Below are 72,089 nucleotides of genomic sequence, written 5' to 3'. Positions count from 1 at the left end.
ACTCTACCCTGCAAAGATAGGGAAATTAATGTGATTCATGCATGGCCATGCCATTGATCCCCCTGTCTGTGTCTGCAGCTGTTCCTCTTAGGGTCCCTGAGATCACAGCCAGGGAGCAGGAAGGGCTGTGAGCACCTTGCTCTTGCCAAGGTCACCACAGGCTAGGCTGCAGCATCCTTGTGAAAGCTCTGAACTGCTATTCTACTGTGAGAGGATCTGGAAAGCTGTGGGGCTACACTGAAAAAGCCCAAGCTGGAGATTAAAACTTGGAGGCAGATTTTATGCTGAGGACTCTGTCTGATTTGTTTGCAGCAAGTCCTTTCCCAGACACTCTCTATCCAGCATCACAGACTTCCCAGCAGAGGGGAGGGCAGAGTGGGCTACATTTCCTGAAGAATTAACACATGCCAGCGTAGAGAGCGGTCACATCACATCACAGTCACTTCATTCTATGAACCCAACTCGGCGGGGCATCCTTCATTTGGCTGGGTGATAGCTTCCCCTGACTTCCTAAATATGAGAGCTGTTTTAAGTTCGTATCTCTTGAAGACACTGGCAAATGACTCCTGACACTGTGACATTTTTTTTTAATGTATCCAGGGAATGTGTCAGGAAGCTGGGTGCATTCAGCTGTCAAAAATATTCCCCACGTAAAAGGCAAACCAGAACGTAAGTGCTCCTCCGGCTGCAACCAGGCACCCTTGATAAGCATGTGCAAGCCCAGGACAGTATGACCACAGGCTTTCATAACTGCCTTGCATATCTCCACTGGAAAACATAATACTCATAGACTCCAGACACCGGTGGTTTGGAGACATTTTTTCAAAACTTTCTGGCTTCAGGTCACATTCTCAGTGGTTGTCCCATTCTGACAGACAGGGTACTTGAGTGATTATAACATCCCATGTCCTATAGCCCGTTCTACATATCTGCTCTCTCCCGCAGCCCACAGACAGGGTTGTAAGCAGCTGACGAGATGGCAATCTTCCGTCGCTGCTGCCATCATCTTCCATCTACAGCTGACATGTTTATTCTTGGACATTTAAACCGTGGCACAGAAAGCCACGGAAAAAAGCTGGTTATAAATGTTAGATTTGATTGGGAACGACATTCCAAAATAAACATACCCAAGAGCAGCCTAGCGTTCTTCTGGGCACCCATGCTGCATGGCACTCCTTCACAGAGCCAGCAGACACACGAACACACACAGGATATTCCCTTTCACAATCACAGCAGGGCAGGCGTAACTGCAATCCAGTAAAAGCAAAGAGAGTGAAGCGGGCATCAATCAGGGCAGATGTCATGTGAGTCAGCAGGGATGTGAGTGAGGAAGGTATTAAAGCCCCATCTTTCAGCATCAGAGAAGAGTGTCTTTATACACACAGAGAAGTGTTATTCCTGGGAGATCAGCTGGGAGGTCTGTTTAAATTCCCCCTAGTTCTTTGAGAAGAAAATAAAGGAATGAGTAGAATAGTTAGGATGTTATTAAAGGGTGGTGGACACAAAGAGAAATGATTGCTGCTCAGAAAACCCAAGCAAACAAAGACCAACTAGAGAAAAACAGGGAAAGGAAGGAGGTTTTTAGGGGCATAGTTTGCAAAGCAAAGGACAAGAAAGGGAAGCACAAGAGGCAAGGGCAGTGAGAGAGTGGGACAAATAAATAGATCAGCTTTAAAAATGAAAAGAAATTTCTAAATTGCCAGTTTCATCTACATCACTCTGGGTGAGGGGTAATCTGGAAGATGCTGAACTTCTATAAGCAGGGAGAAGTTCTAGCGAGGCTGCACAGGCAGAATCACAAAGCACACAATATTGACTGATGGAGTCATATTTTTCTGCCGGGAGTTAAATGCTAACTCCCTCATCCTATACAAAGAAACAATGTGGTGCCCCCTCAGCCACACACAGGCCAGACCACCAGAGCACTCCGATTAGGTAGCAAGAGCCACCCATGTTGTGTCCATCTTGTGACATCTGTGATGCTCATCCTACCATAAACTGGCAAGTTATCCTGGCATGAGCACTCGATTGTTCTGAAAAAAAAAAAAAAAAACAACAACAACAAAAAACAAAACAAAAAAAACAAAACAAAACAGGAGACTCTGGAGTCAAAGACAAACAATGTTATTGTTTGCAGCAAAAACTATAGATACCATGTTAGCTGTACCAGTTTCCCAAGGCTCAGGCCACATTGGAGCATGGAGAGATAAATGTCACTCATGTCTACCCCTAGTGACGTTATAGGAGAGAAACTCCGTACTTGGGGTGTTCAGTGTTTTTAGTAGTAAACTGAGGCAAGGCTGCTTTTGGTGCAGGGCATCACACATGTCTTGAGCTTGTGCAGGTCCTGTGCACGTTGTCCCAGTCTCTAGGTGGTCATATGTGCAGTTGCCCTGCTGTGCCTGGAAAGTGTTGTTTCTTCAAAATCATCTACCACCTCTAGCTCTCAGAATTTTCTTCCTCCTCTTCCACATAGATCCCCGAGCCCTGAAGATTAAGGGATGTGGTAAGGACATACCATTGGCAGCTGAGCAATTCCAGTCTCTATACATTGTCAAGTTGTAAGTCTCCCTGTTAATTACCATGAACTAAAAGAAGGGCTTCTCAGATGAGGATCGAGTGGGTATCTATGGGTATATCTATATACCTTTACGAGTTGTTTTATTTTTGTGTTTACTTAGCAGAATAATAATAGTATACTTTCTGCACGAGCCCATGAAAAATATTGTCTCGGATTCTTGGCCTCATGAACAGTATCAGATATGAGTTCCATCACACTGAATGGGCCTTAAATTTAATCTAAAAAGTGCATGGTTACTCCCCTAACATTTATGCCACTATTGGCACCAATGGGTATACCATTTAGGTAGATTGTTATTATAGTTCACAGGGGCCATAGCTGGGTGACATTGATGGTTACTTTTTTTTTTTTTGGTCTGGTAGTGTGAATAGCGCCTTCCAACACTATGAATCTTAGTCAGAAGAGCTGCAGCACTAGATAGGCTTCTCCATGTTCTAATACCTAAGCCCGTGGCATCTCCAGCCAAAGGGTCTTCCCATCAAATTGCAGATAGTAACCAATCACATAGGCAGTAGGCTGTAGTTTTTGGGGAGTCCATGGGGCTCCTTTGGCCAACAACCCACAAATCTGTAGCCCAGCTCTGCCGCTGGGGATTTGATTTGGTAGTTTTGCTTTCGTACTTTCTACTGGTGAAGTTAGCAACACCTAGGAGCTAAAAGAACACTTAAAAAATTAATTATCAATACAACTAAAGGTTCTGTTTTTTTAAAGAGTGACACTTCTAGTTAACAAAACTTTTTAGATAGTAGCTACACTATTCCTGTCGAGTAAGAGAACAGCATTTCTCATATGCCAGAAAAAAATGAGCATTGATATCTCCTTACTCCAGGGTAGTAGACACCATAGCCATATATATCCATTGAGTGGTATTGGAGAAGGTGGACTAGAGGCCTGGGGATTTCATCCTTGCTTTATGGTAATGAGTCTGTCTTATTGCAGTATCTGTGCATATCCTATGGAGAAGATAGAGTTCCTCCCCAACACCGTGTCTATCAAATAAATCTTCATCTTGCACTGATTATGTCAAAATGAAATTAACCCCACTACTCATGTTTGAATACTTAGCCCACAGTTAGTGCTGCTGTTTGGGGATGTTATGGAGCCTTTAGATGGTCAAGACTTGCTGGTGGAAGTAAGTCACTGTTAGTACCCAGAGTCTCTCTTTCTGCCTGCAGATCAGAATGTGACGGGGTCCCCAGCACCATTTCTGCCTGCATGTCTCCGAGCTTCCTGCCATGGTAGGAATGGACTAAACATCTGAAACTATAAGCAAGCCCTCAATCAAATGCTTTCATTCATAAGAGTTGCCTTGGCCATGATATCTCTTTATAGCAAGAGAACAGTAAGACAGAAACTGGTGTGAGGGAGCAAGGTATTGCTGTGACAGGCCTGACCATGCTGCTTGGTATTTTAGGACTTTGGATTTGGATAGAAGTTCAATGCTTTAAGTATTTAAGCTAAGTTGGCTTAATGGGCCAACCAGTAGGAGCACAGAAGACAGTGGTGCTGAGAGCAATGTAGATTATATTATATACCAGGTTCAATAGAAGAGAAGAATATTGGTCAGTGGCCTAGAAACTGTTCTTATGATATTTTGGCAAGGAATGCAGCTGCCTCCTGTTCTTGTCCAAGAAATACGCCTGAGACTAAATTGAAAAACTTAGGGTTAATGGTTTTGGCAGAAGAGATTTCAAGACAGCTTAGTATTTACTCTGTCATGTGGTTATTGGTGGCATTCTTGTGCAGATCTATAATATAAAAGAGCAAGCCAAGCAAGAAAAAATATGAAATGTACAATTTGAGGAGAAATAGAACACCAGAAAGTGTACTGGAGCTGTCAGGAGACAGCCGTTATGGGACTATTCAAAATGGCAGTCTGTAAGCTAGAATTAACTCATTAAGTCACATATATGTGTGTGTGTGTGTGTGTGTGTGTGTGTGTGTGTAAAACAAGCCATATATTGATTATATATCTAATTCTATATAATAAATCATATATATATGAATATGCATATATAATCGATACCAATGAAATATAATGAAAATGTACATTCATTGTATCAATTCTGTTCCTATGTAGAACACTACTCATGCGATTAGTAATACTAATAGTAATGGAAAATTTTCTAACATATGGAACAAATACATGGATCATCATGAAAGATTCTTTGTTGGCGTGTGAGAGGACCTACATGTAATTTACTTTTCTAAAGCCCATGAGAGAGTCCCAGTGCTTTGATGAGCTAGATGTGTCTCTGAGATTGCAAATTTGAATGGAAGAACAGAATTCCAAGAAAAATTGGATATTCGAAAGCAATGCAATGGTGTGGCCCCTAATCCCCCATGGCAGTAAACCTTACCATTCTATCTTGACTACTTAATTCTTCCTTAGTAATACATTAATTTTGATTACAACAGTAGAGAGAATAATATAGAAACCTTGTGTTTTGCTTTGTTGATATGCATCAGCATTACCTAAATACTGGTTTCTCTACTCAGCCAAACTCTCGCATTATTCAAATGATTTCAAAACTAATAAAACTGAACAGAACCTTGCTCACACAGCTGATAGGAAGGGCCTTTGCCACACGAACACGTTTACATGTCCAACCTTAATACTTCCAAAATTTGAATCTCATCTCACTTAATGGGTTGATTCATACATGCCTACTTTCAGAGCCACATAAAACTATGTCAAGTAAACATATTAGGCACACTGTAGGTGTGCATAAATGAAGGTATAATCTAAATAAGGAAGTGAAATCAACTTACGTTTTTAGATATGGTGGCTAAGGGTGACTGTTTTGAAGATTTATATAATATACATAAATATATCTCAAATATATAGGATTACCTATAGCAAAATAATTGCAATGCATTGTAGAAAGAAACAGTTATTGGAGAATATAGATCTGGGCTTAGCCTATTTCTTTAATTATAAATCTATAGACTTTTTAAACCTGTATTTTCATCTGCTAAGTGTACATGTACGTGTGTGTACATGTGTAAGTGTGTGCAAGTGTAAGCATGTGTGCACATGTGCATGTATATGTGTGACACATGAAGTACTGACATAAGTTCACTGTGCTAAGTGAATTAGTTTGCTTTTCTCATAAAAACCCTCTGAATAGGCATGTTTCCCGTATAGGAACAAATACTATAAACAAGACTGGAAGCAGTTAAAATGATCTCAGACAACCAGACACAGCCCGTATAGATTGGAATCTAGGTTTTATGCATTGCTCTCATGAACAGTAGTCCCCTCTGCTGCTTTTCTCATCTCAGATCCCATGTGATACATCCACAAAGCACCCTTCCGATGCCAGGCACATAGTGGCTACCCACACTTAGTAATGTTATATGTACAGTAGCAGCACACACACACACACACACACACACACACACACACACACACACACACACTATTCCTAATGTTTACTGCAAAGAGTTGAAGCCTGTGCTCACCAAATGTTAACAGTTCCTGCAAGGCTTATCTCTTTCGAGAGGCAAACCCACACATGTCCTTTCCTAACCTGCTCTGACACAATTTATTCTCACCATTGAATGCTGGTCTTGACCTATTTTACCTTCCCTCTCATTCCAAATGTTTAAAGGCACTTCGCACTCCAGCTCAGTGCAGAGAGGCCTGGCTTTCCTGTTAGACATTTAGATCTCTAAGGGCAGTAACATTGTTTTATTCACCCTTCCCTCCCCAGAGCTGTGCACAGCATTGAGCAGAACCACGCACAATGAAGATGTGTAGAATGGATGGTGTAACCGGTTTGGGTTTTTAAAAAGTCTAGTAGTAAAAGCATCAATGTTTGATAATACCCAAAGATTTCTACCTCATTTGAATTTTTTTCTGACATGAAGAAAAGCTGCAGAGGTGAGCAGGCTGCATAGACCCAGGGAATCCTTCAGAGCAGCCTGAAAAGCAAAAGCCATCCTGAGAAAGAAGACCGGTGTCTGGCTGCTTCTCCACAGAGCGACTAAATGATGCAGACTTCCAAGTCCTGACACTTTGCACTAAGGTTGATGGAAAGTAAGCAGTCCACACGACAATGATCAGAGAAGGTCAATTCCTGACTCCTCACCTCAGTTTGTTCTGTAAAATGTCCACAGCCAGCAAATTGGACTCAAAATGAAAAGTGAGGCAAAGATAAGGCATACAACAGGAAATTAGCAATGGAAACAAAAGAGCCAAAGGATATTTTCAGAATACAGTCTGCTTCTGGAAACTGAAATGCAGCTCCAGTCTATATGCAAATCAGGTCACCTGCAGCCCTGGCCCAGGGGCTCGGATCCATCTTCCACGGCATATGCTCGCCCATTTTGTCACCTGTTTGCTCCATCTGAAACACTTTCATTAATAGATCGGTCAGGCTGTGTCTACATTGCAAGACTTCCAAATTCTCTTGGGTGTACTATGACAGAAGGGGAATTTTTATACTAGGCGTGAATGTAAAGGGGCCTGGTATTGGGTTGATGGAACACTCCTGCCCCTGGGAGAGTTACGAGCTGGGGTAAGGAAGGCAGGAGGGAATGGCTCCTCTCTTAGGTTTCCCCTACTGGCTCAGCCATGGCCCTAGGAAGTCTGTGTTGTTTCCCATATCATTCACCAGCCCTGCATGCGAATTAATCCGAAATTGATCCAGAATGCAGATCCAACCATGACCAGCACCAGTCTGGACAGTGGAAGCCACCTCTATATGGCCACTCATACTAATGCTCCACTCACCCTGGGATGCCTCAACCCATGCAGCTGACGTAAAGAAAACAAAGTGACAAACCATGCATTTCCTTTGTTTAAGATTAGTTTATTAAAAGGGAATCAAAACCTAAAAAGTTAGACATATAGTTTTTAAACAAAGAGTTGACCAACGCATAAGACTATGTCTCAATTGTTCAAATCTCCAAGTATTTCCAAGGAATCTAAGCCCTATTATTTATATTCTATTGTTAGGTGTGCACATTACTAAAAGCCCAAGGCAACAGTTCACAGGTTAGAAACAAATACAAGAAACAAAACCCAAGTGCAGTTCACACAAATGTCTGCTTTATGTAGGTAGAACTTAGCTTTCAACTTCACAGTGGATTCTTAAATCAGGAGTCAGTGATTTGAAAGACATTTTTTGTGATTACAGGTTCTAGTATGACATAATAAAGGGAGTGAAATTCCTGGACCAGAAAGGCCTCTGTTAGCATTTCTTGGCATATGGTAGAGACTGTGCTGTCAAGATCATGGGTGAAGATTAGGAATTCCACACTCAGGATATAATCACAAAGAAGAAGGTGTGGCTTTCCATTCTGCACCCGAAGGTATAAGAAATTACCCAAATAATTGTACAGACAGAAACCAGTGGTTTCGAGCCCCTGTTGGGCCAGCTCCAGGTGAGGCTGTCAGTAAAAGCCTAGATTCTTACATAGCATCACAAAGTTACTTGTGTACGGATGATTTCATAATTCTAATTATCCTAATAATTAGGAATCTATAGTGAATGCATCATACACCTCTACCCATGAATATCTTCTTAAGGGTTCTTTTCATAAGCTTGCTCTCATGTCTGTTTATTCACTTTTATTTGTGACGCTAAGGATGGAGCCCATGACCTTGTGCATGCTAGGCTAGTTCTGCACCAAGAGGCTTCCTTGCCTCTGGGGTTTACACATTTGTGAACTATAGCATTCGTGCTTTGACACATATGTGTATTAGTTAAAGATCAATCACTCATCACTTCCAACTCCGTGTGTTAATTACTGTTTTATCACTGTGAAGAGACGTGATGACCAAAGCAACTTATAAAAGAAAGGACTTCACCTTGCCTAAAGTTTCAGAGGATTAGTTCACGGTCACCATGGAGAGGAGCAGGGCAGCAGGCAGGCATGGTACCGGAGTGATATATCCTGATTTAAAACTCTAAGAAAAAGGAGAGAGGGAGACTAGGCCTGGTGTGAACTTTGAAACTTGAAAGCCCACCCCCAGTGATACACCTCCTTCAACAAGGCCATGCCTCCAAATCCTTCCTAAATAGTCTACCAATTGGGAACCAAACATTCATATATATGAGCCGATGGGCCCATTCTCATTCCAACCCCCACAATCCATAATATCTCTTTTTGGCTACTTTGAAATATATAATATAATACTTCATTGTCTTCCATGGTGCAAAAAAACAAAAACGAAAAAACCCCAGAAGTTGTTCCTACATTATGTCAGAAAATAATTTACAACATGCATCTGATAGGGGATCAATATTGAGCAGTGAATATATAAGAGACACACAATAAAAACATTAATTAGCTGGTTTTTAAATGGGCAAAAGACCTGAATAGACACTTTTCTAGAGGATAATTAAATGGCCACCAAGCATGAAAATAATGTTCAATATTACTGGGTAACAGTACTATGGTGAAATATCTGAGGAAATTAGCTTTTAAAGAGAAAAAGGTCTGGGTGAGCTAATGCTTTGGGCCTCTGTCCAGGTACCACATCATGGCTCAAGCATGTAGTGGGGGAGACCACACACTTCAAGACCAAGAAGATGAAGAGAAAAAATACTGTGGTTCTAGGGCATGCCTCTAGCTCCTTCCAGCAGGTCCTACTTCCTAAAGGCCAGAGAACCCTTCTCAAGAGCACTACACTATCCCTTAGCACAGGGAACCTTGAGGGCTGCGAGATAATTCAGTAAGAGCAGTCACAAAAATTCAAGAAAATAGTCAGTGTCTATTAAGTGGGGTTTGAGACACTCAAAATTTACATCTACTCCACTAGCTAACTAGTATTGAGCTAGTTAACAAGATGCATGACCAGCAGCTGGACATCAGTCATGGACCTCAGCATTGGAGAAAGTCAGATAGCGATGCTGCCTGTCTTATGCTGAACCCCAACTTGCACAGGCACACAGATTCTTGAGCATAGCTTCCAGTGTAAAATGTATGGAAAGGCCAAGCAGAATATTCTAACTGTGGGAATCCACATTCCAGCCAAAGGGAGGAAGGAGAGGCCTGGCTATGTGCTCCCCAAACTGCCAAGATAACATAAGACAGCAGCAGTCAGCTGAGGAGTATTGAAGGTGAGGTAGATGAAGGGATTTGACCATAAATTTGTGTTCACAGGCTACACCCTGCATTTTAAAAGCACCAAATAATTAAACTAGCAGAGGAACTGAAGATTGTGGAACAATATTGTATCGCCATTAATTTTCCCAATTTCGATACTACCATTGATTTCAAAATGATGCATATGTAGTGTTTAAGGAGGAAGAAGAAAAGTAAGGTAATGGAGAGGTAGCAAGCAGACTTCAGTTATCATTTCTTTCATTAAAGAGGTTATTTTGACAGAAACTGGCAGATTTTTTTTCAGAAAGTCTTCAAAAAAACTTTCAGTATTAAGTATTAGGGAAAGTTTCATACTTTATCAATAGTATTTCCTCCATGCTAAAATTCTTTATTAATAAATGCAGACTTTTAAGACCTATATAAATATCACCATATTTCAGAGAGAAGGACTAGGGAGTCTCCTTCCCTGTCCAATGTGGAATGCTGACTGGCTCAATCTGGTCCAGGTAAGGAGCTGCACTAAGCTCTTAGCAACTGATGGCTGCTGGGGAGGGACAGGGTTTTTTCTTTGGCAGTATGGCTGCTGGAAGGTTGTCCATGTTCAAGTGGGCCGCACCAACTAAACTAGAAAGGAAGCGGAGGGGACAGAAGGTGGGGGGGGGGAGCAAGTGCTGGGAGGTGGAGAAGGGAGGGAGGTTAATGGCAGATATGATAGGATACACTTTGTCCATGTGTGAAATTGTCAAAGAAATAAAACTATTCTAAACACACAAACAGAAAGAGACTGAAATCCATGCTGACAATGAACAGCTTTCGATAAGCTTTCTTTAATGGACACAGGTATAATCACCATGTATTAGGCAATTACCTCTGAATCAATTTATTTTTTAAACTATGTTTTACATTTGTTTATTTAGCGTGGGGGGCATTGGGCGGGGCACTGGTATAGAGGTCAGGGACAATTTTCAGGAGTCTCCTTCTTCTCCTTCCATGTAGGCCTTGGGACTCAGACTCAGGCCATCAAGCTTGGTGGCAAGTGACTTTACACGTTGGAAAAAAATCTCACCGAGCTCAAATCAGTATTTCTTAAAGGTACATTCAAAAGAAAATACTTGTTCCCACCCCCACATGCTATGCTGAATTCCCTTCATTTGGTAATAGGCTGCCAAATGCTACCAGCTACCGTGAAAATACACTGAGCAGCCGTAACCATGCCCGTCTGTGCCCTGATGGCACTGGGAATACATGATCATTTTGCATGACTGCTCTGTGGAGTTCGCAGGTAAGTAAAGGCTGACATGGGCTACTCCAGCAAGGAATGCTCTATCCTCCGGAGACCTTGGCAATGAGTTTGCAGAGAAGTACAGTGGGAGAAGAAGGCTTTCAGCTAAGCATAGAGTAAGGGCTAATCCAGTTACAAGCTGGACCCAAGGTAACAAACTGTTGACCCCAAAGAGGGAAATGGCCATGAGACTTCACCAGGGAGAGGCTAACATCAGGGATCTAAGAGGAGAAGAGAGATAAAGGTAAGATGGCCGATGCATTCCATAGCAGTTCTGACACAAAACGTGCAACAGACCCTGGAGGATCTTTGAGAGGGGTATTAGGAAAGTACCACTCATCATTGCACAGAGACATTGAGGAACAAGGTCAGTGCCAGTGGAAAGTGCCCACAGTCACCTGGCACTTTGAGGTGAAGGGAGAACTAAGGCATCATTTCTGGACCATAGCCTGGGAATGGGCAGCAGAGGCAGATCTACTGACAGGCAGAATGTTCCGATCTCCCTAGACACAGCCTGAATGAGAGAGCCATACCAGTGAGCCGCCCAGTCTCTCTCACCTGCTCCCTGCTCTCCTGCCAGAACATTGCTTTAGCTTGATATGGCCAGAGGAACACAGGCAATGTAGTCTGAAGTTGACCTCCTGGTGCTGAAAAGGCCAAGTGCTGGGAGCACCGCTGGTGGGAATTTGGAATCTCTCCATACTACTTTCAGAGAAGCTGGGAGAAGAAATAATCTTCATCCTACAACTCTGCAGGCTGGAGACACAGAAGCCTGGCAAGGTGTCTGTTGTGGACCTTAGTACTGTGACAGAGCCTAACACGGGGCATTGCAGGACAAGAGAGAAGCAGAAGTACGCAAAGCAAAATTCTCTCTTTTGTAACAGAACCATTAGTGTTACACATGGGACCTCATCCTCATGAATCATCTATCTCTAAAGACACCACTGCCAGTAGCCATGTGGATTAAAACACTGTTTCCAACACGGAATTTTGGAGGATACACATTCAAACCATAGCAAGGGACAACTGGAGAATGACTGACACACAGGTGACAAATAGAGAGTGACCAGTTCACAAGTAACCCTCAAAGCAAGACTCAGTCAGGAAACTGGGTTTAGTGGCTATCATGGACATTATCTTGGGAGGTAGAGAAGGACCAGCTATAGTACTGCCATAGACTGGTCACTTCATTAGAAGGTAGACAGTGTGAGAGTTCTGTTCTCTACTCCGTACAGGCATGGATGACAAACAGAAAAAGAATAGAGTGGTATTCTTAATGTTTTGCAGACTGTAGTGAATAGCTGCTGGAAGAATTGTCTGCTTCCACAGCTCTGTGAGGGTGATATGTTGAATGGTGCAGTGTGCAACCTTTGCAATCGAATGTGGAGGCCTTGCCAACTCATTACCTAAATTCTGAGAGCATCTCAGATACAGGACAAAGATATAGGGTGTTCTGTATAGATTTGGTTATTTATAGTCCTCACACGTACACTTAATGAAGAAATAAGTCATCCCCAAGATGGGCGTGCCTTTGCCATCATTAACAATCCTACAAGGCATGTTCCGTCCAGAGTGTTCTGATAAACTCAATGTTACGAATTTTACTGAAACGGCAATGATCCAAGTGTTATAAGACTATTTTAGTTGCATTCCTTTTGTGCAGAAATCTTTCTAGTTTGTTTTCTCTGACTTAAAAACAAAAAGAAGGCTGGAGACTCTTCTTATCCTCTAAATCACAACTGCCCAGAACAAGGTTATTCTCTGCCCAAGTAGCTCAAACAGAATACCTAGCTATGACAGTCAATCTTGACTTTCAACTTTATGAGCCCTAGAATCATGTAGGAGGCAAGCCTCTAGGTGTGCCTGAGAGATTTTACAAATTATGTTAACCAAGGTAAGAAGGCCCGCTCATTGTGGGTTGGTATTTACATATGGCCTGGGGTCCTGGACTAAGTATAAAGAGAAAGCTAGGTGAGCATTCACTGATGATGCAATGTGAGCAGCTGCCTCAGGCCCCACCATTGTGACTTCCTTACAGTAATGACATGCAACCCCAGACTGTGAGTCAAAACAAGACCTTACTCCCTCAAGTTGCTTTCTGTGAGGTATTATATTACAGCAGCAAGAGAAGTTCCTCAGCCCTATAGGTTTCCTGAGCCTCCTATGATCCCTTAGTTCCCTAGTCTTTTCTCTTCCTCTGTCCCAAAAGGGTCATTTCCACTTGGAGGAAATGACTACACAAGGCCTGAAGTAAAGCTATCTTCTCATTTGGCTTCCCACTATGGCTTCATAACTATGAGTAAGTATAAGAGATCACCACATGACTGGGATGACAGGATCCTCAGGATAGGTGTGTTCCTTCCTGGTTCTATGTTGTTTTTTAACAAAGTCTTCAAATGCACTTCAGATGTGTGTGTGTGTGTGTGTGTGTGTGTGTGTGTGTGTGTGTGTGTGTGTTCATGACTTTGTAACTCTGCCTCGGAACTCTTGGAGTGGCCCAGAGAGGGTAGGTTCTACTGAGGCCCTTTGCAGGTAGGTATCCCCAAAACCTGTACCTTCACTTCTGAGACCTGACGGAACTGAGCATGGTTGTGGATTGTCTGATGGCTCTTACAGCTCAAACTCTGGAGTATTCACACCTTAGTTTAAAGCGTTTCAAAGTCCTCACCATAGCAGCTAAGTATCAGGAGGCTAAAAAAATCATGAAATTATAACTATATCTAGCCAGATACAGTCTCATGAAAATGCACGTGCACACACACACACACACACTTTTTTCTTGAGGTTTGCCCCAGAAATACATATATATATATATATATATATATATGTATGTATATATATATATATATATGTCGCTTTCTGAGATTCATCCAGTTTCTTGTTGGCTTCCTTCAGCTATCACAGCTCAAGCCCAGCATTTGTGAAAAAAATGGAGAGACTAAAGCTACAGCCTTGTCAACACTGATGTTTAAATAATAATAATAATAATAATAATAATAATAATAATAATAATAACTCTACCTTTCTCATATGGCTGGGTGTCTAGAATCCTGCCACAAGGCCACCTGGTGGTGGGTACAGAGTGTGCCTTGGGAACAAAGCAGGACAGGACAGGAAGTCCAGAGCACTAGGAAGGATCCTGCCTTGAGGGCAAAGCCAAGGTAAGCAGAAGCAGACAACAGTGACCCAAAGAAAAGCCACTGAGCTTGCAGGCTGAAGAAGAGGTTGGAAGGGTGGGTAAACAGAAACAAGGAGACTGCCATAGTGAGGGACCCATGGGCAGCCCCCCTGCCCTGTGGGGGTAGAAATCGAGCAGTAAGGGCTTTCAGACTCTTGGAGGCCATTTGAAAGCTGGAAGCCCACCCAGCATCTCTCAACCTTCTCTCCAAACAGCTTGCAGCTTCACACAGAAATGCACCCTGGGGGAAGCCATGTTAAGCTTGAGGTGTAAGAACAGAGGAGCCTAATTAAGCAGATCACAATCTGTTCCAGCCCGGGGTCACCAGGAGGCCACTTCCAACCTTTCTGTAAAATGAGGGCGGGGAACTTGGGAGGGGGAGGCAGGACAGGAACCCAACACTTCAGATGACCCTCCTTAGAGCTCCTTCTCAATTAACAGGCTAATTAGGAGCTCTGCTCTGTCTTCAGTCAGCCTCCCTCTGTATAAAAGTTCCTGAGAGGCTGACAGAGCAGGCGCATGCGTTCAAAGGGGATGTCAAGTGGCTGAGATTTATATAAACGAGGGCATTGTGTGTTGAGGAGGCAATTGGTACGTTTGATCTCCTCGTTATTGATTTACCTTTTGCACATGACAACATCCATTAGGTAAGATAAGAAAAAGTTGGTGTGTTCCTTTCAATTGTCAGCAGGCACAAAGGCATCTCTCCACTGTTCGAGGTTTTCATCCATTATCCGTCTGCTGAGAGCAAAACCACTTTCCTACCACACCATTGCCTGAGATGACTTATGTCTCTTGAGGCACAAAACCTCCAAGCTTCCTTGACTTTTTTGTGGATCCAAGTTGTGGTTCAAAGGTCTGAAAGCTATGGAGAGAGGAAGTGACAGGTGCCCAAAGATGCTTCATGCTTGATGTTAACATCTAATTAAAACTAAAATATCTACCTGACCCACCCCAAGGTTTCTGTTAAAACAGACCTCATTTACTTCAATTCTTAGGCTTGCAGAACCTCAACCACTTGTGAAACCAGTAACCTTTTACTTGGGAGAAACTCAATCATGACTGAAGTGTTGATGACTCAGCTGGTTGGATTTCCATACAGTAAATTTTGTTTGATCAACTCTCTGAAATACTTTAATTAGTAGAGGCCATATTCCATGAAGTACATAAATCAGGAGTCGTTGCTGGCTGAAGTTAGGACAGGCGTTTCTTGGCACAGCACCAAGGTAATGCCTATAAGTCATCAAATGGCCCTAACACACATGGTGATCAATCACACTGAGCCTCTGATCACAGACTGTGGAAGGCCGGCAGGACAAGCTGTGCCAACAGGACCCCACTCTTGCACTCTGCTAGATCCTCATCCACATACTTCACAGACACTCTCCAGCTTAGAAATCAGAGACTATTAAGCAGCTGTAGCAATAACTATCCAAGTTAGTGTCCTTTAAGGAATATTCCAAAGCTGGGTCTACTAACTAACTCATATGTACGAACTCATAACTAAGGAACCTGAGGCAAATGGGTCACTAAGGCCTTTCTGGACTTTCCAAGGACGTTCAGAGTAGCTTGGGCATCAGAGTGAGATTCTGATGCAATAAAATATTAATATATAATATATCTTTAATATATATTAAATTTAAAATGTATATGTTCGTTTTATAACATAGAATAAAACATATACATTATACACATATTCATATATGTCATGACATATATCCATATATGTATATATATACACACACACACATATATATAGATGTATATATCATCCATCACAGAGCCCTATAGCTTTAGGATGGCCCATTGCCTTTACTTCCATCAAATGTTTTCATCTTGTAAATCCTCCCAGGAGACTACTGGGGACCTTTTTTTTACCTTTGTGTGTCTAGTACCTAATGTAGTACTATATCGCTATTTGATGAAGTGAACTAAAGATGGGTGGAAGAGAAGAATCCCTAAAGCAGAAGTAATGTCAAACACCCACAGTCTCCCCTTTGTTCAGATATACAAACCAGCATAGGTCCATCTAAAGAAAGCGAGCATTGTGCATCTGTCCCAAACAAGGGTCAGCAGAGGGAGAGAGCTGTGCGGTAGATTCTGTGCACGGGTGCAGCTGAGCAAGCCGCTTGTTCCCCCCTTTTCCAGTTAAGCTCTACAGATCGTGGTTTCTAAGCTGGGGGCATATGCTCAACTCTTTTGAGACCCTGCACTTACGCTCTATAAAATGAGCCAAAAAGACTATGTTGGAGACAGGAAACATAATTCCAAGACCAAGGCTGTTTGGTGCTGCTGTGCGACTCCAGAAAAGTCAGCTCATTTCTCAAGGCCTTATCTGCCTTCAGAGCACAAGAAAAGTACCATGTACCATGGCCCTAAAACTGCTGAGGTACAGCAGTGGCCAGAACGAGCAAGGCCTTGACCTTTGGGAGCTCATCTTCTGTAAAAAGCACATAATATCATGTGTACTGACACCTTTAGAGACTCTGAGAGCTGCGAAGAGACAGAGGCAACATTGTCAAAGGAACTGAACTTCTAATAAGTCATGACTTCAGCGGTCTTGTAAAAAATAGAATAATAATAAAATTATTAGAATAAAGAATGAATAGGAAAATAAAAGTATCTGAAAGCCATGTTGATTCGTTGATTATTCAGATTTACAGCTAAGAACAATCAGGTGATTAAGCAGGTAATAGAAGGAGGTAGATAAGTAAGGTGGGTGGATGCTAGATAGGGCGAAGATACCGAGGAGCAGACGGACTATGGACAGGAGATGGTGACAGGTAGGGAGTAGATGGATAATAGACTTCTAGCCATGTGTGTCTACAGTTCTACATCTAATTTCTCCCTCTCTTCAGCCATATGAGCATTTCTTGTTACTGCCTGGGTTCCTGAGTAGGCTTATACCTGTGCACCCTACCTAATTTCTTATAGTTTCCCTCAAACTTGGCAATCACTAGACTAGTCGCTAGCTGAATAAAATACTTTAATACCAGCCGTATGATGCATGTCAGCCTTGGACATTTGCAGACCCCATGCTGAGAGCCGTCCAGTCTGTTTATGTGTAGGACCCAGCTTTTTCGTGTTTGCCAACAATCCACGGGCCCCAGCTCTTTCCTAGTTTAGGGGGATGGTATCATTTGATTGCTGGAAAGAGTGACTGTCTCCTCTGACAACTTCAGTGTTTTAAAAGATAGAAGGACAGTGAGAAAAAGGGAAGAGAAGGAAAGGAAAGGGAAAAATAAAGGAAAAGGAAGAGCCCAGGACACACACACACACACACACAAACACACACACACACACACACACAAACACACACACAATTGCCTCCAGCTTTAGGAATCCTTTTGTCTGTGATCTACTAAAACTAGCCTTTTGGTTAACCCCCTTATTTATGTCAATTCCAAACCCACAGACTGACTTTTCTTCCTTTGTTTTAGTGCCTGCTTCAAAGGGTAGGGAGGTGGAACAGAGGAGGTGTGCTCAAAGACTATGGGCACCCCCGGGAACTCAGGAGACCCACCCACACAACACCAGGCTCATTCTGCTGGGAAGGAAGTGAAGCTGTTTGAATCTGACCTTTACAGATCACCAGCCCAACAGTTTCAGAGGAGAGAGAGAGAGAGAGAGAGAGAGAGAGAGAGAGAGAGAGAGAGAGAGAGAGAATTCATGATCACTTAATATCTTTTTTTTTTCCGGAGCTGGGGACCGAACCCAGGGCCTTGCAGTTGCTAGGCAAGCACTCTACCACTGAGCTAAATCCCCAACCCCCCACTTAATATCTTAAGTAGGTCACCTGACCTTCTGCTTCCCTGCATTTCTCTAGTGGGGACACAGGGCGTAGAATGATATGCTTCAGATTTTGAGAGTCTCAAAGGGAAGAACAAGTTGGCTATACAGGGGCTCTGCTATTGAGTGGGGGTAAGCAGACAGCCTCTCTGGAGTCCTATCATTCACCAAACAGTGGACACACACAATGGTGTTCCAATAACTGACAGTCTTCCTTTACACTGAGTGGAACCTAAAATGAAATAAACTCAATGCAAGAGATGCAGGCCTAGTGCAGTAGATGCAGTCCTAGTGCAGGAGATGCTGTGCTGGTGCAGGAGATGCAGTCCTAATGCAGGAGATGCATTCCTAGTGCAGGAGATGCAGTGCTAGTGCAGGAGATGCAGTGCTGTGCAGGACATGCTGTGCTGGTGCAGGACATGCTGTGCTGGTGCAGGAGATGCTGTGCAGATCGTGTCTAGTCCTAGTGCAAGAGATGCTGTGCTGGTGCAGGACATGCAGTGCTGGTGCAGGACATGTTGTGCTGGTGCAGGACATGCTGTGCTGGTGCAGGAGATGCTGTGCTGGTTCAGGAGATGCTGTGCTGGTGCAGGACATGCTGTGCTGGTGCAGGACATGCTATGCAGATCGTGTCTAGTCCTAGTGCAGGAGATGCAGTGCTGGTGCAGGAGATGCAGTGCTGGTGCAGGAGATGCTGTGCTGGTGCAGGAGAGGCTGATCTGGTATCAAAGATGCTGAGGCGTCAGTTAGAAATGAGTAGTTAGAAGACAGATTAAAATGACTCACCACATTGGGCTTTTGTTTGAATACAAAATTTCTGTTAGCTAATTATTAAGTATTTTTTACATATGATAACAATTGTTGTGCTTAAATCTGTGCATTTTGGGAAACCGTAAAACCTGGAGATGGAGGAGGAGGAAGAGGAAGAGGAGGAGGAGGAGGAGGAGGAGGAGGGAGAGGAAGAAGTAGTGGTGGAGGAGGAGGAGGAGGGGAAGAGGTGGTGGTGGAGGAGGAGGAGGAGGGAAGGAGGAGGAGGAAGAGGAGGAAGAAGCTTTTTTTAGCTGGTGCCCTGGGGAGACACTCTTCTTTCCCCTTCTTTCCCCTACCTTCAAGTGCTGTTTTATTCTCATATGTGAACTGTTCTTTGTGGTTAGAGCCTTAGCGCCCTGCTCTAAGAAGCTCATTGAATAACTCATTTAATTCTTGTAGTAAACTTTGTGAACCTCTCACCACCTGCTATCCCCATTTTGTAGAGAAGATAATGGAGGCTCAAAAGACATTGAGGAACATGCCAATATCATGCAGTATGAGATTGAATGGCCTGAGACTGTTCTGCCTAACGACCAAGCCCTGGTCATCACACAGCTTGCCTTTGACCTCTGGAGTTGCACTGCCACCTGTGTGCAGCTGCCGCAGAGCCACACACAGCCTCACCTCCAAGCTCACATGCACGCCCTAGGTGATGAAGGAAACATGCTACTAAAAAACCGATTTCTCTAGGAAACCAAGAGCAAGAGCTAACTGAACCTAACCCCAGACACAGGGCTGTCCAAGTCCTCTAACAGACTGCCAGGGCATGAATGGGTTTTGTAACTCAGGAGGAATAAGCAAGACACTACAAGTTTGCCTTCTGCTCCTGAGTAGTAAAGGAACCACTTATAGACAATAGCCAGAGAGACACTTCTTGGTTAGGTATCTGATTCTACATGATTAGCCTTCCTTCTCAGTTTATAGATGGAGAGAAAGGATATATAATGTATATATCCTCAATGGGATATATACATATATATGCATATATGTGTATGTATATATAATATATGGCTGTGTTCTCTAAAGGTTCACATATATACTAATATATATGTGTGTTATGTATATATATGTGTGTCATATAACATACATGTTTATATGTTATATACAATATACATGTATATATATATGTTTGAATCTTTAGAGAACATACCACATATGTGGCTTCAGCTGGAGAGCGGACAATTGCCCTTGAGCCCTATGGCTTTGTGATAGATTCTTTCTTGGACTTAGGACAAGACTGTGTGAAGTCTGGAGACTCACATGGCTGATTCAGCAGGTCTGGACGGAAGCCTCCTAGCACCATCGCCATAAACTGCTGTGTAGAGTGGCCAAAGCCCAGAGCAGTTCCCTTCCCTTCCTCAATGGGACTGACCCCTGCCCAGTCACTCGGTGAAGCTGTCCTCAGATCAGCGGTCCAAGTTCCAGATGCAGGCTTTCCCAACAAAAGCCCTGCGAATGAGTGATGTATTTCCTCAGAATTCCTCGGCTTCACTCTCAACCCATTTACTACAGCTTTTAGCTCTAGTTAGCCACCGAGAGAGCCCTGAGCTCCTGTCTGGTGCTTGTGCACCCACTGCACTGCTCATGTTTTATCCTCCCTGCTAGCTGACAGTGGCATCTTGATGCTGGGAAGTTTTCCATTAGAATAATTGATTCTAAGACACCATCCCCCAATAGCCAATTAAGAGGAGAGCTGACCTTTTAAGAGAGTCCTCCGGTTTGTAAAATTTAATCAATCATGCTGATGGCAATTCTTGCAGGACAAAGTGAAACTAAGAATTTTTGAACCATCTGGAAAGGTTGGTTGTCTTGGGGCCTCTTGGTCGTCTTGGGGCCTCTTAAAGCACCTCACATAGTAGACCACTTGCTCCTAGGCTCTGCAGGATTCTTGTTGTCTCTTTCTTCTATCTCAATTTCATCTTCTCCTTCATGCTTTCAGAAACACATATGCATAGGCACACACAGATATATACACGCATACACATACAGACACACATGCACATACAGATGCGCATACACACACGTACACACATACACATATACACATCACACACACACATATACACATGCACAGACACACACATACACACCTACACACATACACATATATACACAGAGATACAAACACTCACACACATATACAGGTATATACTAGTGGGCTTCCAGACACACCTAGCCAGGCCGTGGCTGTGGAAGGTCTGCAGTTTCCACCCACGACAGTTATCATCTATTAAGTGCGCTATGGTATGTGTAGCAATACATACTGTCATTTTTTTCCTCAGGGATTTTACTGCTGAAGAATTTCATCTCTTCATCCTACCTGACCTGCAAAGAAACCCTAAGCACCCTTCCTGGATCAATGCAGACAAAGGCTTGCTCCTGAGGGCAGTGAGCAGCCGCAGAAGCACCTTTATCTTCCACCCCATCTTTATTTACACCCTCTCAACATCAAAGCCAAGAGAATCTTCCTTCAGTCTGGTGTTCAGGTAGTTTGCGCCACTCTCTTCCTCTCATAGCCAAGCCCCCTCCATGCCCAGCCGTGTCTGGAAATACGGGAGGGTTGCACGAGTACGGATTACCCGGCAGGGCCCCGCCCCACCCCATCTGGGGACTAGAAGGGATTTCGGTGTTGAGAGAGCTCTGCCTTTTGCATAGACTGGCTTGGTGTTACTCACAAGGCAAACTATCTTCTGTATACTGCCTTAGTGAGCTCTTCAACCACCCCTACAGGCCTCCCAAGGAGCCAGCTCTAACCCAGCCTACATAGTCAGGCCCCCCAGGAGTGGGAAAGGAAGCCCCAAGGGCCTGAATAGCTAGAGCTGGGAAGTTGTCATCTACTTCCCAGTGAGTCAAAAATAAAGCAACTGTTGTAGGTTTAGTGCCTTTTCTTTTTTCTTTTTTTTAAGTTCAGGGCAAGAGGGGAAAGAGCTAAGTAACCTGATCTTTCCTAAACTCCACCCTGCTCGGAGTCATCAGGTAATATCCATTACACAAAGAACCGCATGCGTTCCTCAGCCACAATACTGCCCATTGTTTATACTTTAATTAACTTCTGTTTTACTGATTTATTTTTTAAAAAAAGTAGAAGAAGATGAATTAGCCTTCTGCGAGGGGTTGAGTTATTGCGAGCTGAAACTCCTCAGACCTATCTTGGGAACTTCAAAGAGTAGCCAAGTTTGTTTATGTGCAGGAAATCAAATTAGCAAGACCATTACGGTGGCTTCGTGGCATTCATGGTCAGGCTGGGGAAAAACAGTAATTGGAAAGTGCGCCTCTGTGCCCCCAGCCTGCATCTCAGGGTTTCCAAGTGCTTCACCCAGGCGAGAAGGCTGGCCAGCTAACGATTGAAGGTTTGCAGGGAGCTGGCTGTGTTGCCTTCTTGGGCACTGAAATTCCAGCTACTTCACAGGGAAGCGTTCAAGGGCCCAAAGGAAGATGAAGACAAAGATTCAATTTGGGTGGAAAATATCCCCCCCACCCAATGTCGGGAACAAAGACAATAAACTGGAAAATAAGAAACGCATTTGAATATGTGATGAGAAATGAATTGAAAAATTCAGCCAAAATAAATGCTTCTTTCCAATATAAAATACCACAGCCTGTGGAATGTGTGTTAGGGATCTAAAGGCTGTCTGACCACAGTTTAGGCAACCCAGAAGGGGAATAGTTGTAATTATGTTCGGTGGCAGTGCATACTCTCTCTACAGTGACCATACACATAGGAAAAAAAATAGTTATTTTGGACTGCTCCAGAGCTCAGAGGGAGCGTTTCTGTTGAAGACTTAGAAATGATCTGGCAAAAATCAAAAAAAAAAAAAATCACAGACCCTGATTAATAGCTTTGTCCAAAAGTTTGTGCACATGAAAATTTAATAAAAGGATGTGTTCATAGGAACCCTGATAGAGCCTTCAAAGGAATCAGAACTAATAAAATAAAACAAAATGTAGATCCAATAAAATAATCACAGATTCAAAAGTCTTTAGCTCTTTATGACCAGAAAATAACTGCATTAAATTCACTGCCCACGGTGTCAGCATAGTGTCTGTTCAGCTGGTGCCAGAGCCAACCTTTGAGGCACACTTGGAGCTCTCCAAAACTCTCAGGTGGCAAGCTGTAAAAGGGACTAAACCAGAACAGAAAATAAACCTTCGAAGCACCAAAGCATAAATTACCACACTCTAATCCTGAGTTGTTAAAAGGAACTGCTCCCGGACTCCTCCAAAACAAACCTCTTCCTATGACATGGAAACACATAATTCAATGTCTGTAAAACATGGCCAAAATGTCAGCCATAGCAGAAGCACCAGACCGTAGTCTTCCAGATGATAGAGCCCTTAAAGGTGTTAAGCTACAATAGGCTGGGCTCTGTGCTGTTTAGAAGCATTTTCATTGCACCTAGACATCAAACTATACCTCAGGTGTCCTGGGGGTGACTGAAGAAAAATTCCCAAGTAGCTTCCCTGCTGGGTTGGAATGGGAGGATGTTGGGACTGAAGGTAGGGGCGTGGCCCTAGCTACTCTACACTTAACTGTGAGACCTCGAGTATTTCATCTATAAAATGGTGATAACAATCTGCCTTCTTCTCAGGGCAGAGCTGAAAAGAGATGGAGCTCAAATCCTGCATGCAGCCAGGATCCTATGCTGATGAAAAATCAAAATCTGGATTTGTAAAGGTATTTTTTAATCCTGCACTGAAAACTGAAATTTTAAAGCTGATAATGTAAGGAACGAAAGAAAGCATTTTCTTCAAGATTGGTTTTATTTATTTAAGCAAAAGTGTGTCCCAGTGAGTGTGTGTATGGGTGTGCGTGTCTGTGTGTCTGTGTGTCCGTGTATATACATGTCCTGCTTGTCTAGGTAGATATGCACGCCTGTACCTCACAGAGGCCACAGTATTGCATAGTATTCCTGAGTTGGAGTTCTAGGCCTATTTCTGGCTGCTGAGACACAAACTCAGTGTTCACAACTACTGAGACATCTTTCTCATCCCAGAGATCTTTTTTGTTTAAATTAAAAAATCACTTGAGTAAAAAATTTGAGTACCTATCTTACAGTTATTCATAAAACCAAAAGTTTCAATGTTGACATTCAAATAGCTATTATGTACTGTACTAAGGCTGTGAGACAGGAAATGACCCTATGTCAAAGGGCCATATTGTTTATTATTCTTTTGCTAGTATTTGAATGAAATAGTCGCACTTTCTCAGGTAATTCTAGGAGCAGATAAGTTTAGAAAGTGTACTTAGTATTGAGACACCAGAAAGAGAATAGATTCCTATCAGATATCCAAAATGCAGGCTTGGTCTGGAAGGCATCCTTTATAACGCCATAAAAGAAAATTGTAGGAGCAGGGTGGCTGTGGTGGCACACAGCTTTAACCCCAGCACCTGGGAGGCAGAGGCAGGCAAATCTCTGTGAGTTTGAGGCCAAGTTCCAAGACAGACACAGCTACACAGGAAAAAAATTTCTGTCTAGAAAAGCCATCCCTAGAAATAGAAAGGAGAGAGAATGGGAGAGAATGAGAGAGAGAGTGGGGGGTAGGGAAGGGGAGGGGAGGGGAGGGGAGAAGAGAAGAGAAGAGAAGAGAAGAGAAGAGAAGAGAAGAGAAGAGAAGAGAAGAGGGAGGAGGAAGAAGGGAAAAGAGGAGAAGGAGAAAAAAGGGAAAAAGAAGGGGAGGAGGAGGAGGAAGAAGAGGAGGAAGAGGACAAAGAGGAAGAGGAGGAGGAAGAAGAGGAGGAAGGAGAGGAGGAGGAAAAGGAGAAGGAGGAGGAAGAGGAGGAGGAGGAAGAAGAGGAGGAGGAAGATGAGGAGGAGGATGGAGAGGAGGAAGGAGAGGAGGAGGAAGAGGAGAAAGAGGAAGAGGAGAAGGAAGAGGAGGAGGAGGAAGAGGAGGAGGAGGAAGGAGAGGAGGAAGAAGAGGAGGAGGAAGAGGAGAAAGAGGAAGAGGAGGAGGAAGAGGAGGAGAAAACAGCTGGAGAGAAGGGTCAGTGGTTAAGAGCACTTGCTACTCCTGTAGAGAACCAGAATCCTGTTCCCAGCACCAGCATCTGGCAGCTCATAACCATCTAGAATCGCATCTCCAGGGGATCTGACATCCTCTTCCGGCCTTTGTGGGTGCCTGCACATACCCCAACACTGACACAAACAAACATATATAGGTACATAAATAAATATTAATAGATCTATATAAAAATTAAAACAGGAAATAGTTGATTCCTATCTGGCCCAATGAGAAGTGGAGAAAAAAAATTGAGACTAAGTACAAACTAACCATGATCTGGTATAACAGATAGCTAGCTCATAAACCCAGGTCCTGCCCAGTCTCAATCATCAACTAGTTAGGACTTTCCTCATTTAAATGGCAGGGCTTTCAGAAAGAGAATTGAACCTTCAGAACCCTGCCTCGTCCATAGTGTCAGGCAGGCGACTTTTGCCTGCGCTAGCTCTGGTCTTGGGAAGTGTTCTGAAGAAGCTCCCCTTTTCTACTCCATTCTCACAAACATCTCAGTGTCTCCCAGTCCCCAATCACATAGACTAGGATAAGATTTCTAGGGTTGACCATTTATTCCTAACTGAAATCACTTGAACTTATCCTGAATTCTTAAAAGGGCAAGCAAACATTTTTAAGGTAAAGCATTTAGCCCAATTAACAGACTTGGTAAGGCAGACAACTCCTCTCAAAATTATATATTAAATTTAAAAATAAATTTGCCTGTAGGTCATGACCGATCCCAAAAACCAAGTTTAGCTACATGCTTTAACGAATGATAAGACATGGAGTATGTCCCTGTTGTTAAAAAGTACTGAAGTGGGGTTGGGGATTTAGCTCAGTGGTAGAGCGCTTGCCTAGGAAGCGCAAGGCCCTGGGTTCGGTCCCCAGCTCCGGAAAAAAAAAAAGAAAGAAAGAAAGAAAGAAAGAAAGAAAGAAAGAAAGAAAGAAAGAAAGAGTACTGAAGTGTTTCTCAGCACAATCACACCTCATTAACATGCACAGAGTGACGTCATGTCCTTTACCATATGGGAAGAGAGGTCTGATAAGCTTCAGAAATTTGCCTCACTTCATAATGCTCAGTGGATTTTCCATGTTCAGGGTACCAAATGTTTGGGGTTTTTGTTGTTGTTTGTGATTAAAATGTCTTGGACAATTATATCCATTTTATACACACACTGTAACACATCTGCCTCCACCCACTTCCTCGTTGTACCTCCATCCCAAGGTTGCCAACTTCTGATCCTTGCTGTAAGTCTCTTTCCTTGTTTGTTTTGTTTGGTGACCCGCTGAGTTTAACCAGGGCCATCGGTGTGACCAGGAAATATGGAACTATCTGATGGAGTCTGGTGGCCTTACCACTGGACCCACATCTGAAGAGATTTCTCCTCCCTTAAAATCTTTCAGTAGCCCATAGTTTAGCAGAGAGGGATAGGTCCTCATGAGGCCCTCTCTGATTTACGACTGGCATTAGCAGGTCCAGCCTTCAGCAGGTCCACTGCAGGCAGAGACAACAGCTGTGAGTTTATGGCTGCCAGAGGGCAGCATTTTAGTGTTCTTCTCCCTGTCTTCTGGGTCATACGTTCTTTCTCTTCCTTCATCCATGGAGTCACTCATTTATCATTATTTATTAATTTACCTTTGTTCCATTTTCAGCTGTCAATTTTCAAATAGAGGAAACTGAAGCCATTTGGTTCCTTAGCGAGGACTGATTGTATCTTTCAACTTTTCCTTCATTAGTCAATAAGAGCTTTCTCGCAAACATCTCAGACCAAGTGATCACATATAAAACACCTGGCATAATTCGCATCTTGTTTCCATTACTACCACATAAATCCAACGTGTATCCCTCCACCCCCCACGCCCCCGTTAATGCAAGGTTTATCCAGGATGGGTTTGTCTGTTATTTTGTTTTGTATTTCATCTCAAAGGATTTGTATCCACGGGAAATAGTCCCTAGACAAGGCGAAAATGACACAAAAGGATCCTAACTGGGAGCCACATTACCATGGACAGCTGCAGGCCAGCCAGGTTGCAGAGCAGGAATCCACTGTGACACTGAGAATGATTATCAAAACCAGCGCAAAGGATTCAAGCTGAGAGCAGGCAGGTCACAGAGCTGGGCACTCTGCTAAACTAAGAACTACGTGTCCTTAGCTAGGAATGGCTATGCGTTGCTCTGACACACCTTCTGGCACATAAACAACCTATGGAGAGAAGGGCTTTACTTTAGATGCTGGTTTTGAAGTTGCAGTCTGAGGTCATTGGCTCCACTGTTCTGGGACCCACTTGAAGCAGTTGTTTCAGCAAAACTTCTCTGCTCACAAGGGCACAGGAAGAAGATAGTGGAAAACACAAAGATCCCACAATCCCCTCCAATAGCATAAGCCCAGTGATCTATAGACTTTTCATAGGCCCTGGCCAAGTTTCTACCACCTCCTAGTAACCCAAGCAAGAGAACCAAGACTAATGCATATGGGCCTTTGGGGAACATTCCACATCCAAGATATGGCATGAACTCTGAAAGACAGTTCTTAAACAGAAGACATACTCATAAATTGGTATGTTTTATGTATGCACCCCAGAGAATGGAGGCATAAACAGTGACCTTGCAAGCCTCTGGGATCATGGGACTGCTGAAGAGTGTTTAGTTTCCATCTGACAGAGATCCCCATGAACTCAGCTACTGTTAGAAAGTGACTCTTGGGATCAGAAAGTAAATGAGAACAAAGGAACATAATCCTTCTCCTGCCTCCGAGAAAACACTGACAGCCAGTGCTCACAGCAGACAGAGTGCAGACCCAGACAAGCCTCTGGGACTGCCATCTGCCTGTACATAATTGGTGTTAGGCATTTACTTACATGTGTGAGAGAGAAGAGCCATTTCCACAAGTAAACTATTGATAAAGGTATGAAATCTGAGGGAGCTTAAAAAAAAATGAAGATCATCTCCAAGGACTAGCAACGGCTTTGAAACAAAACAGAAATGCTTCTTCACTGGGGGAAAAAAAAGATTATGCAGTCATTAGAACACCCAAGAAGTTTAGCCTTTATTAAACCAGAAGGTCTAATTTCTTAACTAAACTTGCCTAAGGGATTTGCAACTTGTTCTGTGAGCCCAAATAAATTAACATTAATATGTAAACCCTCTAAGGATACCCACAAACATAGTCTTTTTCCTTGACTAGACCTAATTCTCTGATGTGAATGCATCATCGACAACTTGTAAAACAATTCATCCAGTTATTTGTTACAGAGAGATACTTAAACCATTCCAATCAAAATGTATCAAAATCAGATCAACAAATCCAGAGGCTGTTGGAAGAAATGCTATGTATGATATTTAGTTGTTTTTCTATTCTGTAGACATATTTGTATGGATGTATATATTAATGGATGGATGGATGGATGGACGGATGGATGGATGGATGGATGGATGGACAGGTTGGTGGATGGATGGATGGATGGATGGATGGACAGGTTGGTGGGTGGATGGATGGATGGATGGATGGATGGATGGATGGATGGATGGATGGACAGGTTGGTGGGTGGATGGATGGATGGATGGACAGGTTGGTGGGTGGATGGATGGATGGATGGATGGATGGATGGATGGATGGAGAGAATAGGCCAAGTAGGTAAGTAAGAAAGGCAGATTAGAGGAAAAGAAGAGACGAAGAAGGCTGGGTAAGGCACACAAGAGCCAACGTTGCCTATAAAACCTAACCTGTTTCTCAGCTTAGCTTTAATTCCTGTGTATATACTTGATGCATGATTGACTCTTTCCTTCTTGTCACTTTCAACATAAACTCTCAGGTGTCTGGACCAGATTCTTATAGATTCTGACCATACAGGTGCCAATGCAAAACTGCATGTCCCTGCCCATAGGGGTGTCCCAGGTGTGTCTGCTGTGTCACATGTGTTTGAGTAGGTAGCAGAGAGGAAAGAGGCTAGGTCTAAACTCAGTATTCTGACCTGTGAACATCTGAATGATTAGTAGCCTAACACTCCCTGAAAACAGCCAGCCTCAGTCAACCAGTACAGAGCCAGGGGTCCCAGACAGGGAGCCAGCCTGAAATGACCTCCAGTATGGTGCTGTACAGGATTGGATGGGATCCCAGGGCAGGGAACCAGCCAGAGACTAGAACTCCACCTGCACTGCAGGTCCAGGGCAGGAGTGAGCCTGAGACAGATGACTTTCACAAAGGGCCACTAAGGCAGGGGAGGAACAAGCCTGAGATGATCATCAGACTAGCACTACAGGGCCTGCCCAAGGAGCTAGCCTGAGATGACCACTAGTCCTGCGTTCTATTGGTCTGTGGTTGTGGTGGGGGGAGGGCAGAACATGCCTGAGATAACCCAGCCAAGTGCCATAATGCACAACTGTGACAGATGGGGGACCTGGTGTTGAGGTCATGAGGGCAGGAGAGCTTTCCCTGTCCCTTAGTAGTAGCAGCACTCAGGGGATCGGGCCCTGCACCTTACCTGGGTAGCACAATAGAACTGACCCTAGTGGCAGGTTGAGCAAGGTGAGCATGCCTCAAGGGCATGAATGCACGGGCCCTGCCACTTGTCTTCTCTGTAGTACCATATGCAAGGGAGAGAGGACCCCTTCTTCTCAGCCCTTGTCACCTATGGCAGGCAAGAGAGCTGGCCCTGAGGTCATGAGCGCAGGAGAGATGGCACTGCCCATCACCTACTGCAGCACTTCAGAGAGTGGGCCCTGCACCTCACCTGTGCAGCATAGTAGAGCTCACTCTGGATGTGGGGGTTGTTCATGAGCTAGCCTGAGCATGTGAGATCAGAGAACCAGTGGGATGGTCATCTCAGATACCTCTCAGGCCCAGATTCAGGGCTTTCAATATCTGCCCCATCAATTAACTGCTGGAGTACATGAAGGAGCCAATCCTACAGATCCCAAACTCCAGTACCATGACACGGGACAACAGGATAAGTGTAACAGTCCCAGTCAGGTTCTAGTATTGATAGAGTAGCAGAAGCCACAGGCCTCATACCAGATCTTCAAGTCATTGCAATGAACATTTGCCAGCAAATAAGTATAGACAAAAGGGGACACAGTGGGACATGCCACAACTTCCATAACAAGATTTTTTTCATCTATTTTGGGGGGAGTTGCAAGGGTGGAGAGCAGGTACAAAAGTAGGGGGAGATCAATGGGATTGGGGTGTGTAATGTGAAATTCATAAAGAGTCAATAAAAAGTTAAAAAGAAACCTGCATTCAGGTAATAAATATTTTTTAATGAAGGCTGGATGGAAGATCTCTTTCATATTAATGAAGCCACAGAGATAAATTTGGCACCAAATCTTGACACCAAAGGCAGGAGGGCGGTGATAACTTTTACTATTGGGAAGCAGGGGTGCATGTGACATAAATAATAATAAATAAATAGAGAAGTGAACCTGAACTCTTCCCCCAAGAATGCACAGAGCAGGGATCCCTCCATAATCCTCTGAGCAACCCTTTGGGAAATGAAATCATATAAAACAAGAAATTCTAAGTGTTCCCAGACCTAAACACCTTAGAAAGCTGAGGTTACATTTGTTACAAAGGATCCTCTTCTTAAACAACTCTAAGGAATCCTCATAGCCTTAGTAGTGAGCAAAGGTCTTTGAAGATGTCTCCATTGATTAGCTAAGCTCTGTCATACATGGTTTGCCTAAACTTTTTTTTTAAATCACTTGCACCAATTTCACCAAAAGCACAGAGGTTTTCATGTGGTGGTTCATCACAGTCAAGTCTGAAATCAGTGCAGGTCTGTATGTGAGCCTGAGCTCACAAAAGGTGACATTATGCGTGGAAAGAAGCCCACCCTTCCCAAGTGGGACCCCTCTGGAGAACAAGGTCTTTTACTCCCAGTGGGAGGTTCTGTCCATCCGTGAAGTTTCACATCCCAAGATGGTGAGAGCTCCATGCATGCCAGCTAACTGATCTTTCTACATCTGAGGGGTGGGGAAATGTCTTGAAATGAATTTGAGACTGTTCTGAAATTATATCCATGCTGAAAAAGGAAGAGGGGGAACCTGTGACTAATCAAAAGCCTGAGATCGAAGGTCACACCTAGACATCGAATCCTAATGTGACAGGGATCCTGGCTAAGTGGGGCAGGGTCTGGTCAGAGGGTCACCTCTATCTAAAGATTCTGCTTCAGGCTTCCTCTAAACGTGCCTGCTGTCAATCTTCACTCAACATGAAGGACATTTATCTGTTTGTCTAATTACTTATCTGCTCCTTTCCTTAAACAAAACAAAGATCTCTAAAGGAATAATTTACCTCAAGTCATGTATCTATATCAATCAATATTTTTTCATCTTTATTAACTTGGGTATTTCTTATTTACATTTCGATTGCTATTCCGCTTCCCGGTTTCTGGGCCAACATCCCCCTAATCCCTCCCCCTCCCCTTCTACGTGGGCTTCCCCTCCCCATCCTCCCCCCATTACCACCCTCCCCCCAATAATCACGTTCACTAGGTGTTCAGTCTTGGCAGGACCAAGGGCTTCCCCTTCCACTGGTGCTCTTACTAGGATATTCATTGCTACCTATGCAGTTGGAGGCCAGGGTCAGTCCATGTAGTCTTTGGATAGTGGCTTAGTCCCTGGAAGCTCTGGTTGGTTGGCATTGTTGTTCATATGGGGTCTCAAGCTCCTTCAGACTCTTTCAGGCCTTTCTCTGATTCCTTCAACGGGGGTCCCGTTCTCAGTTCAGTGGATTGCTGCTGGCATTCGTCTATGTATTTGCTGTATTCTGGGTGTGAATCTCAGGAGAGATCTACATCCGGTTTCGGTCGGCCTGCACTTCTTTGCTTCATCCATCTTATCTGGTTTGGTAGCTGTATATGTATGGGCCACATGTGGGGCAGGCTCTGAATGGGAGTTCCTTCTGCCTCTGTTCTAAACTTTGCCACCTATTCCCTCCCAAGGGCATTCTTGTTCCCCCTTTAAAGAAGGAGTGAAGCATTCACATTTTGGTCGTCCTTCTTGAGTTTCGTGTGTTCTGTTCATCTAGGGTAATTCAAGCATTTGGGCTAATAGCCACTTATCAATGAGTGCATACCATGTGTGTTTTTCTGTGATTGGGTTACCTCACTCAGGATGATATTTTCCAGTTCCAACCATTTGCCTACGAATTTCATAAAGTCATTGTCTTTGATAGCTGAGTAATATTCCATTGTGTAGATGTACCACATTTTCTGTACCCATTCCTCTGTTGAAGGGCATCTGGGTTCTTTCCAGCTTCTGGCTATTATAAATAAGGCTGCTATGAACATAGTGGAGCACGTGTCTTTTTTATATGTTGGGGCATCTTTTGGGTATATGCCTAAGAGAAGTATAGCTGGGTCCTCAGGTAGATCAATGTCCAATTTTCTGAGGAACCTCCAGACTGATTTCCAGAATGGTTGTACCAGTCTGCAATCCCACCAACAATGGAGGAGTGTTCCTCTTTCTCCACATCCTCGCCAGCATCTGCTGTATGTAGGTGCCCTTGTATTTGGAGCATAGATATTTAGGATTGAGAGCTCATCTTTGTGGATTTTTCCTTTGATAAATATGAAGTGTCCTTCCTTACCTTTTTTGATGACTTTGGGTTGAAAATCGATTTGAGTCAATATTAGAATGGCTACTCCAGCTTGCTTCTTCAGACTATTTGCTTGGAAAGTTGTTTTCCAGCCTTTCACTCTGAAGTAGTGTCTGTCTTTGTCTCTGAGGTGTGTTTCCTGTAGGCAGCAAAATGCAGGGTCGTCATTGCATATCAAGTTTGTTAATGTATGTCTTCTTATTGGGGCATTGAGTCCATTGATGTTGAGAGATATTAAGGAATAGTGATTGTTGCTTCCTGTTACATTCGTATTTGGATGTGAGATTATGTTTGTGTGCTTTTCTTCTCTTTGTTTTGTTGCCAAGACGATTAGTTTCTTGCTTTTTCTAGGGTGTAGCTTGCCTCCTTATGTTGGACTTTACCATTTATTATCCTTTGTAGGGTTGGATTTGTAGAAAGATATTGTGTAAATTTGGTTTTGTCATGGAATATCTTGGTTTCTCCATCTATGTTAATTGAGAGTTTTGCAGGATACAGTAACCTGGGCTGGCATTTGTGTTCACTTAGGGTCTGTATGATATCTGTCCAGTATCTTCTGGCTTTCATAGTCTCTGGTGAGAAGTCAGGTGTGATTCTGATAGGTCTGCCTTTATATGTTACTTGACCTTTTCCCTTACTGCTTTTAATATTCTTTGTTTTGTCCATTTGATGTTTTGACTATTATGTGACAGGAGGAGTTTCTTTTCTGATCCAATCTATTTGAAGTTCTGTAGGCTTCTTGTATGTTTATGGGCATCTCTTTCTTTAGGTTAGGGAAGTTTTCTTCTATGATTTTGTTGAAGATATTTACTGGTCCTTTGAGCTGGGAGTCTTCACTCTCTTCTATACCTATTATCCTTAGGTTTGATCTTCTTGTTGAGTCCTGGATTTCCTGTATGTTTTCGACCAGTAGCTTTTTCTGTTTTACATTATCTTTGACAGTTGTGTCAATGATTTCTATGGAATCTTCTGCTCCTGAGATTCTCTCTTCTATCTCTTGTATTCTGTTGGTGATGCTTGTATCTATGGCTCCTTGTCTCTTCCTTTGGTTTTATATACCCAGGGTTGTCTCCCTTTGTGCTTTCTTTATTGCTTCTATTTCCATTTTTAATTCCTTCACCTGTTTGTTTTTTCCTGGAATTCTTTCAGGGATTTTTGTGATTCCTCTCCATAGGTTTCTACTTGTTTATTTATGTTTTCCTCTGTTTCTCTAAGGGAGTTTTTTTATGTCTTTCTTGAAGTCCTCCAGCATCATGATCAAATGTGATTTTAAATCTAGATTTTACTTTTCTGGTGTGTTTGGATATTCCGTGTTTGCTTTGGTGGGAGAATTGGGCTCCGATGATGCCATGTAGTCTTGGTTTCTGTTGCTTGGGTTCCTGTGCTTGCCTCTCGCCATCAGGTTGTCTCTGATGTTACCTTGTTCTGCTATTTCTGACAGTGGCTAGACCGTCCTATAGGCCTGTGTGTCAGGAGTTTTGTAGACCTGTTTTCCTGTTTTCTTTCAGCCAGTTATGGGAACAAAATGTTCTGCTTTTGGGTGTGTAGTCTTTCCTGTCTACTGGTCTTCAGCTGTTCCTGTGTCCTGAGTCTACCAGGCAGGTCGCTTGGAGCAGAAAAGTTGGTCTAACCTGTGTTCCTGTGACTGAAGTTGCTCCTGAGGGGCTGCTTTTGAGCTCTCCATGAGGGCAGCAACCAGGAGGGCCTGTGCTGCCTTTTCCCGGGGTCCCCGTGCACCGAGGTCCCAGATGGTGTTAGGTGTTTTCCTCTGGAGTCAGAAATGTGGGCAGAGTGTAGTCTCTTCTGGCTTTCCAGGTGTGTCTGCCCCTCTAAAGTTTTGGCTCTCCCTTCCATGGGATTTGGGTACAGGGAGCTTTTGATTGGGTCCCTTCAGATCCGGGCGGACCTCTGGACCACAGGGGGCCTGCCGCTTGAGTGCCCCTATCTTCTGGTTCCTAGAGGCCCTATACAGTTTCCCCTTGGGCCAGGGATGTGGGCAGGGGTGGGCAGTATTGGTGTTCTCTCCCGCTCTGCAGTCTCAGGAGTGACCACCTGTCTGGGTGGTGAGCTCACTCTCCCAAGGGATTTGGGAGCAGGGAACTGTGGAATCAATAAAATTTTTAAAGCAGAGACTCCATCAGTGTTTCCCCCCAGGATATTCATTTCTATACTCAACAGACTTTTGACTTGTGTCTCTTTCAAAGGGGAAACTTTTTCAAGCACCCATGTGACAGTGGCTTCTTCATGCAATGGTTGTCCTCTGACCTCACCACTAGCTCAATCTACTGCCTGAAGTTTCCTGATAATTGCTGTGGCTGTCCGTGTGTGTGTGTGTGTGTGTGTGTGTGTGTGTGTGTGTGTGTGTACATGCACACACATGCACAAGCATGTTAATAAAGATTTATGGGTCCAAAAACAATCAGAAGAAATGTGTGCATTTCACTGAGAAAACAATTGAGAGATATTGGAAATGTAGGATCAAATCAGAGTTTCTACCTCAGCCTGGTGGGAAGAGCATCCCCATGTTAACAGTTATCGTGATACTATGGTGGAACACGTGCATTATAATCTGACACACTCCATTCCACTGTGCATGTCAGGACTCAGAACTTGGGATCCCTTTTACTTCCTGAGGGGTCACTCCACCATTGCCCCTGTAGTCCCTGCAGTGTTCTCCTTGGCTAGTGCTAAGTTCAATAACCCAGATGCTCCCCTTCCCCACTAGCACCCAGAATGTGCCAGGACCTAGTGAGTGCAATTACAGTGCAGTGGATGTCTCTGTAATGTTCAGAAATGCTTTCCAAAGCTCACTGACTCCCTGTATCATCTACAAACCTCACATTCAGAAAAAAGACAAATAAAAATGCTTGATCTTAAATAGTCTCTGAAGGATAAGCTTGCTTGCTATCCTCTGGTACTATTGGCAGGTGGTAGTGCCTTATGGAAATGAGATGGACTGGAAGGAAGTTAGGCATTGAAGGTGAGCCCTTAGAGTGAACACTGGGACCAACTCCTTCTTCTCTTTGCTTCCTGCTTGCTGCCTACCTGCCTGCAGCTACCTCTACCACACACTGCTGCTATGATGCTCAACTTCACCAAGGGTATGATAACAACAGAGCCAGCTGACGGCAGACTGAAGCCTCAGAAAATATAAGCCAAATAAACTTTTCTTCTTACTAAATTGTTTCTCTTGGACAATTTGTCACAGCAATATAAAGCTGGCACAATGGTGCAGAGTTCAAATTACCAAGCACTTCTGGGTACAGCCACCCAGAGGAAAGGTAGACCTGAAACAAGTTGCCCATTCAGTCAGGGTTAAGCAACTCCCCCATACTTGATCAAATCCAGGTACTACCTGCTGACATTATCTCTGATATAAAAACAATATAACGAGTACTTTCCCAGCAAGTCCAAGATATCATCTGGGGTGACTGGGTTTTAAAAGGAGTCTGTGTTTCCTATGTTAGCAATGCCCTGGTTCTCTTTGAAAGATAAATTTAGATGGTGGCTCTTTAGGAGTTAATGGTATTTTCTTGGATAGAGTTTTCTATTGAAGTGATGAAATATCATGACCAAACCCAAGATAGGTAGGAAAGGGTCCATTTGGCCCACACTTCATACTATAGTTCACCACTGAAGGAAGTCAGGACAAGAACTCACACAGCAGGAACCTAGAGGCAGGGTGGGTGCAGAAGCCATAGAGAGATGCTGCTTATTGTCTTGCTCCTCATGGCTTGCTCACCCCGCCTTCTTATAGAACCCAGTGGTGGCCCCACCCACAGTGGATTGGGTCCTTCTCCATCAATCACTAATTAAGGAAATGCCCTACAGGCTTTCCCTGAGCCTAATTTATGGAGGCATTTTCTCAACTGAGGTTCCCTCTTCTAAGATGACTCTGTATCTCCTCCCCATTGTCATTTTGTTCATATGCATTCCCACTCCAACTGATCATGTCCCCACCTCCATCATTTAATAGGAAAGTTGTTTTAGAAAACGGCCATTTTGAATTCATCCTTCAAGAACACCTTTGCCCTCAGACTAAGGGAAGGCCTGTCATGCTGCCTGCCAAGTTTCCAGTCTTGTTCATTATTTCTAAGTCCAGAGAATTAGCTCATTTTGGGATGTGAGTAAATCCCTGGCACTCTCCATCATTACTGAGAATGAATTCTTTTTAGTCCTTAATCCCAAAGCCCCAGTGACCAGTCCCCACTACAGTTGCTAATGTATGTGCACACTAAGATAAGACCCAGCCCTTATGGCCTGTCTATGAGAAGGATGTTACTTCGAAATGCCTCTTTTCCCTTCCGTGCTTCCGTGCTTTCACATTAATGGGAGTGGCTCTGCAGAAAACCCCATCCTATTAGGAACACAGTTGTTCAAAGACTTTAGAGAAGGATGAATAAGCCTCCCATGACATGGACAGGGCTTCAACTGTAGCCTGTAGAGACACACATGACTTTTTTTTGTATGGCTCACAGGGACAAAGAGGAAGACAGATTCCGCAAATTAATCTTCACAATGGCATTATTCAAGCCATTTTAATAGATGTATTTACAATTCACTTACAAACATGTAATTATCAAATGCATAACTAGAGAATTGCTTGATTGTACCTGCTTGTGTACCTTGCGTTTCTTTTCACAGTAAAGTGAACTCTCTTGTTTGAATGATAAGACCTAACAATGTGTTTTCAATCTATAAGCCTTTAAAAATTTTAATGGGATTTTTTTTCTTTCCTATATATAATAAAGTAAGTTTTATGACCATTTTCATGCAAATGATCTGTATAAAAAGTGCCAGCATTTAAACACTCTGTGCATCTGTCTCTGGACAGAGATAAAAAATATGGGGCCTTAAGATGTTTGCCATTGTAACATGCTTTGATGTGGAAGGGCAGGGTTGAGATGGAGTCTGGGAGACGCATTTTCCAGAAGGTACTGCATATAAAGCGTGTGTGTGTGTGTGTGTGTGTGTGTGTGTGTGTGTGTGTGTGTGCGCGCGCATGTGCGTATGCACGTGCGTGCACGTTCTCATTATAACTGGGGGATTTTATAGTCATGACTAAATGTACAAATCAGTGCATTTTAAAGTCTTATAGTATTATCAACATAAGGCAGTCAGAATGGAGATGACTCTTGAGATTAATTAAAAAGAATCAATTACTTCAGGAAGTATAAAAAATATGTCTAAGTTGGAAAGAGACCCATTTGGAAGCAGACAAGAGTTAGCTAGGAGAGAAGATGGTATTGGCTTTCTTTAGCAGTCTTTAGAAGCAGGGAATACTGAAGAGAAAGGCTGTAGCTTAAAAAAAGCAAGGCTCTCAAAACTTTGAGAGCACTTCATTGAAGAAAACTACCTTAACTCCGGCTCCAGTGTTGTATAAGATGGTCCCAGAAACACCTCACCTGAATAGCTCTGTGTTGCTCAGAGCTTCCATTGCACCTGTTTGGAACAGTTGGGTCTGGGTCTGGCAGTCTGCACCATTGAGGGCGTGTTTTCACCAGAGGCTGAGGAGAGGATGCTTTCTACATGCCCAAGTGCAACTCTGCCCTCTCCGTCATCAGCTAACTGATGTGATTATTTAGGGATAGATGGTCATCTTATTTACACATTCATTTGTTCATGTTCATGTACTTCTAAGCTGGTCCCTCTCTTGGCTTGTGAATAGAGTAACAATAAGTTATATAGGTTTTCTTTGTTTTGTTTTGTTTTTGTTTTTAGTATATTCCTAGGAGTAGGTATATACACTAGGAGAATCATAAACAAGTTCTATCTTTAGTTTAATGAGATACCTCCACAATGATTTCTATAGTGGTTTCATTAATGTACATATTATTTTAGGACCAACTTAGAGCAAGCCCAATTTGACTATCTATTCAACAGCATTGATCACATCAACCAAACGCTTCATAGTTTTCCATGCCTTTGTAAGGATGCTATTTCCAGCTCTATCATCTTATGGGCAAGTCAATTTCACTAAAAACGTGGCCCAGCATGATGTATCAGGCTCTGCACTCATTCCTGAAGACGTGTCAATAGGTGTTCCGAAAGGTTTATATGAAAAGCTCAGTGGGCCATACTCACAGCCTATGAGGCAGGTGCATACAACTACTAGGCTTCATTCAGAGATGAAGGAACTGAGTCAGGTATGATGTTTTCTTTGTTTTTAACATTTTTCTTAAGGCCATGCATTGTAGATTTCATATTGCTATAACAAAATACTTGAGGCTGGGTACTTTATAAAGAAAACAAGTTTATTCACAGTTTTTAGCTTTAGGAGCATAGCATTAGCATCAACTTGGTCCTAGTGAAGGCCCAATGACAACTGGTGGTGTGTAGAAAGAGCCCGAGATGAAGAGAGGTCACAGCAAAAAAGTAGATGTTGGAGACTGGAAAAGGAGCAGGCCCATTCTCTTATACTATTATCGTTGCAGAAAACTAATCCACTCAAAGATCAGCATTAGTCCACTTGGACGGTGGTTCTCCATTCAATTCTACCTTAGTGAGAGTCTCAAATTCTTATAGTTCTATCACATCGCAATAGCTATGCACTGAGGACCAAAGCTAAGAGTTTAGGGAACATACCCAGATTCATATCCAAATGATCGAAATAGAAGCGCTGGGTAGAGACCCAAGTCACATAGTTCTATCAGACAGATACTGACTACCACGAGCCTCCTTACCCAGAATAAAGTCACTCACCCCCTTATTGTGTACATTAAAAGACTGTCTAGTCGTATCACATCCTGGAAAGAAAAAAATGGTATGGAAAGTGAGGAAATGAGAATAAAGTCAGGAGGAAGGGAAAAGAAGGAGAGAGGGGAAAGAAACAGTGGGACAAATGGTATTTCTCATTGTTTGTTGCCCCAGGAACTTTGACCCCACTAGTTTACCCTGGAAGCTGTCATATTGCCAACATGCAAATAAGCTCCATACTGTGACGCAATTATTAAAAGGGGACAAGTATTTCCATCTACTGAAAGAATATGCTTGTCTGATGAGGGTTGAGTGAGCCACTGATCTATGAGTATAGCAGCCATTGGATTTACTTTATTGATATGTTCATTTAGCAGAAAATAATGGCGGATTTTACCCTTAGGTTCCATGACCGATCCACTCTCAGGTTCTTGGGCACTTTGGTAACATCAGGTAAGGGTTCCATTTCATGGACTAGGCCTTAAATCAAGTTTAAAACTTCATTGGTTTCTCCAGAAACATTTGTGCCACTACTGCACTGTTAGGTCTTACAGACACTGTCAGTTGTAAGTCTGAGTGTTTGCAAATGGGAGGTATTGATGATCTCCTTTTCCTCTGGTAGCATATGCAGTACATTCTAGCATCATGAACAGTAGTCAGTCGGGGTACATCTTCTAGGCGGGTACCAGCTCAGTTTCTCCATGTTCAATAGGGTATGTTCAATGGTATCTTCAGCAATAGGGCCTTTCCATCAGCTTGTGTAGGATAGCAAATAGCCTTGGCACTACCTCATAATGTTTGAGGGATAGAGAGAATTATTTTGGCCAATGAACCAACAAGATATAACCTATTTCTGGCACCGGAGGTTTTGCTTGGTGGTATAAGATGTCTAGTTGGGGCATTCTCCCCTACTATATGGTGACTCCATTTGAATTCCTCACATATATGTATATATTTAAGGAAGTTTGACAGTAGTGGATCTCCATATTTTTTTTAAAATAGTCTTTGGTGTTAGTTGTTCTTCTTATTCTCTTCTTTGCTCTGCCCTTTCAGTCCCTTCCATATATCATCTTTAAAATCTACTTTGCCCTTAAAATCTTTATAACACTATATTTGATTTCCCCTTTCTTGGAAGCCCTCTCCTACCCCTTGTTCCTTACTAACTACCTAACCTCTATGGTTATTTCAATAAAAAAAATCACTTTAAAGCTTTTAAAGATCCACATAGAAGACAAATATGTACATGTTTCTCAACTTGGGTTACTTCACTTGAGATGATTGGTTTTAGATCTATCCATTTACCTATGAAATTCATAATTTCATTTTTAAGCAGTGAAGTAATAGTACTGTGTACATGCACTACCGTTGTTTTCCATTCGGCAGCTGATGGACATGTAGGTTGCTTCAAGTTTATGGGTGTTATGCATAGAGCAGCAATGAACATAGATGGGCAGGTGTCTCCGCAGTAGGATGTAGGGGCTTTTGAAATCTCATTTTTAACTGGGTTGATTTCTTGACGAGCAGGTTTTTTTTACTTCTTTGTATATTCTAGACACTAATCTACCAGATGTATAATTTACTGAAGATTTTTTCTCATTCTGCAGGCTTCTAGTTTAGTAAGAAATGATGTCCTTTGCGGTACAGAAACTTTTGGCTTCTTGAAGTACTATTTATTGATTGTTGGTCTTAATGCCTCTGCTCAACCCAGAGATTCACAATTGGAAAATGTGCAAAGAGAAAGATACTTGTGAGCCTCCAGTCCTAAATGGCATGGCTTTTTCAAACCTCTCCTCACAAAACTTAGATCTATATGGAAGGAAAGACAGAAATATTGAAAGAGCCCAATATAGTGGATGACTCCCAGAAAGAGCATTTTTTCAGATTCAACAGGGCAAATACGTACATGAATTCTACCCTGAGAGACTGTGACAGCATGGACAAGAGCTGTACAGGTGCAAGTCATACAAATCCCAGCACAAAGAAGTGAGAATAGATTCAAATCCCCACCCCTAACCCAGATGCTATTTGAGAATGATACCTCCTACCAAAGGGAACATCAATTCTCCCCAATAAAGTATCCATGGGCACATTTACCACCTAGCACAGCAGTCCCCATGTTCAGGAATAGATGCCAACACACAACAGACTGTGTGTTTTGTTTGTTGGTTGACCAGCTTGGGTTGTTTTAGTTTTGCTTTTTATTCTCTTCTTTAGGGGAAATTTTGGAGGGGAAAGAATGTGATAAAAGCATTGTATGAAAAATATTTAAACAAAAGCACAATAATAAACTAAGATAAGAGAGTGAGCAGGAAGTATGTGCTCTGAGCACAATGTTCTGTCTTGTGCTAGCATGGCTCTGAGGAGATGGGGCCCACAGCTCACTTGCTGGGACGTGCATGGCTCAATAAACCCCTAACCTCTGCTCTTTTACCCATGGTGTGTTTGTTTGTTTTTTTATCCAACAGTCATTTCCCCAGTAGGCCTCGATGACTCGTTTGCCTTGGTTCACAATTAGGCATCTAAATTTCAGGATCTAAACATAGTCTTGCTTGAGTCCCATTAAATTCCACTTCGTCAGATTCATTGTTCTAACCTCAAACACTCTTTCCCAGTCTCTATATGTTCATTTTGTGCTAAACTATATCATAAACTGTGTCATGTTTACCATTCTATCTACTTAAAGAACATCGTAAGACATGGAAAAATACAGTGGTTCCTGACATGAGACTTTCCCAGGGCACCGAAAGGTGACTACAGTAAATAACTGGCTATACTTTGATAGTTGCGTATCCAGCTCCCTGATATGAGGATAAGCTCTTGGGCCACAGTGAAGTCTACGCATGCTCCTTTCTTCCACACAAGTACTTGTGTGCAAACTGATTTGCCACTGAGGACTCTTCATCTGCTAACGAGATGGCTCTGGACTTCCTCCAATGGCTTTCCCATCCATGCTTGCCCTGTAAGAATACAGTTTACAGCTCAGCCCCAGATACCTGATGTCTCAAACCAGAAAGTGGTGCTTGGTTCCATGCCGTGTAACTAGTTCTGGCCTACCAGTAGAGTCATCTTAGATGCCCATTAATTAAGAGAAAGCTCTTTGCCTAATCTGACTGGGAGCGATCCCAGACCAGAACAACTTTGCAAAAAGAGGTTCATTTTATAAAGTGTTCAGCAAACACAATTTTATAGCATTTCCACTTTCCAACATGGTTTCAAAATCAAGTTCTTCCAGACAAAAGAGCTTCAGAAGGTGATCTCCCACAGAGAGCGATTGCTGTTATTGGACAGTTCTCACTTTTGTCACCAGTGCATGGTGACACAATGATTTACATTCACTAAGAATTTGAAGTGCGCCCCACACACACACACACACTTGGATGCTCACATGCTGAATGCTTAATCTACCTTTAACAGTGCTGTTTGGAAAGGCTGTGGAACCTTCTACCAGAGGAATGCTTCTCTGGCGTTGGAGGGTGGGGCTTGAGGGCTTATAATTACCCCATTCTTCTGAGGTGTGAGGAGGGAAGGAGTCCCACAGTCAAAAGCTCTCTGCTGCTTTTGTGTGCTGCTATGATGATACATCCCCTCAAACCATGAGCCAATATACATCCTCACTTAAGGTACTTTTTGGTCTCAGTGATAGGAAACATTACAAATGCAGAATAAGTTTGCAAATGAACCACATAGTCTCTCAATGATAAGACTCTTTTTTTCATGGATCTGAAAACATGAAGTTTGGGAATAAATATGTTGACATGAACAACACTTTGGTCCTAAGTTACTCAGGAGTAGGAAGATAGTCTCAACGTCCGCCCCTACCCAAGTTACAGGAGATTGAATATGGTCTGTTCTTCCACCCAAAACTTAAAGTTCTTTTGCATTTTTCTGCTCGGTTGAAGCCCAGGTTCATGATAAAAATGGGCATTTTCAGTCAGTCAAAATGTAGATGTGTGTGTTCATGTGCATATAAGGGTTATAGGTCAGTCAGCCCTGAGGGCCTCTGTCTTTTCCTTACTTATTGGGACAGGGCTCTTCCTGAGCCCAGAGCTTGCAGATGCAGCCGGACTGGTTGATGAATAAGTGGGGATCCAGTCCCCACTCCAATTCCTCATTGTTGGGGTTACAGGTGTGCCCTGCCACACCCAGCTCTTCCTAGGGTTGCCAAGGGTCTGAATTTATGCTTGCAAAAACCTTTACCACGGAGCCATCTCTCTGGCCCCTGAAAACTCAGCTTTAAAGTGGAATCCTTGCTGTGGTTTCAATCCCTACACAGCAGTGCTCTTATTCTTAATGTAAAACTTTTTGGGCCTAGAATTTTAAAAAGTATGTCCCCGCCCCCACCCACAAGCTTCCTTCCAACAATTACCTATGTAGACGAGAAGCCTGCAGAGAGAGCAGACAGCGTCTGAGTACACACCTTCCAATGTATCTTTTCATTTGAACTCCATCAGCCCACTGAGTAGGCCCTCTACCAGATCTCCTCTTAATTAATAGACTTGTGAATGACCACAACTGCTTGTGGAACATGCCAAATACTATACAGATGACAGAGTCACGGTAAGAAATCTGCTCGACACAGGGTGCCTTAATTTAAGCCATACGTAGTTGGAAGGCGGGGGATGGGGGGGACAGCATGGCAAGTACTCAGCTCGGTGTATAGCTTTTGGTCTGTTTCAACTTATGTATATCCCTGGCGTGCAGACTGTAACAGTCAGAGTGAGAGCAATGGTTCTGATTTATAGCCACCTGTTAGCTTAAGTCTGACCTGCACAAGCAAGGCAGGCACCATAGTCTGAAAGGAGATTATGCCTCTCAGTTGTATGGGGGGAAAGCACCTGCCGGTCAAAAGGCTATTAAACTTTGACTGGGCCAGAGCCCCAGAGCTGTCCTACTATGTGCCAGGGAACAGGTTAGTGCAGATGGCTGTCTGTTCCATGTACAGCCCGAGTGCCCCACCACTGTCAGCTGGCCCAGTTTATGGATGAACCCCATCTCCTGGGGCTGCAGGGAGGGGCTGGGGTGACGGGTCCTTCATTAGAACCTGGCCAGAGGGCAACTCAAATCATAAAGGACAGCTGTCTAATTGGATGTGCTTGTGTGTGCTGTCTTGGCTTTTACAATGGGAATAGGCTACCCGGCCTTTCTAATTAGATTGTTAAACATAATAGCTGACTGGCACAGCAGTAAAGAATTTGCCCTTCTCTTTGTGAGAGCAAAATAGGGCTCAGGAAAGATGCAGGGTTTTTCCAGCCCGTTTCCCCCATCATTGTATCTATTGGTAATGAGATGGAGTTTATTTCTTTTTAAAAGCTCCCAAAGGCGGACAGGCCAGGTTGAAGTTCGAACTAAATGCGAAAACACACACAGGCAATATAGTAGCCAACTTCAGCTTCCCTCCAGCCTCTTGTCGCCCCTAATTGGTGTCTTGTTGGTTGTCTCCAGTGAAAGAGCAAGAATTAAATGAGATTGGAAATTGAATTACCCTGTCACCCCTCAAGGTGGTCTCCAGACCTGGGCTGCGAAAAATCAGAGGAGCCGAGTGGGAAATGTTCCCATGTATGGCCTATCTCCCAGAATCCCCTAGGAGGCAGCAGGAAGTGGGAAGAGTGAAGAAGAGGGAGGAGAAGGGCAAGGATGCATGTGGGGACGCAGTGCAGGACATCACTGTCCCAGCAGTCTGCAGATCCTGCCACTTTGGAGGCTTCCCAGACTCTCAGAAATGACATTTCATTTTCAGCTCCCTAATTTTCCAAAACACCACATGCTCCTCGTGACTTATTGTCACCTTGGGAACACCTGTCAGATGCTCTGAGTGACCCTGGTTTCACATTTAGATATGCTCATGACTTGTATACGTTGGACAGTGTAAGAGTTCACTGAACTGTTATTTTGCACAGGGACACAAGATGCTGTGGGGAAGCCATGGCTGTAGATGTGTGGTGGTCATCGCGGCAATGTTCCCCAGAGCTAGAATGCCACCATGACCTTGGTCACTCATCAGATTGTCTTTTTTTTTTAAACTGCAGTGTCAGAAGGTCTTTCCTCTGAGACTGGTATATCAATACCATGGCGCCAGAGTCTACCCTCCAATACATTTGGTACCAGCAGGGAAAAAGAGAGGGAAAAATGCCCTAAATGTCCTCAGGAGTGCAAGCAGAGATTCCAGCCAGCACGACCTGGTGGATCCCCATCCCCAAATCAGGTTTTCCATGTTCATTTTATTTTGACGTCCTTCTGGAGGAACGCCCTCCTGATTTCCAGGAATGTACATGATAAAAGGAATGACTATTTGGATGAATAAGAAACGTCTACTTCTCTGGGGTGTTTGAACCATTGTTGGGTCCCTTTCCTCTGCCGCGTGAATAACGCCCATCCCTGACTTTGATCTCAAAGTATCTTTTCCAGAGCTCAGCAGTGACTGAGAAGTAAATTCTACTTGTAATCTCACTCACTACCTGAGTTCTGTCTTTTTCTTTACACTCCATTTGGCTGGTCACACCCTGTCCCCAGGGGCACTTTACCCTGTCCCCAGGGGCACTTTCATGGGGATAGTCCGGGAGCTCATCTCTGTATGACTTCTTTGTTCTTCTCCCCCTCCTCTCCCCCTCCCCCTCCTCTTCCCCCTCCCCCTTCTCCCCCCCTTCTGGAGCTGGGGACCGAACCCAGGGCCTTGCACTTGCTAGGCAAGCGCTCTACCACTGAGCTAAATCCCCAACCCCTTCTTTGTTCTTTATTAATTGCAGCCTGGAGCTAGGACACCCATCTGATTCACCCCAGCCTCCCTGAGTCCTCTGTGAGATTTACTTGTCATTTTCTAGTCAGCCTCTTAAAGCTGTGCCCTTTAGGGCTGCTAATCTCTGTGTCAACTCTTGGGCACCCACCGTACTCCTGTCTGCCGGTCTCCCACAGCAACTGTGCGTATGAATACCCTTAGCACCTAACCCAGCCTTCCTACCGCGGTTCCTAGTGAAGGCTGGTGGTCTGAGTCCCTGTGACTCTTTTACAGCTCCCCTGACCTCAGTTCTTGTAGCTGAGTATTAATCAGAGATGGATCATGCGTGGTGCAATGCATGAAACCTTGGGTGCAGTCTCTGCCCCAAGAAACCCAAACAAAGTGAAGATCTCATCTTTGAAATGTCACTTGGATTTTCTTTCCTTCCAGTTTCATGCAGAGGAGATTGGAGGAGAGAGAGGAAGGGACTCAGCAGAATCAAGGCTGGTGAAGCTGTATCACAGAGCTCCCTTTGCTGTGTTTTCTTTGCATGCTACAGAAGCTTGGGTTACTGAAGAAATGGGGCCTGCTGACAAAGTTGCCAATGAGGCCTGCATAGAGCAAATGATAAGTCTATCCCCCCCCCCCCCCCCCGTCATGAGAATAAATAGCTTCAATAAAGTTTTATTGAAGAGCCACAATGGCCTGTTTCATACAGCTTACAGATATTTGACAATTGAACCATAAAATCAGCAGAGACATTGACCCTTGCTCCAAACCTTTGAATCAAAGAACTAGGAGCCTGCAATGAGGACATTTGTGCACAAGTGCAATAGGACGGCCAGGGAAAACCCAAATATTGGCTTTGTTTTGAAATAGGAGCCTCTTCTGCATTGTGAGACTATTCGATGTTTCGCATTCCAGACTCTGCTCTGTGCACATGGGTGACTTTCCGCCAGTATTCGTGGAAAATGGCTTAAAAGGCCCCGAAACTGAGAAGCGGATTATGTCAGGGGCTAGAATTACTTGAGAACTTTTTGATCATGCAGATTTTGGAGTATGATCAATTTGACACGTGTCCCTAACGACTCGAAGATGTGTGTGTCCATATCCCCAAGATAACACTTGATGTGGGAGTGATGGAGTTACTGCCCAGGCTGGTCATGTTTTATTTAGTTTGGGACAGGTGTTGAGAATAATGTCTCAAATAGTAATAGTGACTCTCTGTGAGCACATTCCTGGAGTCCTTTGCTTTGCTTCTGAAAGATTATTGACAGATGATTCTGCTCCTCAAATTTCTAAGAAAATAACTTTTCATCTACATGTGAACACAGCATGCTGATTTTGCCAACACAAGTATCAGACAATGTAGTCTGCATGTGTGTGACAAATGCGAGTTATGATGGAGATATTCAAAGAAGAGTTAGCGACAGCTAGGCTGTTCCTTCATAACCACAATTTTTGTCTATTTTTGAGATAATTTTCAGAAAAAAAAATTCCTGAAACTCAAACATCACAAGACAAGGTTAGTCTCCAATAATTCATAGTTGCACTTTCTCTGGATCTCATTTCATTTCAAAAGTGGGTAAAATGGGAAAAAAAGATGAAGAAGAGTAAAGTCTCAAGGATTGCTTCTGAGTCTTGAGCAGGTATGATACCCACTGGCTCAGCTATACTAATGGGAAAAGCCTGGAGATCTCGGAAGCCTGTGATCTGGTCTCTGACAGTCAGAGAAAAACTGTTATGGGAAAAAAGAAAATGGCACCAAAGGCCCTGCCTGAAGCTTGAAAAAGGGCTGAATTCATGCCCAGAATGCTGTGATACTCAAGTGTCAAAGGAAGAGAGGCTGAGAGACCTCTCCTGGAACAACGATTGTGGTTCATCATGTTATAAGTATGGCCCTCAGGGAGCCAATGTGGGGCCCCGTGGGAGTCGACTGGGCCATTGGGATTATGGTAGCTCGTAGACAACAACTGATCCTGAAATCAATTTGAGAATGGATTATTATACAAGAGCCAATCCCTAGAGCCCTATTCTGAGGCTTGGACTCACCATGAGATGTCAGTTTCTCATATGAACATCCAAGTTGTGATGTCATCTGCCACGAGATCCTTGTGGAAGCAAGTAGATGCCCTACGAACCCCCAGAACTACAGACCAAACGAATCTCTCTTTTTTTCATAAAGCACCAAGCCTCGGGTATTTTGTAGCAGTAGGGAATAGCAGATTAACACAACAACATAGAATAGTTCTCTAGTGCAAAACCAACTTTGTCCTGGAGCTATACCGGCAGGCATAGTGAGCATATGTAATTTCATGCAGACAGAGAGGTTGCCTGTAGAAGCATGTCTTCTGCAGACTGAACACTGAGACTTCATAGTGACAACTCTTAGCCTGTAAAAGGAAACATGGATTCTAAAGGAAATGGCCAAACACAGAATGCTAAAGCCTAGAGCAGCAAGGGAACATCATCTTCCTGGACTGTTCTGTTCAGACTGCAACTAACAAACAATGTGATAAATTATATCCATGTTCAAAAGAAATCAAAAAGGTGGGCATGGCAGTACACATCTGTAATCCCACACTGGGGATGTAGAAATGGGTGGATTTCAGGGGCTCCCTGGCTAGCCAACCCAGCTAAAATATTGGGGTCCAAGTTCCATGAGAGACTATTCCAAAAAATAAAGTGGGAGGGGCACGCCTGATGACAAACTCTAGCCTCTACATATGTATGCAGCACACACACACACACACAAATGCACACACACATGCACACAAGCACACACATGCATATACTATATGCACACATGCACACTATTCATACATGCACCCACACAAGAGCTGTGTTTTTCTACTGGTTTTTTTTCATCGACACACCTCCGTATGCACATATGGTATTAGCTTACTCCCCAAAGACAGATGCACTCTCTCATTCACTAGTAAAACTGTTCATTCATTCATTCATTGACCCACTTATCCATTCATTCCTTCACTCACTCATTCACTAATTCAGCATAGGTGATAAAATATGAAAGGCCCTATCCAGTGGCAGCATGGATTCAAGGGAAGTTAACAGACACATAAACATGACTAAGTTTTAAAAAAGTAAATATTCCTAAGTAGAAAAGAAGGGCATACACACAAACCATCACAATCTATCTGTGTCTTTGCCTAACAGCTCCCTCCCACTGCTTGCCTTCCCTCCACCAGAGGAAGCTGTCAATCAGCACCAGCCAGTTACTCATAACTCTCTAGAGAAGAGGAAGCTGTCAAGATTTCCCTATGCCAAGCCTCATCTCCAAGTCCCTCGGTCATAGAGTGCAAGAAACCAATGTATTTCTCCTTGTGCTGCTGCTTCGGAGAACACGCAGCCCAAACCCTGGCCTCAGGAGAAGAGCCATGCTGAGTCTTTATGCACGGTATGCAGTCAAACATGTTTCCGAGTTGTCAACGATTAAATGATTAGGAGAACATGGTCAAGATCAAAAGGCAGCACACGTCACAGGCAATCAGGAGGCAGCCGCAGCTGTGACAGAAGGGATCCCCGCTGGGGCGGTACCTGCCTCAGCAAACCATGTGGACTCAAGATGAAGCCGAGAAGGGGCACTTCAGAGCTGCACGTTTCAATCTCATTAAGGGAGTCGCAGTCCCATAAATACAAAAGTTAACAGCTAGTGTGAGTTTTAAGGTCAGCAGAAGAAGGGGAGGGGAAGAAGAAAATCCAGCCAGTAGCTTGTGGATTAGCAAAGCTTTCTCAAAGAAGTCTCCATAGAAATGTCTACACACATTAAAACAGAGCTCAACTTGACGGGAATGTCCGTTCTCATCAAGAAGTGTATCTATGAAGTGTCTCGGGGGATACCCAAACTGTCAAAGCAATTTGATGTAGACATCTTTGTACTGATCCTGTCAGTAATGTTACATGTTGGAATGTCAAAGCCTGGGCCAGAGAAATGGCACCTGTGATTCACACCCAAATTAATATTCATATGAAAGTTCAACAAAAGCAGCAGGATGGACATAAGACAGACCCAAACCTGAACTTTATGGTAACCGTGGCTCTCAAGCTTGTAGGCAGGCTGAGCCGCTCCCGCATGGTCCAAGCTGCCCATTGAATTGTCTCCAAGTCTTCAAATGATCTTTCCCTTTCAGAGTTCTCAGGGATGTAGGCTTCAGAGTGGAATCCAGCAGGGCTCCAGGCAAGGCCCATTCAGACTTGGTGAGGACCCCCTGGGTCAGCTCAGGAGGTCACAGAACAGGGAAGCGATTTCATCATCCATTGTGTCTTGAACAAAACTGCAGTGACGTCTAGTGACTGGTTACTTGGTTTAAGGAATGCCTAGGCTTTCCAGACCTGACTCTGACTGTCAAGTCCACATCAGCACTTGCTACCACTACCAGCTATCCTGGGAAGGACCCCTGCTTTTCCAGTCTGAGGGGCCCCATTCTTCTTTTCCTGGAAGTCACAAAGATCTCTCTGCTTCGAGAGAGTATCACGTGTCACCAGCACCTCCAGGTAGGCACCTGCAGTGCTGCTGCAGCTTTTTTCCATCATCCTAAGACAAACAGTCATGGCAAGAAGGAAGGCTGTCTTCGCCAGAGCCTCGTGTATCTTTGAGGAGACCATTTCTCCTGTCCACCCAAATGTACCTTGTTACCAAACATGTTAAACAATGAGTCTGAATGTATATGTCCTGTCCTCCTTGGCTATCTACAGGACTTCAGAATTCTCTTGAGCTTTCTGTCCCTTCAGTCAATGCAATACCCCTAGTATCCACTCACACTCACCCTGTCCTCTACTAGGTCAACGCTCCTGCCCTCCTTTCCGGCCTCCCCATCATGGGGATCATCAGCTGTCTTCTTTCCAGAGCTTTCCCTATTGGCTGGCTGCAGAAACACTTAGGCGCCAGCGATAGAAGGTTACACTTAATATAAATTTGCTTTTCCCAAAGTGAGAGGGCTGTTGTCCCTGGGGAGATCTCCTGGCAGGAGTAGTAGGAGGCTTCTCCCCACTACATGGGGCCTCCTTTCTATTGGATCCTCTCCAAGTGCCCACTATCCTAGACAGTGGCTGCCCCCAAACTTGCCTGACACCCCATACATCTTTAGTTCCAGCACAAATACCTAGAATGCTCCCAGCCTGTCAGTTCTGATTCCCAGACCTGATCATTTTAGAAAATTTAACATTCTAACAGGGACTAGCGAGGGCTGCAGACTTCAGTTGAGAGTTTGATGCAAATATTATAAATATTAATGCCATCTCTGGTTGAGAAACCTCTAATATTTTGTTCATAGGAAGAGAGGGAACTGTTCTACCTTAAGGTGCCTTCTTCACTCCCTCCTCAGGGCACCATGTTGGCTTTGAGGAATCTAGAAACTACAAAAGAAATAGTAAGGTATATAGTAGAGAGGACTGCCATTCAAGTGGTGATGACTGAAAGCAATCCCATCTGCTAGTGAAAGGAAGGCTTTGCAGGGGTACAGAGGTCTCAATGATGGGGAAGCAGGGGTCGACCTAGTATAGGATAGGGTGAATGTGGTTGGAGGCTCAGGAACAAGACTCCCCTCCAAGGAAGGTGGGGTCTCCATCGAGAAGGGGCTGCCTTGGGCATTCAGCCACACTCCTGAGGTCACCATTCATGCTATTCCTCCCATCTTCTCATGCTTCTCCTTTATCTTTCTTTCTAATACCAGAGGTGCTCAACCAGGTTAGACATTAAGTAGGGAGCCGGCCAACTAGGATTCATGGAACATGGGCTGGGGTCAGATGGAAGCTTTGCTGGAAACCCTCTGTCAACCCTTCCTGTTCAAAGATTCAGCAGCCAGAGTGGACATCCCTAGCTGAGATAGAGGAGTAGACATCCTGAGCTTGCATACTTAGCATCTTTCTTCTGATGCTCCGAGTCTCTCTTCCCCAAAGAAAAACTAGAGATCAAAAGAAGAAATAAGCAGGGTCTGTCAGCTCACACCTGTAATCCCAACACTCAGGAGGCTGAGGCAAGTTGAACTTGAGTTCAAGGCCAGTCTGACATGCACAGCAAGTTCTATACCAATTGAAGGAAAAAGAGGAAGGAAGGAAGGAAGGAAGGAAGGAAGGAAGGAAGGAATTATTAAACGAGCCATTAATACATTTGTTAGAAATAAACACTGTTTCTGTTATATCCTTCTTCCATTCCCCTTCTTCCTTTGGTAGTAAATTTTATTAATTAAAGGCATTTTCTGGAACCTTCTAGAAGCTTTCTTCTTTTGCCTGAACTAACCAGTGTTGGGCCAAGCGTCCTTGGAGTCTAACTGCAGACAGGGCACTCTATGGGGAAAAGGCAGCAAGGAGAGAGTGTAGGCCAAGTGCAGTGTCTGTGTCCTGGAACTCTGCAAAACAAGTGTGGATAGGAGCCAGTAACACAACAGGCTGCCTCTACTCACCAGCTGGTGAGTGCTTGACACCCCTCTATGGGTGACATTAACTTAATACAAAGGCTATTTTTGCTAAAACCCAAACCTTAATTGCACTTGGGCTATTCCATATCATGCCACTTGGTAAGCCAGGATGGGGATGGAGGACGCTTCCAGGTTCCTTGGAGAAGGCTCTTTGACAATTGATCTCTAATGGCCAACGTGTTGCAGGCCTGTTGTTGGTTGCTCCCATCATCTGGACACAGGAACATGCTTGATGAGGGAAGACTCTGCTCACTCTAGCTCTCTCTATACAGCATGCTTTGCTCCTAGGCTTCATGCTGTCAGGCACATAGAGCCAGAGAGCACATGATGGCATACCCTGGCTTTACTACAGCTGCAGAACTTACTACAAAACAGACTCCTGGGAATGCTCTTCAGATCTCTCAGGCAAATTCACCCTCTGTATCCTTGTACACAAAGAAATAAATGAGGCAAGAATTCTTTGAGTGGACTAGAGTGTCTCTGGCTTGCTTCAGGATGTCATCTACAGGCTGTAGACAGGGCCACTAGCTGTCCTGACCCTGGGGAATTTTCTAGAAGCGTGCTCAGGCACTAGCTTTCAACTATGTTTCCAAAGTTAGTCTGAACAATGGAAACAATTCCTTGGTCATGATTAAAATCCCCTCCCCCACCCAAAGTTAGTCTCCGGAAATTAGAATACCGGTCATTGTAGGAAACCGGAAGCCATCCAATCCCTACATCTTAAAGTGGAGTCATTCACAGAAATCAGCACGGTAGAGTCCTCAGAAGAGATTTCCTCAGTAGTTTTTATCCTCTAACTTGAGGCCACCTAAGGGTCATGACCTCTCAATGGTTCTCAGTCTCCCAGTTATTAAAGCCACTCCAGTAGAGAGATAGCAAGGAATTGTTTGTTGAGAAGTGTTGTGGCTTGCTGGCCTTTCCTCATACAAAGGCTGTGTGTGTGTGTGTGTGTGTGTGTGTGATCAGAGGCAGGAATTTAAAAGTCTACACTATGTTTTCTTTATCATTATGTTTTTGAAATACTATGTTTCAGAGAGAGAAATGTCAACAAGGTCAGTTCTAGGAAGAGACAATTCCCACTCACTAATGAGCCACTGTGCTCACCAGCACAATAAAGCAAAGTGGCTCTGCATTTTGCTCGTGCGAGCCTTTCTAGAACGTCCTGTGCTTTTCTTATATCTTTTCTGCCAAGAGGGGGAAATGCAGCAGCAGAAGGTAGCGGAGAACTTGCTGTTAGCTATACAAGCACATGTGACAGAACTCAGGCTCGCCCCGAGGGCTTGCACACTGTTTGGCCTTCACAGCCATGCAGCTGAAACTGGGGAAGGTGGTGAGGCAGCTCTTCTTAAAGTCTGTGTCAGGAAGTCTGTGCCCTGCTCTAAGTGACTCCATATTATGAGGAATGGTGGCTTCCTATCATGCCTTACTCTGGGTGACTCTGTTGTATAAGCAGAAGTTGGCTCCATTTTGAGTGCAGATCTGAAGCAGGATAACACTGTCATGTGTCTCCCCAGTACTACCCATGGTCACCATCCTGATGAATGACTTTTTCCTATAAAATGTACCACTCATAAGCTTATCGAAGTATAGTGGACGCATATATATGGTCATGTGGGGGTATAAAAATCTATCTGTAAAACCAAGCCTGAGAACTCTTCATACCCAGCAGTCCAAAGAAATATGTGACACCCTCACACAGACCATGTAAAAAGGACACCTAACACTGTAATGGTGACAGAATGCTTCATCTACCAACAGGTCCGTGTATTTATCCAGGAACCAGCAGACAGAGAACTTCTAATTCCACTGGGCTCCACTTGGCCTGGTACCAACTGCTTGGCCCGCCGATGGATTAAATTTGGGTTGCCCTCAGGATTCCGTGTTCAACCATCTGGATCTGCTGCTGTGTCACCACGGAAGCTCCTTCTAGCCTGATGTTTCCTTCTATGCACATATCCAATCAGGTTTGTTAACATCTATCCAACTGTGTGTGCATCAGTGCTCTTTCTAGGTCCTCATAAGCCTTTTCCCCTGAATGGTCCAACCTCTTTAACCCTCCTGCAGCCAGCCTGTAACTACAAATACACATTTATATGGATATGATTGTCGTGAATTACGTATCTGTGATCTGAGAATCAATATTGGTAATTAAGATGGTATTAAAAGAGTCTGTGGTTGCCATCAGAACTATTTGGTAAATTTACAGTGAATGAGACCAATGTGCTCTGTGAATTTATTGCTATTCAGTAAATTCTGACCTTGTCCACAGACACAACAAGCCTGCTTGTGGCATAGCACAGTCCTGATGGTCTCTGCCATGTGACACATTTCCATGCCCAGTCTTTCTTTCAAGACTCCTGTCTCCTCACTCTTTCATTTCACTGTCACCAACTGTCTTATCTCCTTTCTTTCAACATGTGTTTCCAAGGCCACAGCTGCAGGATGAAGGCTCTAAACAGAGGAACAGACCAAGCCCAGGGCACGTTTCAGCCTATTCTGTGTGCACCAGCCACTCTGACACTTTCTGTACTGGGATTCATAGCATCACTTTCTCAGCAAAAATTACGTTGGGGAGATGAAACAACAAATCTAGATAAATACAGCCCTTGCTCTCCCAGAGCCAGAAACCTAGGAAACAGGCAGAAACCCTGCTGTCACAAGACACAGCAAACATTAAACATAGACTGTCCTTAGCTATAAAGTTGACAACACTGTGCATAATTTAGTCCGTGGAACTGCAAACATGTGGTCCACCATCTTCCTGGAAACATGAAAAGAAAGTAAAGCCTTAAGGATGTGTGAACAACTAGGAAAGAGGGTGAGCTGCCAGCACCACGGGCAGAGGGAGCAGCTTGGATCACGCAGGAACATCCTGTGAACTCATGAGCCTTGAGGACCTCTTCTTCTACTTCAAGGGCTGCCCCTGAGCTCGGGAACCCTATTGCCGCCTGCTTTCTCCACCAGCCTCTGGACCAAGCACTGTGTATGAAGTCCTGTGAGCCCAAGAGAGGATGATGGGAAATGATGGGAAGCCCTCCTATGTCCATTACTCTTACATTGCTGTGTGTCTGGAATAAGTGTAAAACAAGAAAGGTTTCTTTTGACTTGGAGACCTCACTCCATCCAAACAGAGAAGCCTGGGAGAATAGCTCAATTCATAGTGTCAGAAGCAGGTAGCTGAGGCACCTTGTGTCATGGTACACTGGCAAGCAAAGACAGATGGGGCCTGAACCAGGGTCTAGGTTTATGCTCCACGACCCTTTCCCTGGTACTGTTTATAGTTTCCTAAAACAGTGCTGCCCACTGAGAGACAGTCGTGCAAACCAGGAGCCTGAAGGGCCAATTCATATTCCAGCCATAGTACACTGTATTTTGTTTTCCAGGCCTAATTAGACCTGTGATCTTGGATGGCTGAGGCAGGAGGATCATGAATTCAAACAGAACATGGATTACATAGTAAGACCCTATCTCAAAACAGCAGCAGGTCCTTTTGTGAGACAGGAATGTGAGCCTCAGCCCTCATAGGTCATCTTCGATCCTTGGGAGCAGGACCCTGAGCTTCATGTTCTGTGGTGAGGTTCCCCTGACACCACACTGAAGGACTAAGCAAGGCAGCTGTTGGAAAACGCTTTGCGAACTGCCCAGCGCTCTAACCAGCTGCCCGTGAGCCTTCCTTGGCCATCACTGCTACTGTGCAGTCTAAGCCTCCACTGGCCGAAGCAAAGGAGTACAGCTTATCTTAATATTTCAGGCTCAGCCACTATTTGGAAACACAGGAAGCAAACAGCCTCTTTGCCACATTGGGGATCTTTCCCCTTCTTCCCTGGAAAGGGTGTATTGTTTTGCTGTTTTGTTTAGTTTTCATTTTACACTTCCACATCACAGTCCTTCACCAAGGGAACTCAAGGAACCTGGAGGCAGGAGCTGTTGCAGACACCATGGAGGGTGCTGTTTACAGGCTTGCTCAGCCTGCTTCCTTATAGAACCCAGAACCAGCAGCCCCGTGATGGCACCGCCCACCATGGGCTGGACCCTCCTATTATCAATCACACATTAGTAAAATGTCCTACAGCCTGATCTCACAGAGGCATTTCTCAGTTTTCCCTCCTCTCAGATGACTCTAGCTTTTGTCAAGTTGATAAATCTAGCTATCACAACATCATTATTCTGAATTTATTCCGTATAGAATTACATTCCACTGAAGAATCATTCCAACTCAGCCCCAGGGAATCTAACTGCAAATTCTTCTGATAAGGTATGTGCACAGCAAGAGGGCAGAGCTTTCAGAATGTCTTCTTAAACGTGGACAGTGAGATATTTCTTCTTCCATTTACTCTTCTGCTCAGAACTCAGCTGAGATGACTAGAGTCTACTCAGCTGCCTGGAGCTGTGAGGTCAAGATCTAGTGAGGCATGGTAATGTTATTGTAAGAGAGGCTTGAGCGAGTTTGACTTCCTACTGTCTGGTGGAGGCACAGCCCAGCCTCAGACACCCACTGTGGACTGATTTTCTTGAGAAAATACACGTTTTCATAGCCTGACTAATGGATTGCATCGTGGACAGTTGTGACTCACAACAAACTTACAGTAACACAACAATATCCAGAAAACCTAGCAACAGGTTTATTTCTGAATACATGGGACTATAAAAGGACAAAGTTATACATTCCTTAAACTTGATTATAAATGTGTGCATAAGAAAAGAAATGGAGGAGAGACCAAATCTAATCTTGGGACACTTTTCACTTGATTGGCTACAATCTTCTAAAACTAAGTATATGTTTTGACATTTTTTCTTAGAAAAATAAGTACTGGTGAATTTATCTCACTTTTACATTTGCCGTGTTTATATTGATTTTTCCTTTTAGAATTATGTTTGTAAAACAAGGCCAGTTGCAACTGAAGTTTTAATTTGGCTTCCCTTAAAGGTACCTTCTACAGAGTAACCCTACACCAAAGAATTCCTAAGAAAACAGGAAAATATATCATTTCTCTGGATCTGGTGTGAAAAGAACTGAACTATTTTTTACCAAGCTTTTGCTCTCAAAACTTATTTCAAGAATAAGATAAGGTATGATAAATTTCCATGAAATACTTGATATTTCAATAAATGGGAATAAATTTAGGGAGAAAAAGCCATGAGCCACTTATTCAGATTACAGGGTTGAAAACTCCAATAAAATTATATTGAAAGAATGGTTTTAGGAAACTATATTGATAGAAAGAGAAGTAGCACCATTTCTTAATAAGAAATACCCTCAGTGTCTATAGATAATTGACTGCACTACATATCCTCCAATCCCTATGCTCATGTCTGAGCATATGACCATGAGTGATAACTGCCTCTATGTCTTAGTTAGGGTTCCTCTTGCTGCGATGAAATACCATGGTCAAAAGAAACTTAGGGAGGAAAGGGTTTACTTCAACTTAGAACCTTTAGGTCACACTCCATCACTGAAGGAAGTTAGGGCAGGAACACAGAGGCAAGAACTGAAGGGGAAGCCATGCAGGGGAGCTGCCTACTGGCTTGTTCTTCCTGGCTTGCTCAGTTTGCTTTCTTATACCATCTAGGGCTACCTGCCCAGAAGTGGCAACCTCCACACTGAGATGGGCCCTTTTGGACCAGCCATTGATCAAGACAATACTTCACAGACTTGGCTACAGGCTAATCTTTTGGAGGCGTTTTTTCAATTAAACTCCCTCTTCCCAGATATGTCTACGTTTCTGTCAAATTGATAGAAACCAGGCAGCTCAACACAGCGCTCCAGCTGGCTGTGAAACTCCCACCACTGCCTCACAGACACCTTTAAATTTCATGCAGGTGAGATTCTTATGCACAGGTAAAAATAACTACCAAGACAGGTAATGTCAATTGTCCATTGGCAAGGTCTATAGTCAACTAGTAGACAAACTTCTAAGCACGCATTTGAGGGAATTTTCTAGATTAGGTCAAGGTAGGAAAAACCACTCCAGATGTTGGCAGCACCTTCCTGTGGGCTGGGGTCCTTGGGAATGGGAAGGAGGAAGAGGGGTTAGCACTAACTTTTAATGCTTTCTGCTTTACTACATGTCGCCAACCACTAAGTCTTCTGCAACCGTAAGCCAAGGTAAGTCCTTCTCCCATTTTGCCAGGTATCTGATCACAGCAAGGAGAACAAAGTATCCAAACAGCTGTCATCCTTGATGAATGACCTATTCTGTGTTTTATCCAGCAGAGAGCCCATCATCGACTGCCCGCAAGGATCACCCCTCTTACCTAGCAGTCTACTGGCCAGAGAAATGTCGGTGCCAGCAGCCTCTGGGAACTTTTTTCTGTTACCACTGTCACTTTCCAACTTACCAGTGTTCTCTCCAAAACCCTTTTTGGCCCTCACTCAAAGAGCCATTTCTCTTCCTAATTCAGTCCCATACCTGGGCCTGGGGTGTCTCCACTTTCAGAGCTACCCTAGAACTTTCATTTGTAGACCCCTGTGTCTGAAGCAGTCACCTTCAGGCTACCAACATCTCCCCTACTTGTGTTGACTCTGCATCTGTCAACACCCGAGTGAAGTCTGTCAGATTTCCTCCTAAAAGTGTGTCAATTCGATTTACTTATGACAAGCACACCGCTTCCAGGCTGCTGTGGTGATCTTTCTTCCTGGGCTGCTTCAATTTCTCCATCATGGTCAGTCCTCCCAGCCTCTTACCTGCTCTCCACAGAAAGATCGTTGAGCCAGGTATGGTGGCATGCCTTTATTTCCCACAGCTGGGAGGCTGTCACAGGAAGATCCTAGGCTCAAGCAGTCCAGAACATCTAACAAGATGCAGGCTCAGCATGTAACAATCAACATATCACATTTTTCTCCGCCCGTCACTAGAGCCCTCCAAAACTTCACCGTTTTCTTATCACCCTCACAGTGAAGGAACCTAGTGTTCAAACCTGCTCTGCTACCACACAGCACAGGACAAGTCACTGAAGACACCGTCAGCCATCCCACCTGTCCTCATGACTTCTTTTCTGACCCTCCTGCAGGTAAAAGTAGCTTAATGCCTCTCCCTCACCAAGTGTTCCAGTGACAGGACATGAAAGTCCCAGCAGCTAGCAGCTACACAGGCTGGAATCCACTCCTATCACCTTGTCTTTTGTTGCTTTTCTTCCTGAAGCATCATATATAGCGTTGGCTTGGTTACACATTCAATGCTGGGCATGTGACAAATGGTAGAGCTCTTCCGTAGAGTGGGAAATGCCCTGAGTTTGTCCCCAGTCCTGTTGAAAATACTACTGACATATTCAGTGTCCCCCACCTCCATACTCTTCTGAATGTCTGGATAGCATACCTTCTCTATTCTGCTCTTTCTCAAAGAAAGGACAACCTTTATCAAATAAAGGAGAACGTGTTACAGTTTTGCTTGGGGACCACCAAACTGAAGCTGCAGTGAACTGTCTCCACACAGCACAGGCAGAGGCCGAGGGAGAATGCGAGTTTTGTGGGGATCCCTCCTTTCTTGGAGCCTCCCAGGAACGGTCTTCTTGTTCAGGAGACAAGTGGGTGAGAGAGAAATCAGAAGGACCCAGGGCACAGCTATCCAGTGGTGCTCAGTGTTTCTAGACTTCCTTTTTAAATAGGATATGGTAAAATGGGTAGGAAAAGAAACAGTGCAGAACCTTTGCCAGTTGGGGAATTGGCAGCTCACTGTATTTGCCCTTTCCCACTTAACAAAACTAGGCCTCATCCCTGGTGGACAAGGGATGTGTCAGCACCCTACAAACAGGAACAGAATGGCCATGTCACCTCCTAAAGGCTGGCTGAATGCAAACCCAGGTTTGCTTCAAAGCAAACAAATGGAACCAATGTTTGTTCCAAACCCTCTTACTATATGATAGTGGGGGGGGCATGCATGTATGCTCATATGTGGGAGTGAGTGTACATGAGTGGATATGTGGGTATGTATGTTGACTCATCACAAATTAGGAGGGTACATGCAGTCCCAATGACACGATTAATTTTGAGGGCTCACGATTTTCCATTATCTCCCAGTTGCACAAAACTCACTGTGCTCATTGGTTGGGTTGACAGCAGTTGACACTGGGTTTCTTCCTGTCACTTTTTGAGCCAGGTTGGTCACTAAACCTGTTGCTCACCAATTCTACTAGACTTTTCTCCTTCCCCTTGACTTTCTGAGTTCACTCCAGGTCAGTAACACTGTCAGCAGTCTTGCCTCTGTTTTTGGGAAATGGACACACGCCGATCCTAGCCAGTCTCCGGCAGCTTTGCATACTGCAGACCATGGACTTGAACTCTCTAGGTGTAAATCTTGACTGTTACTTATTTGCTCTGTCACTTTGGGTCACCTGTTAGGAAGTTTATATCCATTACTACATTAAGAATAGACTCCAGAACAGTGTGGCGGAGACAGTGCATACTGTGTGAGTGAATGTAGTACCGAGGGATAGCCCATCACTCAGTACAGCTTTCATAGGAATTACTTGAATATAAAACCTGTCCCCATATGATTTATTTTGACCGAGTTGTTTCCCAATGAGATAGATGCACACTAAAGTTCAACTGGAGGAAATGAATGGTTATGCAAATTCTTGACCACATTCTGTGTCTCACAGGAGACAACTGATTACTACTCCGCACGCATAGCCTCCTCTTACTAGTTTCTACCCATTTGTAAGTTCATTCCCACAGCCCAAAACTCACTATAAATTCATGTTCCTGTGAGGTTTCCCATGAGTCAGCTATAATACTACCTTATGAGTTTCTTAATTAACATGGTAAATAAAATAGTTGACTCATTCTGATTTCCTATTTGTATGTAAGTCATAATGTTATTCCCATTTAAGCTTTAACCTTTAATGGTTACTACAATTGTGTGTGTGTGTGTGTGTGTGTGTGTGAGAGAGAGAGGGGGGGGGGGGGGGAGAGAGAGTCATTTTCACATGTTCATGTGTGTCTCGATGTAAACATTTGTGAGCATGCATGTGGAGGTCAGAGGTTCAGAGGTGGACTTGGACTATCTTCTATCACTCTCCACCTTAATTTGGGCACAGGATGGTTCATTGAACTTGGAGCTCATCAATTCACCTAGAATATCCATGTAACCAGTGAGCCCCTGGCCCAATCCTCCTGTCTTTGCGTTCCTGGATCATGGATTACAGGTGCATACTGCCGTATCCAGCTATGTACATGGGTGCTGCAAAGCTGAGCTCGAGTCTTCACACTTCTGGGACACACCTTTGCAAAGCCAGCCACTGTTCCATCCCATCACGCCATTCTCCATTTACTCAGTCACTCGTTCATTCGGCAGCTGTTGCAGTGATCCATAGTGCCTGGCAATCCACGTGTTTGTAACTGCAGCATGCAGATATTAGAATTTGGGGTGCAAAAGCCATTATTGGTCTCAAGGCACTTTAAATCATAACAACTTTACTGCAGATCCAGTCCCATGCACAATGTTCAGATACGGTGTGGCCTCTGACTATTCTCCCAGCAAGAGGGAAAGGCATTCCTTTCTTGTTTCCAAAAGTACAGAGAACACAGAAACCTACACTGTCTTTCTTCCTTTTACTTTCTCCAGACTTTTTTTTTGAATCATTTGACCATTTTATAGGAAACACAAACTTATGGGAAGGAGCCCCTTAACTACAGACAGATCTAAAAGTATTGAGGAATTTGGTTGCTTTTCCTTCAGAGTTGTAACAAGGGGGTTAGTGAGCCATTTGGTGGCCTCAGATTTCAAGCCTGTAAGTCACAAGAGAATACATGTCACAGCACACAGGGCTAATGGACTTAGTGACACCTTTGATTCCTTTATGAACTCAGACTTCGCAAGTTGACACAGATGAGCCCAATCTGTCCTTTACCACCCTGGGGCTTTGGGGGAGGATGGGAGAGTTTGGAGGTGAACCTTCCATATCTCTCTCTCTCTCTCTCTCTCTCTCTCTCTCTCTCTCTCTCTCTCTCTCTCTCTCGCCTTGTAAGAGTACCTGTGGATGGGCATTAGCTAACCTGAGAAAACTCAGACTTAAGAGCCATGACACTAAGAGGACATAGGGTGGACCTGATGGAGCCCCTGCAGCCTCGCCACCCAAGAAAGGTGAGGTGGGACACAGCTTTCGGACATCGTCGCAAACCTTATGGGACTGTAAATGCTCGTCCTGGTAGGGTTATTTTAAATCAAAGGCTGGCATGCCCACAGCTGCAGAAGGAAGGAATGCCTAAGAAAATAAATACTAGTTAGAGGATGATTTAATGCAGTTTGCTGCAGTGGCTGGAGGCTGGAGGCAGTAGTTTTTAACAAGTTTTATTTGAAAGACTCACTTGGTGTGGTTGTCACGACAGTTGTGTTTGTAGCTGGGGTTGTATTGCTAACAGATGGAGCCCTGGCAGCCTCCCCTGGTCCAGGCAGACACACTACAGGACTGACCTGGTTGAGCGATTTCAACACTAACCGTATTACCCATTGTCCTCCTCCGAGTTCGTAAACAGAATGCTTTATGAACTCGGCTCTGGTCAAAAAACCAGCAGAAAGAGTCACTGTCCTCCACCTTTCATCTTTGTTTGTCCTCTGAGATTTTACTAAAAACTATGACAAATCTGAAGAGAATTACTGCTGGAGACCAGCAGTGCTTGGCAGATGTCCCCCTCCAAGGAGACCCTTCCTAGTTGCCAAGCCACCTTTTATAGCAGCACCTCCAGGAAAGGATCACAGATCACCAGGAAAGTCATAGTGGCAACTCATTATCAGAGCATTAGCCTCCCTAAGAGGGAGACACAAAGGCAAGATCTGTGGGAGTCAAGACCCATCTTCTCACCTGGATTTGCTTTGTTTTGTTTTAGTTTGGTGAGATAGGAGCTCGCTCTGTAGTCCAGGCTGGCCTCAAACTCACAGCAATCCTCCTGCCTTTCTCCTAAGTGGTAGGACTACAGGTGTGAGTCATCTTGCCCAGCTTCAGACTTTTGTTTTTGTCTTTTTTATTTTTTTAAAGAAGCAAAACCTCATGAACTTTGCTGTAGTCTGAAACAGAACATGATGACACATAGACAGACATACACCCAAACAGCTTCAGCCAGCAGTGGACACAGCAGAGGGCAACATCCAGCACCAAGTTCTCTGTGGACACAGCAGCCTCACCCTCTGAGTTCCCAAAGGAAAGGATATTTTTCCATTTTTCCACTGCTAAAACAGCCTCACCTTCAGGCCAAGGTATCTGACCATCCAGCGCTCTCTCTCTCTCTCTCTCTCTCTCTCTCTCTCTCTCTCTCTCTCTCTCTCTCTCTCTCTCCAGAGACAAGCAGCTTGGATACACATTAATATTCTGCTACTAAGAAGGAGAAACTTATCAGCTGTCCTCAACAGATTTCCCTGAATAGGTAACAAGGGTTCTTCCATTTTAAATAGTTTGGGGTAATGTGTGAAATGTTGATATAAATTGTTAGAAGGAACACCGCCTGCCTTTACGCATAGGCCCTCAGAGTCCTGCCTAGCCATTGAAACAGCAGCACTCAGAGGATTCTGCTCTCATCTTTTTGCCCGTTTGAAAACTTCTTCAAACTTTAACCTTAAAGCATATAAGGGCTCATTCCCTTCCTTCAGCATCTAGTGCTGCACAGAGGGGCAGGGGGCCTGAGGAGTCAGAGTTCCTCCAAAAGCTAGCAAAATGATAGTGTTTAAATCAATCACAAAAGAAGTCTCCCAGCAAAGAAAGCCTGTCTAATTCCTCATTGAGTGCAAAGTATTTTGAAATATTTGCAAACAACACAAGGAGAGCTGGGTGACAGGATATGATCTTTTTACTGGTGGCTTCTGCAGCAACTGACTGCCTGCTTCCCCTGCTGCCCTGGACAACTCCAGAGGAACTCAGGACTCAGGGCTTCCTTGCTCAGCCTTTTGCTGGCCTCGGGAACAGGACAATAGGGACCAAGATTGATTTGCATCTTTAAAAGTTTGCTTGATGTCTCTGAAGAGCTCAGGTTATCAGACAGTGGAGTTGGGAAATGTGTGCTTCTATCTCACAGGCATTAATGGTCATCTCCTGCTGCCTGAGTCCCCAGTCACTGCTATCAAGGAAGCGCACTTGTGGGTAGTTTTGATCCTCACCCTTGATTCCAGGCTTGATTAAAAATGCTCTGCATTTTCTGGAAGCATGCACTTCCTAGCAAGTTTCCTCTACACCATGCCCGCACTTTGTAAATAACCTTTTTAAAATGAAAGTTAAATTGTCCTAACCTGAGTATGTCCCTCTTCTCTACAAGGCTCTGGACTGAAGCACAGCATGGGTTCTTAAGCTAGGCTCTAAGAAAGCTCTCTGCCAAGGGGCCCATTAGCATCAGGGGTTGTCAGAAGTGGTTTCCTCTGTACTTCTAATTTATTTATGTCTTTAAAACAGTTTGGGAGGCTGGGGAGATGGCTCAACAGTGAAAAGCAGTGGCTGCTTTGCAGAGGACCTGGGTTTGATTCCCAGCAGCCACATGGTGAATCCTAACCATGTCTAACTCCAGCTCCATCCTCTGACCAGGCACCAGACAAGCACATGGTACACACACACACACACACACACACACACACACCATTCATACACACACACAGCATACATACACACACATACACACTCACACACACATAAACACACAGGATACATACACACACACACACCATACACATACACATACACACTCACACACCATACATACACACACACTCATACATACTATACACATACATACACACACACCATACACACACATACAAACACGTACACACTCATACCATACACACACACATAGATACAACATACACACATGTACACACCACACACACATACACACTCACACTCACACACCATACACACACACATACATACACACAAACACACACATACACTCACACACACATACACACACAGACACATACACTCACACACATATGCACACCATACACACACACATACACACAAACACAGATACACACACACACACATATATATACACATACATACACCATACACACACACATACACACACATACCATTCACATACACACACATACTCACAGAGATACACACACACATACACACACCATACACATACACACATATACCATACACACACACTCACATACACACACAGAGACACACAGACACACACAGACACACACACACACACCACATACACACACAGACACACAGGCACACACACACACACAGAAGCAACATACTCATTCATATAAAATAAAAAAACCTAAAAGATATTTTAAATTATAAATTTTTTTCTGAGAAAAAGACTATCAGATTGCCAAAAATATTTCAAAGTGTAGAACAAAGGAGAACAAAGTCCTGTTTTATTTCTTCTCTTGTCTCTGATTCTGCAAGGAGCAAGCTTGTATCTTTTGGGCTTAGTTCTAGCTCCTTCCTTTTCTTCTAAAGTCCTCTTCACTGTCTGGTTAAGAGGGGGGAGGGATGACTTGTGAAGCAATACTTTGACATCAAAAGTCTTTGTATTTGACCCAAGGAGGGTCTTAGTACAGATCTAAGCTATTTCTGTTTTGTTTGTTTGTTTGTTTGTTTTGTTTTTATTTTTGGTTTTTCTTTATTTGAATCAAACTGTCTTCTGCCTTGCTCATTAGTTTCTCTGATTTTTCTTGTGGACTGATATATTCTATTTTTTTTCTTGCATTACACTGGAAAGCTGAGAGAATGTGACCTGGCCTTTGGTGTGTGTGTGTGTGTGTGTGTGTGTGTGTGTGTGTGTGTGTGTGTGTGTGTGTATGCAAGTAGGTGAGCACTAAGGATTTGTAACCTGCGTGCTGGAGCCATTCTTTAGGAATGCTAAGCCTTTCCCACTATTCTCTGCACAACAACCCAGGCTGATGAAGTGATTTGAGAGGAGGCATGTGTGAGACTTCAAGATTCATTCAGAAAGCACATTCACATTTTTCGCTCATAAACAATAGTTCAGGGAGATTCTTCTCACACATGTGACTCTACACTCACTGATGAATGAATCAATGAATAGCAAATAAGATGAGCTAAAATGATGGTGTATAGAAACAACTATAATATGTATAGGAAGCTTCTCTCTGATAACATGGAAAGTTGCACAAGTTTCCAGAAAAATGATGGCATCCTTTAATCTGCAGAGAACAGGCAATGCACATTGTCTTAGTTAGAGTTGCACTGCTGTGAACAGACACCGTGACCAAGGCAATTCTGATAAGAACAACATTACAGATTCAGAGGTTTGGTCCATTATCCTCAAAGCAGGAACATGGCAGCATCCAGGCAGGCATGTGCAGGAGGAACTAAGCGTTCTTCATCTTCATCTAGCAAAATACTGGTCTCTAGGCAGCTAGGATGAGGGTCATATAGCCCACGCCCACAGTGACACACCTACTCCAACAGGGCCACACCTTCTCACAGTGCTAGTCCCTGGGCTGAGCATATACAAACCATCACACACATGGTGGTGAACTACAGACTAAGGTGGCTCTACCACTGAGAACTGAATGTTAAGTGCTGGCTATGCCCTCTCCTGAGACTGAGGGAGGGGGTTTGTAAATCCCACACTTGCATGGGCTACATAGTGTGACTAATGTGCAAAAATTTTAAAACGGCAATCACCCAAACAGAAACTTCTACAATACCAAACATGTGAGTTTGAAAGGGGGAAAAAAAGTAAGGGCTCAGGAGAACTGAATAAAGCCACAGTTATTTCCAAGACACCAGCAAGATTGAACCAACAGGAAACCGGATAAGGCTAGGAAGCTTAAGAATTAAAGTTCAAGTGGAAGGAAGAACAGACTCCTAACTAGAGTTTAAAACAAATCCTGTCAGTTTGTGTGGGCAGGCTTCCTTTCCACAAAGCAAGCAGCACTGAAACACACTTGCCCTATGGTGATCTAAACACTGCCATTCCTTCTGATCTTTTCCACAGTGCTCAAGTGTACGTGAAGTTGATTTCACCAGGAGTAACTTCCTGCCTCTTATAAGGACTCCCAGAGAAAATGTTTCTTAAGGATGGTAGAAAATGGAATACAACTAATTCAGGGAATTGATGTAATTGTTACTCAATGAAACGACTTTTAACCACACAGTCGTTGGTTGTTTTACTGCACACTCACTCTGGTTTGGGTTCAGAAAATGCCCTAGGGAACATTCACAGCTGCTGCAGATCCGAAGGCCCTGCCGGCAAGTGGGCCCCTCAGCTTTTAGCTCATTGTAACAAATACCCGAGACAATCAACTTACAAACAGAAAAGGTTTCTCCGAAAACTAAATGAAACGGTTGGGTTTTATTTAAACAAATAGTACAAGATTTATTATCTATTGCAAAAAAAATGGTGTGATTTTCAAAACACAATAAATGTCCAGACCTAATACTTCTGTGCATTTATCCAAGAAACACACACACACACACACACACACACACACACACACACACATACACACATACACACACACAGAGAGAGGGAGAGATAGATAGATACAGAGAGAGAGAGAGAGAGAGAGAGAGATTAAAAGTGAAGTAGATCTAAACACATGAGGAAGTTGTGTGAAATCTTTTCTTGGACCATATGTGCATATTTGTATTATAATGGATGTATACAAGTTCATAATTTTTACATATCTTGCCAAATTGCTACTATTAATTCTATTCATTATACTTATATTACTTTTATTTTAAATTCCCTGTGTTGATATTTACCAAACAACACTAGTTTTTTTTCTAGCAGTATTTCCACTTTTCCAAAATTGTTACTTTAACTTTTTTCATTGTTTATTAGGGCAATAGTTGTAACCAAATATGTTTTTAAATTATCTGTATGCCCAAGTTTTTGTGTCAGGCTATGTGCATGTGAATCCAGTTACCCACAGAGGCCAGAAGAGGGAGTGAGATCCCTTAGAGCTGGACTTAGCAGGCTGTTGTGAGCCTCCTGATGTGGGTGCTAGGAACTGAACGCAGATCCTCTGCAAGAGCAGTCAGTACTCCAAAACACTGAGGCCTCTGGATCAACTGGCATCTTATTCTGTCTTGTCTTTTCCTATCTCCCTCACATATCTCCTTTACTCTGTTCTTCTGCCTTCCATTCGTTCTTTATTTCCTCGCTTTAAAGTATACAATAACCAACGATTATCTGAAGGACGTTTGTTATTAACATTTTAAAAACTGAATTAAAATATTTCTGGACATAGAGGAAAAGGTTCTTCAGCCTTGGAAGTTCCAGGCCATGTTAGCTGGCTATGCTGCTCTTGGGCACATGCTTGGGGCTAGAGCTCTTGCACTCATTACTGTGGAAGGTCCTTTGGCTCCTGAGGCCACACCCCTGATAACTAGTACTTCCCTATAAGCTCTGGTGCCAGCCAATGATGTATGCTGAGAGAAGTGTTTGCCACATGGACTCTTGGGACAAACCAGATCCAGGCTGCAGTGTCATCTACTGCTGCTCTTCTCCTCTGGGGTCTCAGCCGAGCTGTGTTACAGGGACAAAGCACCAAGGAGTCCCTACTACCTCAGCATCCTCATCACCCACCCATCCCCCGAACCTGGATGGACATGCAAACCTGTGTTCACGTAGTTGGACCGTGTTTAACTTCTCTCAGCCCTAATTTAGCTCCTTCTGAAAATTGCCCAAGCTATTAATTTAGAGATCCACCTCTTCATGCTTAGCTCTCCTACAGTTTCCGTTCCTCAAGTACAAACCCATCAGCTCTCTGGATTTCCCTGGTCAAAGTGCTCAGTTCAGAAGTCCATGGCTGTGCCTCCTGTCTAGGGTAGAGCCCTGGCTGAGTAGCCCATTCATCTGAGAGTTTTAAAGATAATCTTTTAAAGAGAAGCCTTACCTCAGATCAGGAGAGGAAAGTTGTCCACTGCTAAACTCATTCCTGTGTTGTCCCAGGGCATACACACACCCTCCTGGGAACAACTGCAGGGAAGGTTGGTCAGTAAGCAATACAGACACCAGGAAATCAGGCCAGCCTCTAGTATCGAGGACTCACTAAGTGCTACTCAGATACACGTATACATTCGCCGTGATTGCCAGCTCTCAGTGTTTTCTAGTGGTCTGTAGATTGTCATGCAGGGCTGAGGCCTAAGGAACTTCACCACCACCCCAATACACACCCTGTTCACATTAGTGTGTCTACTGGTGTTGCCCTTATTCAGCTCGTGAGTAAGCAGTCACGTTGGTGAGATATTACAAATGTAGAATGAATGTCAAATAAAATACAACTTCTGACATGCACAGATTTAAAGTTCCATCAACTTGATATCTTTCAAAATCTAACTAATTAAAGAAGCTTCTATATGGAACTATGATTAATATCTATAACACGAGCCTCCAAACTACAGCAGAAATCAGTTAACCTAGTACTTACTGTTTATGAAAAGTTTGGTGAGTAAAATATCTCGGACAAACTTCCTCTGACTTCTCCACAGAGCTAAAAAGATACATTTTTTTCCTGTTTTTGTACTTATATAACCCCCCCAACTTCACAAAATCATTTAAAACACCGTTTCTATCGAATTTAGTGCAAACAATTCCTGCACAGAAAGGATTTACAAAATAATTGCCTGAAACACTGGTGACAATAAAAATCCCCACACTTGTATTTCCAATCAGCTTGAAACAAACACAAGTAGCAGCTAGCACCCTACACTTAAAGCCTGTTCATTAAAGTGCCAGAAAGCTTTCAAATCTAAATAACCCAGAGGCATACCATGTCCTAACTGCACCAGGAGGTCAAGGTAAGAGCTCTCGCAGGCCTAGTTATTTCCATCAAAGGTGTTTCCTGCTCTCTCGAGTGTGGGGCCATCTGTATGGATCAAAGCAACTGAACAGGGGCAATCCAGACAGTGATTCTTGCTTGGAAACATGCTGTCCTCACCCTTCACCCTGGAAGCCTCCCTGCGCCAAGTCCCTTTCGCTTGAACTCGACTGTGTGTTGCTGAAGACTGGGAGGACCGGAAACTTGAATGACCACGCAAGCAGTTTGCACACTTTCCTGACAGAGCTTCACGTCTGAAATGTGTGCTCTGTTTCAGCTCTTCCGCTCAGTTCCAACTTCGGCATTAAAGGCTACACCCTCTATTTTGTAGATTGTCTTGGAGCCTAACTTACATCCCCAAATAACAAAGTGTTTTTGTTTTATTATTATTTTTCTTACATTCTGACAACAGTTCCTTCTCCCTCCTCTTTTGTCAGTTCCTCCCCTCAACCTTTCCTCCCAAGCCCCCAATCACTCCTCCATTTCTCTTCAAAAAAGGGCAGGATATCAACAAATGATGGCATGTCAAGGTCCAATAAGTCTAGGCACCATCTCTCCTATAAGGTGGGATAAGGCAGGCAATCCAGTAGGAAGCAAGGGTCCCAAAAGCAGGCAAGTGTCAGAGACAGCCCCTGCTCCCACTGTTAGGAGTCCCACAAAAAGGTCAAGCTACACAATTGTATATGTGCAGAGGGAGAGGGTCTAGGTCAGACACATGCAGGCTCCCTGGTTCAGTCCCTGTGAGGCCGTCTGAACCCAGCTTAGTTGATTCTGTGATTTTTCTTGTGGTGTCCTTGACCCCTCTGGCTCCTGTAAGGTTCCCAAAGCTCCACCTAATGTTTGACTGTGGGTCTCTGCATCTGTTTCCATCAGTTGTCAGGTGAAGTCTTTCTGATACCAATTGGGCTAGACACCAATCTATGAGTATAGAAGAATATTATTAGAAATGTTTTATTGACTTTTTTCTAATTGTATTTGGTTCTATCCTAGGTCTCTGGGAATTCCAGCCTCTAGTTCTTGGCTCTTCAGTCAGTATCAGGGGTGGGCTCTTTCTCATGGTATGGGTCTCAAGTTGTATCAGTTATTGGTTGGCCACTTCCACAATTTCTGATCCACCATTACCCTAGCACATCTTGTTGGCAGGACAAATTGTAGATTAAAGGTTTTGTGGCTGGGTTGGTGTCCCAACCCTTCTACTGGAAATCTTACCTGGGTACAGAAGACGTCCAATTCAGGCTCCATAATCCTCATTACTAAAAGTCTTGGCTAGGGCCACCCGTAGATCCCTGGAAGTTTCTAGCTCATCCTAAAGATGTTCCACCCTATTCCAGTTGTCTATATCTTCCAATATGCCAGCTCTTACAGATCCATGCATATAGGAATATGAATACAACAGGGCTTGAGAATAATACATAAACTTTACCTGTGTATATGTGAGTTTCTGCTTTGTATGATTTTTAAAATATCTATACAACACATGGTTTAGAATTATGACTAACTTGTCCTACCATGTATGAGCAGGCAAATGCTTATCCCTTCAAGAATATCTCTAGGATGTTATGCAAATGGAGATACTTTTGGAAAAAGATTAAAAAAGATAGGAATTTTATGAACATTTTCAATATAGATTATTAGAAATGTAGGCTCAGTTAACTCATCCACATTGGACATCAGCATTGATTGCAATGAACTTAGAACAACAGAGATTGAACCCAACTACAAAAGTGTCCCAGAAATCTAGTTCACAAGTCTATTAATGCTCTCCTGTCAGCCTTAGTAAGGCTTCAGTAAAATAGGATAAAGAGAAAACTTGCAGAAATGAACATTTTAAAAAAGAAAACTTGATTTTTCATCTGAAGGAATGTGAAAAATGTTTGTCATAAAATATTTGAATGCCCAATAACACAACACTATATATACATATATATGCATATATGTATATATTAGTAATAAATAACATAATGTTTACGTATGTATATTAGTATACATGTATATTAGAGTGCATTTGCATATATAATATCTGTTCACCTTATATAGGGAAGCAATAAAAGATGAACACAGATCCCAGTAAAATCTAACTTGCTAAAACAATGAGTTTTACTGGGGTTACTTATAGGAACAGAAAAGGCTCAAAGACAGTTCCATTGACAAAACCCACCCTGGCATGGCTGATAGCTCTCAAAAGCCTGTAGAGTACTCTGCACAACCT

General features: G+C 43.6%; 1 long non-coding RNA gene and 1 other non-coding gene across 5 annotated transcripts; both read left to right on the top strand.

Annotated features, from left to right (window-relative positions):
* The first annotated feature begins 13,005 nt into the window (after window positions 1-13,005).
* On the top strand, window positions 13,006-67,206 carry LOC102551719 (uncharacterized). 4 transcript variants are annotated; one of them, XR_015639121.1, is made up of 9 exons: window positions 13,006-13,221; window positions 20,982-21,185; window positions 23,289-23,374; window positions 53,892-54,097; window positions 54,562-55,128; window positions 56,320-56,388; window positions 57,061-57,203; window positions 59,030-59,144; window positions 67,051-67,206. It is a non-coding gene; the product is annotated as an uncharacterized LOC102551719 (long non-coding RNA). The 4 variants fall into 4 exon arrangements; XR_015639122.1 differs by lacking the exons at window positions 59,030-59,144; window positions 67,051-67,206 and having other exon boundaries at window positions 54,562-55,116; window positions 57,061-57,125; XR_015639124.1 differs by lacking the exons at window positions 53,892-54,097; window positions 54,562-55,128; window positions 56,320-56,388; ... (1 more) ...; window positions 59,030-59,144; window positions 67,051-67,206 and adding an exon at window positions 46,147-46,394 and having other exon boundaries at window positions 13,034-13,221.
* Window positions 28,568-28,699, top strand: LOC120097239 (small nucleolar RNA SNORA17). The gene has a single exon (XR_015639196.1). It is a non-coding gene; the product is annotated as a small nucleolar RNA SNORA17 (small nucleolar RNA).
* Window positions 67,207-72,089: the final 4,883 nt, after the last annotated feature.

This window comes from Rattus norvegicus, chromosome 15 (genome assembly GCF_021556685.1).
Source record: "Rattus norvegicus strain SHRSP/BbbUtx chromosome 15, alternate assembly SHRSP_T2T, whole genome shotgun sequence".
In the NCBI taxonomy this organism is placed as follows: Eukaryota; Metazoa; Chordata; class Mammalia; order Rodentia; family Muridae; genus Rattus; species Rattus norvegicus.
This window is presented reverse-complemented; position numbering and strand designations above follow the sequence as displayed.